The sequence below is a fragment of the Plectropomus leopardus genome, chromosome 18 (assembly GCF_008729295.1).
Source record: "Plectropomus leopardus isolate mb chromosome 18, YSFRI_Pleo_2.0, whole genome shotgun sequence".
Classification (NCBI taxonomy): domain Eukaryota; kingdom Metazoa; phylum Chordata; class Actinopteri; order Perciformes; family Serranidae; genus Plectropomus; species Plectropomus leopardus.
In genome coordinates, this window is record NC_056480.1 from 12,450,958 (window position 1) to 12,511,905 (window position 60,948).

General features: G+C 39.3%; 1 protein-coding gene across 1 annotated transcript; it reads right to left on the reverse strand.

Annotated features, from left to right (window-relative positions):
* Positions 1–8,396: 8,396 nt before the first annotated feature.
* On the reverse strand, positions 8,397–60,684 carry nxph1 (neurexophilin 1). Its single transcript, XM_042506840.1, has 2 exons — positions 60,380–60,684; positions 8,397–9,363 (listed from the first exon to the last, which is right to left on the reverse strand). Exons 1-2 carry the CDS (start codon positions 60,431–60,433, stop codon positions 8,608–8,610), a joined length of 810 nt encoding a protein of 269 aa, XP_042362774.1. The 5' UTR covers positions 60,434–60,684; the 3' UTR covers positions 8,397–8,607.
* Between the last annotated feature and the right edge of the window lie 264 nt (positions 60,685–60,948).

The window sequence follows — 60,948 nt, forward strand, 5'->3', positions numbered from 1 at the left end:
GTGGGACCTTCAGGGACCTCTATCAAAAAACTTCCAAGAACCTTTCCACCTACCAATTCACAAGGCCAGTCAGGGATGGAAAATAGAAATTGGAAATTTGAGTTATTATTGCATTAATATTTCTGTAATTGTATTGGTTATGGTACTGAGTTTAGTTTAGCATTGGTGAATTTTAATGCCCTGCTTAGAGAGTGCTGGATTCAATGTTACCTTTCAGGTATTTCTGTTCCTGAAATTCTCTTCCGCAGTTTTTCTTAAAAACAACAAAGGATGCCTGGAGAAAGTGAGAGAAAAAAAAAAACATTTTAATGAAGTAAACATCTTGTCCAACCCGAGATGAACCGTTCATTGCAACAGAGTTCAGTTGTTCGAAACCTTGTAGGAAGTGACGAGCAACAGTTTGAAGAAAAGTTGTAATGGCCAGTGTCTAATTTGAAGATTCAGAAGTGATTAATAAGAAAATTATTTTATGCCAATTAAAATGATTAAAGCTGGAGGGCTTTTAGCTGTTAGTCTGAAATGCTGAAGGAATGAGGTGGCAACAAAGCTGAGAAGCAAATTGCATTAGTAAGTTGAGGAGAACTGTATTAAAATGCAAATGTACAGCTGTTAATAGTTCTTCAAAAACCAATAATCCCCCACAGTCAGTCATGTGTCAAAATGGTTAATGGAAAAATATCCCAGAGGCATGCGGGGTCCTTTTTCCATTCCGCCTTTGATTAAAGAAGAAATTCTGTTTGGGCAAAAGCGTGGTTTAGGTCAGGATGGGATTGGCAAAGATGGCTTAATGTGGGCAGGATCCCAAACTCATTGTTCTGATGCCCTGATTTCACAGATATGTCTTCTCATGGGAAGAACCCTTATCATGAACACGAGGACGCCAGGCTGAATATCAGATCTGCGGTTATTACAGGCATTTATCATACCGCTGAGTGGGACACACACCTGTGCAGGGAAATATGGACATGAAATAATATAACGTGCTCCTGAATGGGGAGGAAGAGGGTTAGTTTCCTGAGGCGGGACCAATACTAGATACAAGATGTGTCTCTTAATTATAGTCGCTGTTGCTGAAGTCCTAAAATGTCCTGAGCCAGCAAAGGAAATCATGTTTTTCTGTCAGATTTAGAGATTAGGCAAATTAAAAAAGGTCAATTACATAACTAGCCAACTAGAGAGTAGGTCATACTTTATTTCACTGCAGATATATCAAAAGTCTACTTACTTGCATAATTAGGATTTTATAATGGATAAAGAGGACTGTATTTCTTAAATTTTAGCATTTATATTACAAATATGCCAAGGAGGTTGTCTGACCACATAGCAGCAACTGAAACAGTTTTATTTTGGAGCAAATTACATTATTCAGTTGTGTAATATTTACATTGTATTATGTAGTTATGGTCATATTGTTTCTTGTACCGAATAGTAACTAGCTATGTATGTTAGGTGTACAAGCTACACAATTAGAAAATTAAGATAAGCACATTGTATATCTTAGAAAAAATGCACATACAATAGTTGGTATGATATCTAATGAAATAATGCCCCATGAATGACATCATGTACTTAACCACAAGTGACATAGGTTAAGTTTAGGAAAAGGCAAATGGCAACAATACACCTTTAAAATGTTAACTTGTCACACGATCCCATTGGAAACACACTCTCATCTCAACTCCTCTTATGGTGCCGCTTTGTCATCGGCGTCTATCCAGCTGCATTCTCAAGTGGCAACGCCCATGTGTGTGTGATGTGGATGCGCCGCTGTCCACCGGCCTATAATAACAACGTGACCAGTTCTAACCATCCATGTTCTCAACTGATGCCGTCCAGAGGTGTTCCATGTGGACGTGCAAGGTGCCTTTTGGTGTCATGCACTCACACCTGAGACAAAGCGGAGGTATTTGACAAGTTTGTAAAGCAAATGGGCTAGCATTGGTCATGTGATTGTAGCCTTTTCGGTCATGTGGGTTATGCACAAATAACTGGCTCATGATTACAGAGGATGTATATTACAGTGCTTTATTAAACTTACGAATAGTACATGAGAACAGCCTGTCTCTGCTAGCATGACTGCAGACTTTAGATTTGGACTTTCTGCATAATGTCCAATGGAGTTTGCATCAGGTGACTGGCGCATAAGCAGTCAGCGCTGTTGCAGAAACAGGGCTGCACATGTACATTTGCAAAGGCATCCATACGAACCATTGCCAGCATAAGTGGATGATGCCATTTACTTCAAGCAGTCCAAAGTGAACCCTCATGGACACGTGGACAAGGAAATTATGAATTGGTCCATAGAACCTTCCTAGCCTGTTGGAGAATTTAAAAGGGTGAGAGGCTGGCATCAAAGAAAGGGTCAATGGGTAGGTTGCTCTGAAGCAATTCAGAGTTGTCTTTTGTCGGAGGCTTTTGTCAGCTTCGATTCACAGGTGTTAACTAATCTTTTTTATGTGTTTACTGTATTTGACAGGGACAATGCACAGCTTCTCAACTGCACTAGTGTTAGCTAAAAGCTAATTTATTTCTGTTGCGCATGGCAAAAAGTACTTGAATACCCACAGAAAATCTGTCCTGCTACAATTTTCCAATACGTATCTGTACAACCACAACACCACTAGCCTCACATTATTGAAAAGATTTAGTGAACAATAGTGCAAACACAATGCAACAAACCTACCATGTCAATAGTATGCAGAATCCTCCAACAAAGCAGATTTGTGTGAGAAAGAATTCACTGCTGAGGAAATGCAACAAAGCTCAGACTGCTGCACAGCTAGTGTCCAGGCTCTCTGGCAGCCAGCCTTGCAGGACCAACACCATTATCAAGTACAATAAAGACAGAGACCTCAACAGGAGCCGACAGGTAGATTCAACTGGTAGCATTGTGTTCCACTTGCTGCCCAATGCCAATTGAAACCAAGTCATTATGCAGCAGTGCACTATACTGTGGACTGCTTTTGTTGGATTTTGTTGCTGATGTGTGCTTTTGGCAAGGATAAACTGAAACTGAGCAAGAGAACATATTTCACTGTCATTATGAATGCATTACTTAATGACATATTTAAAATCAATACAGAAGAAAGCCCCGTGATACCACTGTAATGTATGAATGGCATGAGTTAGTAACATAATTATGGAATTCAGTGTATTCAAGACTCATGTAGAGAAATGCTGTTCCGTATATTTACTTGATGTAATGTCGCTGTTTCAATACAAGTCGAACATGAGGTGACTGGTTCACAATTAAGCTCATGCAATTTGAGATTGTGAGACAGCTGTTTAATGTGCTGTGAGTTGATAATGCACCACATGCTTCAATCAAAGGTTCATTTCGGGTACCAGATTGCTTATTTTCTCAAATTTAAGAAAAACACAGCAGACACACCATACTGTGCTATGATAAGGGCGACTTTGATTGGGAACAGAATCCAAAGAGACCATCCTAGTGTTTCTGACTATAGAGAGAGTACATGCTGCCACAAACACATTTATTGTGTGTGTGTGTGTGTGTGTGTGTGTGTGTGTGTAATCAGCCACATACTTACCACCTTAAAAGAAACCTCATGGGTGCTTGTGTTTGTATCAGACAATTAATGGGGTTCAAATTTGACTTGAGTTTAAAGATAAAATGACACAATACACAGGGATGTGGCTACACTATATATTATGATTTAAAACTATCCTTAGCCAGTGTGTACATTGGCAAAATTAGGCAGGTGTCACCTGTGAACGCGCCTAGACGGAACCTATCACCTCCACATGAATTCGCTGCAGGTTGAAACAGTAATGTCATAATATAAGGAGCACAAGAGCGCCTACAGGTAGAAAAGGTGAATCCTGGACTTCTATGGGGGCATCCTACTTCACATCTGAATGTGATGGAGTGCAGCATCATCCCTGAACATGAACAGCAGTCGCAGAAGGCTACCTAATACATTATATGTAGACGCCGAAGTCTACTGCAAAGCGGCAACATGTAATGACTTGGGATGAAAACATGTTGGAAATGCATTTAAATCCGTCCAAACTATCAGACCTGCATATCAGACAGGTGTAGGAATAAATCTTCAAAGTCTTTAATTGATAAACGTTACAGGAATGGCTCATATAGTTTACAAATGGAAGTTGACATTTGACTTAAACCAAGCTCCCCTTACCTCAACCACTCCTTAACCACTTCTTGACTTCTACCCTGACCCTAAACCACTCCGTTGCTCAACCCCCTGTCAATCGCAGCAATAATACAAAATGTAGTTTCAACATATCCACTGGCTTCAAGTTCATCCCTTAAGAATTAACAAAAATTGTTTTGTTATGTGTTTACTTCAACACTGATAGTATTTAGCCATATACTATGAAATCCCTACTGGCTTGTTAAAAGTGAGCATTGAGGGCAAACTTTTGGAGGCAGCTCCTTAATGAGGACAGCTATAAAAGCACCCTGCGGACCGCCAATGAACACACAAACCTGGCATCCACTTTAATTACTGATAAGTTGTGAGCCAGCTAAAGGCAGCGGATTTCCCTCCCCCCAGAGCCCCTAATCTGTTTAAAGCCGACTGCTGATCCTAACTGCCGAGTCGGAGGATTCGATGGCAGGTGCCACTGTGAAGTCCCAGAACAGACGCTATCAGTCTTGCATCCCAATCTCCACATCTCCAAGGGACTGAAATACAAGTTCACCTCTATGTGTCCAACTTTCTGGCACTTGCGATTATTAGGAAATCTGCTCGATCACACATTGTGCGAAATCAGAAGAAGCTCCAAGAAGTAATTATAGACAGGCACAGAGCTTATGTGTTCTGGGTCTCTTTCACTGTGCAGGCAATGTGATGCTTTACACAGACTGTTTACATGCACTCTGTTTGTACACTATACACATGAGAAATATGGAGGCTGCTTAATTTGTCATAACACATACCAAGTAAATAACTAGTAATTTCTTCAGCCTGAAGAAAAACACAATTCCATGTAGGGGTGAAATAAATTGAATTGTCATACAATGCATCACAAAGAATGCAAAAATGACTTAAATGCTGTTCTAAAATGTAGTGCAGACTATTTAACTGAATATTTAACTATAAATAACTAGCCCTACATATGAATGTCTAAATAATCCTTAAGTCTGGAAAATTGTCAAACACTGATAGTGTCAGATCACTGATTATTTTGCATGTTGCCAGACTGTTGATACAGAATAGTTGCCGTGATTTTGTTGTCCTTTTCCATAATTTTTCAGAAAATCTACACAGACGTGTGTTTGCAGCATTTGTTTGCCAGTGTTAGTTTGTTCAGTGATTTTAAATAGACAGATTCCAAAACCGTCTTAACAATTGGAACCTCAATGAGAACAAAATTTGGAATGAAGTGTGTAGCGCTTGAAAGGAAAACTGCCTTTTAATAAAAACTTACATTTTATTTTTGCAGCTCTGGCTGTCAGTAATATCCATTGTGATAACATTGTATCATAACCAATACAAAATATGGCTCAAGCTACGAAAATAAAACCCAAGAGACAGTGAACCACAGTTTCCCTTATTTTGAAGTGTCTGGTGGTGAGAAATGTACCAACCTAGTTGTTGCTGTAAGAGTCACCAGTGTCCATAATGAGTTTTAGAGGTGATTGTTGTAACAGCATAACTGGCATTGAGTCGAAAGTCCAAGTCGCTCAGAGCTGTGAAATGGGAAAAGAAGCAAAAACAGCTCCAAAAGACAGTCAGTGAATTGCAGGTGAATGTTAAGATTGCATCATACTGTGTCTTTGGAGTTTTACCTCCAGCATCAGTAGTAGCTCAGATACTTTACTTATTACATTATCACTTTTTGCCTGAATCAGAGACACTGTTACAGGCACACAGTAGTTTTCTGACATTACTCGTGTCTGAACAGCTCATCATTTCAAAGGAGCTTTGTCTGTTAATAGTTAAATTCTGGTGTGGTGCAGAAGACTTAAATCATATATGGAGGTATTAAAGAGGAACAATGCCCATTTTCAAAATGAATATGTTATTCCATAGTTTAAAACAGTCCAAACTATTAGTCAGCTTGAAAAACTCTCTCCCAAGTCCAAAAACTGAAGTGCTAAAACTCAAATTTGTGATGTCACAGGGTATAAAGTCTGGAGCTGCAGCATAGACAAAGAACAATAAAATAATTTAGAAAATAACACTGCGAGCAGCCTGGGGTATGTTCAGAGTACATGAATGCATTCTCTTGCTGAACTGAGAACACTACAGTGGAGTAAAGCTTATTTGGGTATAAAAAAAAGGAAACAAATTATGTGACCACAAAATCAGTCTCCAAATCATTGTCTATGGAGCAGTTCCAGACTTTATATTTGATGACATCACAAGTTTGAGACTTACTTCTCTTGTTTATGTCTTTAAGGAAGAGTAACTGATGTCCACAAATATTGGTTGAACTCTTCTAGGCCATCGAAATAACATATTGATTTTTTTTCATTTAAGTCGTGTTGTGAGTTGTGCGTACTATTATGCACTGTCTGCACTATTGGCGTACAAGCTTGATACCAAAAGCCACTTTCTCATTCACCTGGAACGCAGCTGGACAGCATCAGATGAGAATGCCACGGGACAGAACCGGTGGCGTTGTTATGATATTCTGTGGATGGCCGGATGGCACCACACGATACGCATACGGGCAGTGTCACTTGAGAGTGCAGTGTCATCGCACCATGTGCATTTGTTGACATCATGGCAACAGCATCCCGCAACATAAACAGCTGATGCAGATGGATACCTAAAACGTCATAAGTGGACATGGAAGGTCACTGACAAAGCGGCACCATTTGACAAGTTGAGATGATAACGTGTTGGCACTGCAAATGTGGAGCGTGTTTTTCCTTGATCATTATGCCAATGTTTGATTTATATATATATATATATATTCACCATTTTTTATTCAAGTTACTTCCTATGTATTTAGTGTCTTAAAACTAGCATAGAACACCTTTAAGATGTGGTTGATTTTATTTTAAAAGTACTGCTAATGGCATGAGACCCCCAGATTGTCCTAGAACATTTTGCTCATTGGATGATAGGGATATAAAATCACTGCATTGATTTGTGTGGTCGGAGATTTGCAGCCAACTGGTGACTTATTAGAACAAAATGGACTTGTAGTCCTTACACATAAAATAACATATAACCATCCAAAACAAAGTACACAGTGCAGTAAATTTTTCATGCTGCTTGATTCTTCTATCAAGCCTCTCGGTAAGTGGCTAGCGTGTTGTCGTACACTGTCCTTCAAACAGCTGATAGGTGTAGTGACACGTCATCAGATGTCAGTGAGTCATTATTGACCCATTATTACAATGAGACTCAGAAAGAACTCACACATACTAACATTCAATTGATAAAATTTACTGTATTCTTTAATTCATATGTACATCTCCAACCCTCAACTTCCCCCAAAAAAAGAAAATTTCAATGAATACTGTTAATATATTTCGTCAGTTTTACAGCTTCTGTACAGGATTGCTGTTTTCAAGAAATTCACATCTAGGGCAGCAACATCATTTTCTTTGTTAGAGGAACCAAGAACGAGCATAAATGGAGTGAACAAGAGGACTTAGCGGGGAGGGGGTAAACACACAGCTCATGGGGGGCATGTACAGAAGCAGCGCAATTGGGATAAACTATGTACAATACAAACCATTCATACAAATTAGGCTCTAAGATATAGAATCCAATACATTACATTTGATATATTAAGTGACAATGAGCAAGCCCCATCCCCCACGAACAAGCTACTGATCAATCAATCAGGTAATTAGACATTCAGTCAGCTGAGAATGAACCAATTGCCCAACAAAGTCAACAGCTGTACGAGCTGGAAGGCTGACCGCAGCTGAAGACTGACAGTGTTACAGTATCTGAGCGCATTATTTTCTCTCCTGACTGAAAGGGAGGCACCTGCTCAGATCCATCTCACCCCTACATGGGTAAGACCACCTTACATTTCTAAACGTGTCAGACTCACATTTAAATCTTCACTGTCCTCTTCAGCTGCCTTGCAGGTTTTGTAAAAACGTCTGAGGATTTATTTTTTTATTCTTTTGAAATGAGGAGTTAATTTTGTTTTCCAGTTATGCAGGATAAACTGCAGAGCATTAACAGCACAGCAGGGGCAAACAGTCCATAAGTTGTTGTCCAGAGAGTTAATGTGTTTTATATAAAATATGTTAAAAGAAGAAGTAATTGACATCTCATTTGAAAATAAGTGTAAACTAAACATAGAGCAAATGAAAAAAGGAAGGAACTTAATAATGATATCCCAAAATGACAAATAAGCCCTCCTATCTACACATGGTTCAGCAGAGACAAACATAATTCAGGAACAAAATTCTAATAATTAATGATCGTGGTCATTTTAAGCATATTACAGTCCTACATATCACCAGTTAAAATTAACTGCTCTCTCTGCAAAATTCAAAACATTGAATCGGGAAATCAGTTGGGATGATTGACACTCTGGTATTCAGGGACAGTACAGCTAACATACACATTTCTCTGGGATGGTAGAAGCCCCAGTCTGTGCTCCACTAGTCCACTTTCTGGATCTGAGTGTATGGGAACATCAGCCAGAAGGGAAGTAGGGAGTGTCACTGTGGTAGTTATAGTCTGGGCACACTTTCTGCACCAGTTTGTAGTCGGTGCTGTAGAAGGAAATGAAGATGCAGATGACTTTGAAAGGTTTGGAACAGAGCCAGGAGACGTGGCTCTGGGTTTGCTCCTGGTAGCAGGTCTTGGACGGGTCGAAGTTGCAGAGTGTGTTCTTGGCGCCCTTCTCCACCTTCTCGTACTCTATGCGGCAGTTGAAGGACTTTGAGTCCTTGGCGTCAATTACAGATTGCTGCGCCGCCACGTCGAACTCCACTATCTTGGTTGGAGGGACCAAGCTGACGGACACGTTGCCCTGGCCTGTGGAGTTGTGGCGGAAGTAGACACTGAAAGTGCCATTGCCATGATCCACAATCTTCCCGGTGATTAGCAGGTTGAGTTTGACCGTTTTGATGTTAGAGTGGAAGTCCCCCCAGCCGAACATCTTCTTGAACTTCCCCGTCTTAACCATTGGCCGCCGTTTAGCCCGCGGCCGCGAGTCCTGCAAGTCCGTGGTGTTCCTCAGCCAGTCCCACAGGTCCTGCTCAGAGTAGGGCTCTGGAGTGTCATAGCGAAGGTCCAAGGCTGTGCTGTTCTCTTTGCCATGTAGAGTCTGTGACAGCAGCCTACTGATGGACATATCCTTACTGCTTTCTGTCCATATATGCTTTAGTGTGGATTTGGGGCTTCCCGACTTGACAATGTCCGACTTTGAGGCGTGGGCACTTGTAACCTGGGAAAGAGAGAAAAAAACAAATGGTTGGCTACATGTTCCTTTAACTCTCCTTTTTGCTTTGTTTTACTTGTTAGGCTGCCACGACTTACAACTTTAACATTTCTATTAGGTTCCTTTGTAAACAGTTCAGTGTTGTATTCAATATTTCTCATTGTGTGTGTCCTTGAGGCCTAACAAATGTGTTGAATGAATGTCTTCTGACAAAACTGTTGCAAAACCGTGATTGATAGCTCACAGATTCAACACAATCTCACTCCCAACTCCTAAAATACTGACACTTGGCCAGGGCCTGACACATCAATCCACGACACCCCAGTACCCCTCAAGTGTCATTTTTGAAAGCTAAGGGATGGCGTGACAACAAACTTCAGGCAACAAAACTATTTATCTATATTTAGGCAACAAATGGTTAGGTTTCGGTGTCATGTTTGTAATGAACATGTTCATTACAAACATGACATCATGTGACATACATCACATGACATATGTCACATGCATTACGGGACATGCTTCACTATTGTAGAATGCAACACTCATAATTTAAAAAAAAAAAAAAAAAACTCAATTGACTTTTGGTTTCACACAGGACAGGAAAAGCAGTCTCCCTGGTGAAAGTCCAGAATCTGTTTGATTCATCCATGTCCCCTCCAGTCTGCCCTATGGAGACTTCCTTGCTCTTTATACTATTGCAGTTCCTCAGAGCTTCAAAGAAATGCCCTGGTGCATCTCATACAATCACTTAAGGGGGGCCTCGGTGTCTGACGCTGAGGGCCACTTACCAAAAGTCTCTGTTTGACAGGTGGGAGTGAAATCGGGTTCAGGGTTTTGTCAACAGGACAGCAAAAATGTTAAATTCATGGATTCATAGGAAAATTCCAAGGAAATTAAAATGGGAATATTTTGTTTTTGGAAAGTTTGTCACCAAATGTGCATCAGTTGAGTAGAGTATAAATTGTTGAAATGTTTATTCTGTCACAAGCATTATTCTGTAGGTGTTAGATGAATACAATAGACAGACATGAAGATTGACTCTTTTACACATTTCTGGTGGTCAAACACTCTACAGAGCAGCTTTAATTCTCAGAACAGCTCTTCCACCCTTCAACCTGTGCAAAAGTCTAATATAAAAACCACGTGTGAAAACACCTATATAGGGTTTTCTTAAAAGACACTCCTTGAATTAGTTATACAGAACAATAACCAGTAGGCGATCTGTGGGGGCACAAGGAGGATCCGCTGTGTTTGCAAAAAGACAAAAATGTATTCTCCTTGTTAACCTGCCAACCCTCTCAATCCTACGGGTCCAGATCTAGACACCATCCAATCCAGACCCAGACCGATACAAGCAAATTATTGAGAATTATGGAACAAATCACCAACTGCTAATCTAATCCCTAAGTTTTCTAAATGCTCATTGCTTACATCAAGTCAAGTCAACAATGTTCATAGGTAAAAATATTATTTTAAAAAAAAGGCTTACATGCTGGTTTTCTATTGAGTAAATCACATTTCCAGTGCAACTACTTTCCTCTTCCAGTACCTCTTGTATATAATATTGAAGGATTCTGTGGAATTGCTGGGTGGCGGGTGGGAGGGAGTTCCTAGTTTAAGTCCTGAGCTCCTGCCAATACAAGAACGTGCTTCTATATTGGATAAAATGATGCGTCATGAGATATTACTTATCTATATCATCTATATCATTCAGGAAATATTGACTTTCACATTCAAGCATGCCGTTTTCCACAAAATTGACCAATCAAATGTATTCAGTCGGGAGTTAGAGAGATCAATCGTTGCTGCAAGCTTCAATTTCAAATCATGATAGCAGACAGCTCCAAATTGGGAATTATAGTGAAGCAAGCTGAGCGAGAAAAAAGAATACCGCAATCAGAGTAAAACATATTGCTCCCATCTCCTCCCTCTGCCAAATAGAGGGAGTATCCACTGGTTCACACAGATAAATGCAGTGGCCGTTTGGAGGGTAAAGAGCGGACTATTAACTAAAGAGTGCTCCTTGAATTGATGATTGATGAACCCAAGGGCTTTCACTATTTAGCGCCGATGAGTGGAATTAGGCTCATACAGGCCCCAGTGGAGGTATGTGACATTGATTGCCTGATTTCTACTGTATGACGTGACAGCAGATCTGTCTTGCAGAGGTTTTTGCATTTTGCGGGCTGCCCCAAGGATCGATGCTTGGAAAATAAGGTTTCGCTACCAATCAGTTTGAAGTGAATTGCCTCACAGAGCATCTCTCAACACCACAGGGACATACAGAAAGCTTTACACATACTGTTACAAGGAGAATATACCTGTACTGTAAAGGATGTCACAAACTGGGCCACATAACATAAATCATAATACAGTTCTGATAAGATATAGAATACATTTGATAACAGAGATTATGTTGAAATACTTCTTATCTTGGTCAAAACTGTAATTGCAATTGCTGGACTTAAAAGAATGGAGGAACTTTCTTTTAAAATAATTGTATAAATACACACACACATTGTATATATATATATATATATATATATATATATATATTATATATATATATATATATAAATACATATATATATGTCTCTTTTCTCTCTGTTTGAGCTTTTGCTTTATTAAGTGAAAGTGGCCTCAAGCTGTTGTTACAACATGACTGACCAAAACACAAAATAAATAATACTGAAAAATTGAGGCACATGTGCTACTAAAAGCCATGATATAGTGGCATTGATCTAGGCATGGCCATATCGGTGTGTCTGTTTGCTTGGTTTGTCAGCTGGTCCACCACTTTGGTCCAAACTAAAGTATCTCTGAAACTATTGGATGGATTGTGATCCATTGACTTTTCTTCTTACACTTTGAAGTTGGTTCAGAGCAAAATATCTTAACAACTCGTAGATGGATTGCATGAAAATAGTGCAGATGTTCATGTTCACCTGGACATCATCCTCACATGATGAATCATAGGATTTCTGTTTGTCCAGTGTTTGGTTTTATTAACAAATGCCTGCAAAACTAATGACACCAGCTGTTGTTGCTGTAAATTATGTCAGCTGTTGTTTGTATTTAGTGTTTATTAGCAAATGTTGGCATGTTGACACACTAAACTAAGAGGGCAAACATTAACATTAACATTGTCATGTTAATGGTAACACTGACATTCCTCTTAATTAATGTAGCTTCAACTAAGATCTAGAATCGATTTTTCCCCGCCCCTAATCATCATCAGTGAAGAGCACTGCTGCAATAATGACAAGTAAGCAAGAGCCACAGAGAGTGAGCAGCTCTGTTTGAACAGCCAGAGTGTGGGAATGACCACTGGATCTACAGAGTAGAGTCAGTGTGGTAAATAGTGTCTTTCCAGCTTACGAAATGACAGCAGAGAAAAGCACTTCTAACCATGGTTACTGTACACATCAAAGATGGCGACAGCTGTAGCCTCAGTGAATAAAGAGTTACTTTGCAAAACTGTGACATTCAAAGGGAATGCTTTACATTCAAAGTGTGCACTAAGCACAGACTGTTAAATATAAACCAGTCTCCCCCAGGAGAGTGTATTCTACATTAGACATGACTAAAATCAAAAGGGAGGAAACAAACAGAAGCCAACTGAAGTTAACGGCCCACTCAGCGGAGCTGAAGAGGGTCTCAGGGGATCTATCTTTAGCCTGAAGGGTTAAACTCAGAGAGCACTTGGCTGTGTGTGGCAGATACACTCAGCAATCATTTCCTATTCAAACAGGTGAGGTGGCCTTCGCATACTGAAGAATATCCCAGCACGATGGAGGGTGAGGATTACATTGGAATGGATTTATGATAATGTGCCTTCTTATGAAGAGGATCTGGTAAAGTCCCTTTTCTCACAATACATTCAATAGAATTTATTAAAAAATGAACATAAAAACAGAAGACAAAGCGCTTCAGATTCAGTTGCTTTGAGGGGAATCTTCTTTTTTCCACATCCTTTAATCCTCATAGAAATGCAGTCCTTGCGCATGCAGCCGAGTCAGCTCTAGTAAACAACTTAAAAACTATGATACAGGCCTGTAGTACAGCAGAACCGGACCTTATTTAATTTCAGTTTAACAAGGAGTGGAAGCTCAAATACTTTCACAATTAATCTTCTGAGAAATAAGTAGGGTAGATATTTAACATGAAATTAAATGCTCTTATATGAATGACTGAATATTTTGTTTTGGTTATATGCATCATGTGAAATAAAGATTATTTCGCATAATTTTTCTCTGTCAATAACCGAAAAAGGAATAGCCTGAAGACCAAGGCTTATTTTTGCGTAATTTATATCAACCTCAGCCAAGAATAACATCAATACTAAAGAAATAAAATGAATTAATCAATTCAGTTATAATTAATTATATTCTAAATTATTATTCTCATTTATTCAACAGAGAGCAACACAATTTCAACTCAGCACTGACTCCATCCAATAATATGACTCCCAAAAGTGAAATACATCTATATTTTACATTTGTTCTCACTTTAAATGTTTCCAAAATAAATTAAATTTCCCTTCTCTCAAAAAACAAACAAACAGGAAAGGAATACAGAAAGGGACAACTCAAAAAAGTATTACCAATGTTTTTTAAATTCACATATTCCACAAATTTAAGGTGTAGGATCCTATAAAAATATTATTAGTAGATTCATGATCAGTTTTATTTATTATCCTGAAGTTTATTTATAGGCTCTAGATTTGTTTTTATACAAGAAGGTATAATGAACTGTGGGCCATTACTGGGTAACAAATGCCAGCCTAGATCCCCTTTGGTGCTTAGCATATTGTATTGTGTAAGATGCATAAGCCACTTTAGAGCCTTTGCACTTTCAGTTTTTAGTTTGGCTCTATTGATGTAAGCTACCAAACAAATTTTGCCTCGATTAGCCAATCAGCATCACAGGTGGGACTAGCACTGTCATCAGACTTTGTTGAGAAGTGAACCAATGAGGAGCAACAACAACAAAAGCAGAACTACAGACAAGCTAGATGCTGAGTTCTTCATCGACATGTCTTCTCAGTATCGTCCAGTCTCATAGTTTGTTTTGCTGTACTCCACTCTTCCAAATCCTTGCAAAACAGTTGCCAGTTACATGCTTCCACCTCCCTGGTGGTTATGTTGTGCATTGCATATGATTTTGACCGTTTTTCCTCTCAGGTGGAGCTGCTTACCCTAATTAAAGGAAACCTTTAAAAAGGGGAGCAGGGAATTTCTGCTCTCTTTCATCCTCCAGCCTGCCAGCAGCAGCAGCAGCAGCAGTGTGGTGACTAGTATGATTTAGATATCAGTCTTTGTTGACTTCTGTTTTTTGGTGTGACTGGTGGTCATGTTTACAAGACTTTCTTTCTGTTAGGTTTAGTTGTTTTTGTGTTGTGGGTTAATGGGAAGAGCCCAGATCCTATGAGCCTTTGTGAGTTAGTCTGGGTTTCTTCCCTTCTTTTTACTCTTTGGCCAGCCCACCAATCTTTTGTTTGTCGCCTTTTTGGATTCATTTGCTTTGTTTACTCTGCTTGTTTATTAATTAAATTGAATGTTGATTTTATTGATCCTGACTCTTTGATTACTTTAGACCTCTTTGTCATGATCCAGACTTTTGATCATAACATTGCTATTGCAATGCATCATTTAAAATTATGTTAGATTCAGGCAGATATACGGGTCTATACTCATGATTAGGGAAAATGATATTCCCTTCCCCTACGCAAATCAGTTTAGTTAACAATGTGTTTGTCTTTTTTAGCTGAACGCTATTACTTAAGCAAACATTACTGAAAAAGAAGTAAATGATGCATTTATTTGGGACTATTTTCAATCCGGCATTAGTAACATTTGGTGCTATTTACAGTCGCAGGACAATGTTTTTTAGCCTGATCATTTTTTTGCTAGTCTGACATTTTATTCATACTTCCTGACTTTCTCCATTCTCACTCCCGCCCACAAAGCTCTGATTGGTTGATTCTTTTGCCCGTCACTAGGAATAGCCTGGACAAACACAAAGACAGACATGTCTGTAATCATGCTGGGTGTACGAAGGATGGACAAAAGCTAAACTATAGTGTGTGTAGTAATAAAGGACATGTCACTTAGTGCAACAGCGTCCCTAATTGATGTGTTTGTTTGTACGACAATGAAGCTCGATGGCACATAGAGAGAAGATATATCAGGCTTTGATATGCACACAATTCTTGTTTTATACATTGATTGCTGGATCACATGGGACAACATGAAAACCCAGATTCATCTAGCTATTAACATGTTGCTCAACCACAATACAGTTGTTCAGATTTCAATCAGTTTTAAAGAGGAAATTGAAGCTTTTCAAAGTCCATACAGCAGATAAAACATTCTCTCAATTACTTTTCTGGAATAGCCATTCTGGTTTTGCACATATAGTGAATCAGACCAATGATTTACCACTTAGTATCTACAGATATTGATATTTTAAAAATATTGCACTATTGAAGAACTAAAGTGTCTTTAACCCAACTAATTGCAGTAATGCCATAAGACTGTCGCTGTGCAGTCTGTGGCTGTTTATCTGTACTCATTGTTTGTCTTGTCCAGTGGGTGGGCTCTATGTGGTGCATACAGACATGTTTATCTGTGCAGTTCTCAGGCTCAGGCATCATCCAGCATGTTTTGGGCTGAGGGCCAGTGGGTTTGCTGGATCCCGGAGCTGCCAGCTGTAGTGTGCTGACCTGAGGGAACGGTACATCTGGTAAACATGGCCGGCACCGTGGCCAGCACAGGCCTTGCAGATACCTGACTAACGGCCAGACAGCCAGTTGGTTGCCCTCAGGCAAGGAGGACTGCTGGGCAAGGCAAGCAGCACCTTCTCTGTCTGCACCATTCAGTCCAGACGTGAATTCTTTACTGAAGTCTCTGTGCATGGCGTGGAGCACTTTTTAAAGTTTTATATAGTGTTTGGGGTGATTTGTGCCTCTCATGCAATTTTCATTGTTACATCCAAGAGCAAAGTCAAAGAAATAAGCCAATATTTTCATCAGCTTTGTAGTAAAAAACTTGGATTTATACACCTGAAAACTTGGAAACCAAAAAATAACTGATTACTCGCTTGATTGGAGTCTTTGTTTGGTTAAATGAGTACAGACATACCCTGTGAAATAAATTAAAGGACCACAACGCATTCTCACACCCAGCTTGTCAAATACTGACACCTGGTCTGTGGCCTTATACATCAGACTATGATGCTCTAATTACCCCTCTAGTGTTCGGGATCCTCGGGGATGGCATGTCAATTTGCTAGCTAGGTTTACCTCCTTAGGTTTGGGTGACAAATGTACATTGTTGAGTTGGGCATACACATTTGGCTTAAAATAAGTATGTTTGTTATTATTGACGTAACCTGATGTAAGGTAATATATGTCACTAGCATAGTATGCTAGACACACTAGCATACTTTACTAATTTGTCCTTAAAATGACTTGTCTGACTTTTGGTTTTATGCAAGACACATACAGCAGTCTCTTGGGTGAAAGTTCTAAGTTTGTTGGCCCATCCACATGCCCCACTTTCAGTTTCTCGCTCTTTATGCTACAGCAGCTGCTCAGAAAGTCAAAACATGGTGCTACTCAGGACATCTGGAGGCTACAGATGCTTTGGTGTGTTGCCTAGGGCTACTGCTCAAGTGTTAGTGTTTGACTCATTGGGAATGAGACAGGTTGTGAACCACTAAACTGTTTTTTTTTTTTTTTCACATCAGTTTACTGATATGGAATAAAACGCAACTGTTGTAAAATGTCTTCTGTGGCCCTATGGTGGATCTTTGTCAAGTCTGAGGAAAAAAAAATGATGACAACATCTTGGCTTGAGTTTGGAGACAGTTTGCATGGAAAACCTGTGTTACAAACAGTTTGGAAAGTTTAGATGACATGGGTGTTTAGCAGGCAGGAGGGTTTATTGAAAAGGTTCTGCTGACAATTGGATCCAACCCATACTATGGAAAAGTCATATAAAAAGAAGAGTATATATTCTGGAAGTGGCAGGACAAACAACTGTTTAAGGATTATGATCATGTCTTCAAAAACCTGGGTTGTTCTTTGAATTGTAATTGAATTAAACTGTATCAGAATTTTGCCTCAATTTATATGTTTTTATTTCTGCAAGTCAATGATATCATTAGTACAAATGTAGAAAATTATTAAGTGTTTATAGCACAACCTGAGGCTGGTTAGTGAGTAAGTGTTTGTGTGACTAAAATGCATTTAGTGAGAAAAGGAATTTACTTAAGCACTTAAGCACAGCTGATATATATGCATATTGTGTGGGTACAAATGAATCTATCCACCACAAAAGCCCAGAGAGCATGGACATCCTGAACTATCCTGAAGCAGAGGCAGCAAGCAGGGTCAGTCGAAGACTTTAAGATTCAGTTTACAAACCCAAATTTGAATGACCAAACAGAAAAGAGGGCAACCACGGACACCCTTCTTGTAGAAGGAAGCAGTTCAGGCTCAAGAGATATTGGTTTTTTTTTCTTTTTAATTTACTCGAATTTCAACATCTATGACAAATAGATCACTATAACTGGACAATGTCATAAAAGACACAAATAGCTTATGGAAACGTGCAAAGTAGATCAATGTGACAAGATCCGATTTTTTTCACTGGGATTTCTACAGGAGACAATGACGACACAGAGCAAACCATACAGGATTTTATGTACCAGCAAAATATTCTTGATGAAGGTCCAGAGGGACCAAAATGTTCCTATAACTAATAAAATGTCATGCTGAGCAAGAGCAGTGTGCTGGATCTTCTTTTCTCAACACTCATGTGCCAGCAATTTCAATAAACCCAGGAATCAGTACAAGACATTTAGTAGTAGGGGAAGAACAAGACTGAATAAGACGTTGCCAGCTTTGAACATTTTAAACAACAGAAGCTAGTGAAGACTCAGGGCAAGGCTCTAAGGGTATAAATGTTTGGATAAATGGTCATTTCCCAGTGGAGATTGATGAGAGGTGGCAAAATTCCCATCCTTAGAGAGTATGGGATCAAAAACCATATTTTTTTCTTAGTTGTGGACAAGTTATACATTGATGAGAAGTTGTGCAACGATTCAGAGATCACTCCGTGACAGATTTTAAGTTGAAATGCCTAGCCTGTTTGTTTTATCTCTTAAAAAGAAACTATACACTCTCAGCCATTTAATTTAACATGACCTCACACTGACTCTATTAATTTACACTTGTCAAAGAAAGGTTTACATATCCCTCATGTGAACGTGAACAGCTTGGTAAATAAGGAGGATGAGATGTTTTATGCTGTCCAGAAGAATAATCTGCATTTGTGGGCTTGTACTGACAGTCAATTGACCAAGCCATAAAATATGGATGAATAGATCTTTTAAGGAGGAGGAGGGCAGAAGAGAAAGTGTAACTTTAATTAAATTTAGGAGCATCTGCTGTTCGATGTGTGGGTTGATTCATGTGTAAATGGTCTAGAGACCCTGTGGACTCAAATTCACCTTCTTTTCCGAATCCTAGTATTAATTGGATGCATTTATAGGCCCTCCAAATCAAAACCATTAGCTATACCTTGAGAAAATAGCTGAGAGCATTGATCCTGCTTTTGATAAAAGGACAAAATTAGTTTTGCTTGGGTTTTATACTATTGACGGAAATAGGGATGGTGAACAAAGAGGTTCCATGTTCACAACACTTCATCCCAGTTATTGGTTGTATTTTACTATGAACCAAGATAGCTTCAACTTTAGCATTAGCTGCCTTCTCCAGTTAGTTAGTATAACCATTAGCACAATCCTTAGCACATCTGTTAAGGATAAATATTCCAGAGAACAGGAATAATTTTTTATCATCTCTTATCGTGCCTACTTTAAGTGGATCATACCATATTGGGTACGGCTTTATTCTGCAGATGCTCAGTTTAAAACAAATTGAAACTTTTCTTTGAAAAACAATGTGATTTGTTGATCAATTGTGGCCCCTGCCAGTTTGCTTAGAAGAATGTAGAGTCAGCAGTCAAGGACGGTATAAAACAGTCAATAAATCAGTTTCTTTTTTTTTTTAAATTTGAATCCCTGCAACCGCAACAGATGCTTGAGCATACATTGATAAATGTGCACAAAAAATATTAGGCTGATTGATCCAGTAATACTGCAAGATTAGCTGTGGGAACACATACACACACACACACACACACACACACACACACACACACACACACACACACACACACAGTAGGGTCCCTTTCAGGCTTACTTCTGGCAGAGACTGAGAGTTGTTTTCCATTGTAACTTCACCACACACTCATCTGTCCCTTTTTCTCTCCTATTCTTTTCAGATCACTTGAGCTTTTGACTTCAGCTCTATACCAGCTGGTATAAAATACTTTCAAGTTGTCCTATAAATGTCTCAGCTGTTTCCAGTCACGGGTGTCGACCCGTAAATGTGCCACAGGATGTGTGACAGTGTGTGTGCATGTGTGTGATGTAAGCTGTCTGATATCAAACGTACTCTCTGAGCAACTAGATGCCTCCACTGACAAAAGCATCTTTAATACAAACCCAGGTAGATGCTGTGGGTACACACTGTAAGGTGCAAAGAGAAACAGGGATTCAAAAGTGAGAACTAGATGCTGGAAATAACATGACTGTGTATAATTATATACATTTGTAATTCAGTCCCTACTTCTCAGCAGGCATTGTTCATCAAACACATTATACATAGGAATTTCTTTGGCATCACAGGATGTCAATGTGTACCATTTATTTCAAAGACAAACTATGAAGCTGCATGTATTTTATGTGTGTGTTGGAGAGTTTTTCCCTAGATAGATCAGCTAAACAGCAGGTGTTCAGTACAGCATTGTGTAAATGCTTTCATGGACTGGCTACAGGCTCCTAATCAATCACTTACAGCGATCAACAAAAAAAGTGATTTTAACAAGCATGTTTATGAATGCTGGAAATTATTATGCCAAAAAAAGGATATTTGTCTCTTAAATCTGGGTTCACAGCATGATGTCAAGTAAACAAAGTGAAGGCATATCACTGATGTATAAGTTGAATATTCATCTTTTTTTCACACTTTTTTTCACAATTGTGCTGTGGCAGAAAGCAGCCAGGTCAAGATACTGCATGCGCAAACAACAGCCTGGCTTCTTGAGTCTGCAGCAGCAATTAGGAGGGGGCATCAAAAGGTTTTTTTTTTAAATTGTCAAACTTATAGTTTTCAGCTCCTACTGTCGCCCTTAAGAAATTTTTCCAGATTTCACACAGCTCCCTCTGGAACCAGGAAAGTATTTATAGCTACAACTTTGTTCACATATGTGGTAGGACCTAAAAACACACTTAATGTGTAAAATTGGAGTCCCCCTTTAATTTGGCTGGACATAAAAGTTCCCCTCCAGGAACATTTAAAAGTATCTAAAAATATTCTGCTGTGATTAATTTGGTTTTCTGATATTAAAATAAGAACTCTGTGAGGAGACTGGAAGCACATCTAGCTTTCTGAATTCTGAATTTGGCTTCTTCCTCGCTCACTACCATTGCTTGCGCTAGGTTGACCTGTGAAAGAGCACTGCACATCAATATGACTTGCATTATAGGAAACATAGCAGAGATTCAGCCATATGTGTTTGAGCCTCAGTCAGACCCAGACTCAAATGAGTAGTCCGTTGTGCACCAAAACTGGCAACAATCAGTCGAGTCAGAGGTAGTCCACTCCACGCTACTTGCACAACTAGACATGATTGGGAATGTGGGCTGTTACAGTATTTTAGTGCTTTGTTTTGATCAATTCCTTTGTATGTGACTTTAAAATTAAGCTAGGTGATAAAATGGAGAGAAAGTAAGCCTACTAATGAGGTACATTAAAATGCGAGGAGCATGCATAAACATGCATCTACTCACGGATGAGGAGCTAATACTCATGACAGCATGAGATGTAAACTTTAATGTCACTCTTCTCAGCTGAGCTGTAACATTAACTAGCCCAGTGGTGCTAAGTGAGCTAGTAGATGCACACTTCCTTCTGTACAGTTGGTAGATGAAGTTCAGTGGAAAGAAAATAGTTCCTACATGAAACTGCTCAAAACCAGACCTGTGCATTAATGTGACTAAAAAAGTCCCTTGTAAATAATGGCCCCAAAAAACATTTCTCTATAGACCACCATTATAAAAAAAGACATTAGTAAAACTGATGACAGGATAGATCAAACTGCAAAAGTTTAATATGTGTCAAACTTGTGTTATCTTAATTTAAATGTTATAGGACAAGGGGACAGGCTCAAGAAAACAGATTTTTTTAAGCATTCGTAAAACAGCTGAAAATAGGCTATGGACCCCTTTTTTGTTTGATGTGTACACAGCTTCGCAGCAGACAAGTATGCCTTACGCTGTGTGTGTAGTTTGTTTTTGGTGTGTAATGTTCGAATCCTGGCTGGAAAATAGATTAATAAACAAAAGAAAGTAGCGTGGAGGCCAGTGAAAACTATGAGGTGGTTATTTGTCTTATTATATTTCTTACTCATTCAGTCTCTCTTTTAAAATCGGTGCAGACTGATTTGGATTGATTCAAAGCGGGTGGCGATAGATGGTATTTTTTAGTGGCGCATCATTCCATTTCCCCAGTTAAAGGGCTAAAATTAGTTTGTTCACACTGGTGTTGTATTTCCAGCAATGCTTATCAGAGAAGGAGCCAATAAATAGCTGTGACTACTATAGAATCATTTGACAGTGGTGTGAATACCAATCGAAACCTTTCCCATTACATTAAAAACCAATATGTTAATGGGTTTTTTTTGCAGTAGAAAAGGGGTTAAAGGAAGACATGATCCCCCTTTGGCTTCCAAGCTGCCAAGTAAAACAGTTTTCTGTGACCCAGCACAACACTGGAACCAGTAACATACTGTTAAATCAAGCTCAAGACCATTCTTCAAGAACTCGTTATGCCTCATTTGGATCCAAGAAATATCATCCTCATAGATTTACCCCACGGTGCCCTAAACTGTGCTCTTTTTAGATGCAATCCTGGAAGTTCTTTCATTTGTTCTTGTAATTAACTTGTCGCTTTCTGCTGAACACACAGGTATTATTGATGTGGCTGTGTTATTGCCAACAGCTGAAGACTGGGACAGTAAATCAAATCACAGCACTTGCATTGCAATCCATGTTGTATTGTGAGCGTTGCAATTTGCCTCAGTGAGGGAAATGGCCTGAGAGGGCAGATTGTATTATTTCATATTGGACACTCTGTAGTGGTTAGAAACAACAGATAACACAGGAACATACAACCACTAACCATATATTGTAAATTCTATGACAACCAAGAAGTCAACCAGTCCCAGTCAACCAGAATCACATCCCAGACAGTGGTTTCTAGAGAATGAGCAGGGCCGGCACCATCTCATTTACTTTTTTACTGCCCAGTAAGACAGAAGACAAAAGATCTGAGATGAGATGAGCTCCAGATTCACTGTCTCTTTTGAAAATTTCCAATCATCTTACTCATGCCGAGGGAGCTGCAAAGCAGAGCTGGAATAAAATGCAGGGCAAAGAATGAAGGCCTGAGCACAATGTGGTGAGTAAAAGAAGCCTTATGAAAGCTCCAGAGAATGAAAAGCGAAAGGGAGAAAGAGAAAGAGAGGAAAATTTGAGGACGTTAGCTTTACAATGGAGGAAGAGTAGGACTGAGGAGGATTGACCCTGAACATACGGACAATTAACCTTCAGTTCAGCGGAGTGTAAAGGAAAACTGAGCCCTCACTGGCTGTACACTGATAAGTGAACATACTATAAAGGCCTGTAAGGATGTTCATTTTACAGGGTAAGCCGTGAACATGTTTTCTAAGGTATCACCGTTTCCTGCTTTGGGAGTTACACAATAATTATTCACTTTGCAACTGTTTCTGTCGTTTGGCAATTCAGCTGGTGGCAATAAAATGTCAAAGTCAACAACACCCTTTAATTTAATAATCAAAATCCACTAATTCATTTCAAGAGCTAATTAAGGACTTTTCAACATAAATGGCTTTTTCAACAACATGTTTTAGCCCACAGTCAGAGTCTTTGTCTATTTGTCAAGTATGGCCTCACAAAGAGAACAAGGAATTTGGCTCAGTGTGATTCACATAGCTTGTTTAGTACACATAGGACAACTGTTTTTTCTTCGTGTTTATACTGAATGCATTTCTCATTATTCATAATATGAGGGTTTTTTACAGTCTGAACTAATAATACTCATAACCAATAATTTCAGATTTTTTTCTCTCGTGACAGCAGAGGGGATAAATAACCACACTGGGTTCAGTAGAGTGCTGGATGACCTGCTGTCTGTCACAAGAACTGTCCATTCTGGGTCCATGTAGTTTTAATGATGCTGGATGATATCACCAAAACTGATCAATCAGTGAGTCGGACAATTTGACTTCATGCTTACAGAGCTTGGCTTGTCTGTGATAAGTTAATGTAAACATAAAGCTGACAATAACAAAATGAACATGAGGGCTACCATATAAGATGCCCCCTGCTCATCACATAACATTCACTCGAACACACAGCAATTTGGGGGTTCAGTATCTTGCCCCAGGACACTTTGGCATGTAGACTTCAGAGATCAAACCACAGACAATCCGATCAATAGACACCCGCTGTACCTCCTGAGCCACAGCCACCCTCAAGCAACCAAAGTCCCATTTATACTAGTCATTACAAGTGTTTTGTATCTTAAATTTAAAAAAAAAAGATTAAATATAAGACATTTTCATCCAAGAACAACCAATAACTGTCAATTTGGATTGCAGGCCCCTGAAGTGAATCAAATTGAAGAAGTATCATGGCAGTCTTTGTGATATCAATAAATATCACACTGTTCTCCAAAGAATCAAAATAATACTGTATCAAAAGCCAAAAAAGCAGTGACACTTTCCGATTGTAAAGCTTAGCGAAGTTTCAGATGATGCAACACAGGCAAATTTCCCTTCTCTTTTCGTCCGAAGGAAAGCACTAATAAAGTGACTAGATATACAGTAGTGTATTCACTTAACAAAAGATTTAGTGTTATAACACATGCAGCCAATAGGCACAGGCACACAGAGAAAAGCAGAGTGAGAGCTGCTTGAAACGATTTTCTTTTTCACAGTCGTATCAATTTCTGTCAAATTTTACACCAGATTTGGTTCGGATCTGTGGTGGTGTATCAATGCACTCATCTAATTCTTGGTTTTCCAGTGTTTAAGTTAATGTTTACACCCCTAGTTTATTGTGTATGCCGCTGCACAGCAAACGGTGTATTCTAGTACTGTTCCTACTATTGCACTATATTAAGTAAATTGAATATAAGTGCCACTCGAGTCATTTCCAGGTGTCCAGAGTACGATTGTGGAGTGTGTTTGCATTAGAAAGATGTGTGGCTGCAAACAGCACTGAGCACTAAGGGAAGCTGCAAAACAAGTCTCTGAACAACAACACAAAAATCTTTAAAGATAGGCTGCCCAAATAAATTCTACACGTGGGAAAGACTTTTGTGGTTAACACAGATTACAAAGTATCCTCTGATGTGTTTTCTGCTCAGCTACATTGAGCAGCACATTCAGACATGACCAAAGCATTCAGAGGCTGCTCCCGGTCCCTGTGTCCACATCTCATAAAGTGTTCCTCGGAGAGAATAAACCATGAAACACAGCCGCTAACAGCTATCAACACCCACACCACACAATATGAGATAAACCAGTGGTGCTTGGCGCCACACTGCTGCTAAGTGCTGCTGAAATATCACGGTTTGCCCATGTACTAGAGCTGCCTAATGGTCATGTAAGCACTGTTAGACACATCATTAGAGCTGACTTTCTTGCTCTGTGTGAGTGCAAATGTGCAGACTGTATGTGTGTGTGTGTGTGTGTGTGTGTGTGTGAGTGTGAGTGAGAGAGAGAGAGAGAGAGAGAGAGAGAGAGAGAGAGAGAGAGAGACTGTGTGTGTGTTTCAATCTTAGCTGTCCTTGCTCTCTTTTTTTTCTCCAGCAGGTGCAGATATTCAGCTCATATGCATATTGACTCAGCAGTAAAACCATACAGTGATTTCCACTAAAATGAGGCTGATATTTTTAGAATTTTATTAATGAGACCAAATGTCTAAAGCACTACTTGCACCCCTAAATTACACAGTGTTGACTTTATTACACTTTTATAGTGCTGAACTGAACAAATTTAGTGATTATTCTAAGAGCCTTCCAAATGACTGGACTAAAAATGATTTTTTTTTTTTCCTGTGGGGAAAAAGGAAAGACCATGGAGTCATTTAGATGAAAATAAAGTCATCCTCTGGAGAGCATGAATGCAAATTTTATGAACATATGCCCATAAAGTTTTGGGATATGCTGTGTGCAAAAGGTGAACGCTAGAGGAAAACGTTATGGAGAGTTATAAATAAAAAGGGTACATCCTCTGAGTAGCATGGATTTGTTCAGTGAAATGCATCACTGTCGATCCATTAAATTGAAATTATTGTTCAGGTCTTAATGTCAGTACACCCTCTGCCCTTACCACTTAGCCCTTACCCCTCCGTTTTGCACATTCATGTCTAGGGGGTGTCTCAATTGTTGTTGGAACAGAGGTGCAAAGTGTGAGGGCTACATACAATTGTAAGAAAGAATAATAACCATTGTATCATCTTAGTTTAATTTCATTTGAATGTATTACGGTCCTTATTTAATGACAGGCTATCTAGCCAACAATACATCATCATCGCTGATTTGTGCTTGACAGTCCCACATTTTGACACATTTCTATTTTACATTCCCTCACTTTGATGGCATATGACACCACAAAGTTGCACTTGTTACTCTCATCTAATATATCACTGCAGATTGCCAGAGTAGGAGGACAGGTTGCTAACATTAGCCTACAGAGCACTGCTAGTGGCCTGGTAATAAATTAGTGTTTGTATGTTTTCCTACAAAACATAAATGCACCAAAATTCATGCATATCACATATATTTTGAAAAGCTGCAATCATGTGATCAGTTCTTGCTGCTGCAGCGTGCATACATTTCCATCTCCACTGGAAAAAAATGTCATTGTGATATTACCATTATTGCCATAGTTGTATCTGCACATAAACCCCACTGACAACTACTTATGACAGTCTTGAAGAATTCATAGGGAAATATTTCAAATACCACTCACAGGAAAGATGAAATTCAAGGAGGTCATTAAGATTATTAGGATTCAGCTGCAGAGGTAAACCACAATTCCTTTTAAATGCCATTACAGCATACTACATGCCTTCATATTTTCTTGTTAAAAAGGTTGAGTGGATACCCCAAGATTTTCAGTTGCCTCATCTGGCCACCCCTATGAAAAATTTTCTACGGGCACCATGGGAACTCAGGACTCTAGCCACAGTCCTGCACTTTACATTGTCACCACAGCATAGTTTTGAAAACAGTTTATTAATATAAACAAAAGCTGTTTTAAATGAGTAAACTCCATCTGCTGAAAATGCTAGGAAGTGCATTTCAAGCTAAAACAGCCAAGAATAGTTTTTTACACTAAACTCCTGCAGTAATGTCTTCCTCTGGATCAGAGTGTTGGATTCTCTCAGCTGTAAGACAACAGCTGTCATGTACAGCTTGATTTTAACATGACAATAAAACACCTGCATGTGCGTAATATATACAAGGGAGACAACCATGTAATGAAAATAATTAACATTTGTAAAACAAACACTGTCTTATTCATTCTTGGTCCAGATCTTACCTATAAATTCTAGCAAAACATAAAAATCGTTCTTCCTATTGTCTTGGAGTTTACAAGAACAGTTCAGATTGCTGGTGAAATTCAGAAGCTAATATGTCCCGAGGAACCATAAATCAAAGCCGGCTTTATTTTGTCAGCACGCAGATGGCCCAAATACACAACTCACCTCAATTAAGACCTGAGGAGGGGAGCTAAAAGGGAAAAGTGTTTGGAGAGGAAAAAGGGCACCTGTTCGCCTGTCATATCCGCAGCTCTTCTGATCAGCAGCTAGGAGCTTCCCCCTGAGCTGTTTCAATGCTGAATTAATGATGGCAAACAAAGCCAAAGCCTCCTCACAGCCCCTTTGTGAGTTCATTCTCTTTCCACTTTGGTCCCTCTCAACTAATCTTCAGTGTCACACTTAATGAGATTTTCAGTTTGTAAAGTAAGTGGAGCAATAACTCCCCCAGCACACGCCGCCATCTCCATTCCCACCGCCTCGAATGCTTTTAAGCAACCACTTCTGCACCTTCTGTCTATTCCTCCTCTCAGTAAAGGATGCATTATGAAGGATTATTACTTATACAAATCGCATTGAATTATTCACACTGCAAACACGCAGCTGAAAGTACAGTATGCGTGTAATGTGTGGCGTTATTTACTTCATTATTCATAATGAACGGTTTCTGCGGCATCTTCAGTCCTGGAGAATTACAAACAATGAGTCATTAAACATCATGAAAATGGGATAAATATGCATATCGACATTAGCTGAATTAAACAGAAATTAACGGTTAATTCTGTTGCAGTCTGCAGAGGCTGTTTTATTTCATGTAATTAATGTTTTGATGAGTGTGATGTTAAATATAATCTTTCAGGCTACTGTGAGGATCTAACAGAGAGCAACACATTAGCATTTTGACTTCCATGCACAGAGATGTTAACTTCTACTAGATCGACTAGATCTTTTTTACCCTGTGGCTGACGTTAAATTGTATTTTCTGTCTGAATGTTAACCTCAGACACTTCACTGCAGGACTGAAGTGCTCAGGCTCAGTTTTTGCCACTGGTCCCAGGCATTACTTCTGGGTTCAGTTAGGGTTACCAGGAGAAAGCAAGACACCAACACAAGAACAGATCACCAAAACTTACATTTGCACATGCACATAGTGACTTTTGTGACGTGTCTTTGGCAGAGAACCTTTCTTGGCCAAGCATCCTCCTTTTCGAAATTTCCACTCAGTATTTATGTTCATTATCATTATTAGTTCTAATATTTGCTATTTTTCTTGTGACATTAACCAGATAAATACAATGGTCACAAAGAAACTCCAACATAACAAATATAGACTAAACAAGTAACAAAGTGAAGTAGGCAATTGTGTCCTACACACAAACACACACAAATCAAGCTATTTCATATTTTGTTTCTTAACATTCCCCTCCAGACATGGACGGGAGGCACGATTACACTTAAAGGGAATTTACTGAAAACTCTGTAACTTTGGAAAATATCCACTTATTTTGTCTTACTCATACTATTTAAGCCACATATTAGCTTCAGATAAACCTTTGAATACATTTTTGCACAAAATGAGGACTGTGTGTGGATTTTTAAATAGCTAACATGAACAAGAGGAATGACTCTTTTTAAGAAAGGATCGAAAAATTATAAACATACCATTGTAAAAATACTCCTCTATGATTTACATTTTGTTTAACATGGTCTCACATAAAAAGCATATCTACTCTTTCTCTCTAATATGGTAAAGAGTCCTAAACAGCCCATATTAAATTCTTGCCAAATTTTATATTATGCAAATCAATAACCATATCTATCATATTATGTTAAACTAGTAAAAGCTGCCCCTTGTGGTATATCGGATTTTCTGTATTCCTTAGTCCACAGACAAAATGTGAAAGGATTTAACTCTTTAAAGTCTCGAAAGGGAAAGTACAGTTACTTAAAGCATTCCTGTAAGAGAAAAGTATTTGTGTTTAAAAAGCCTCTCAAATAAAATAAAATAAAATAAATCAACAGAGACCACAAATACATTACATTTATAAATCTACCAAGATGCAAAGCACTGCAAGCCACTGTTAGAGACCAACAAACACCAAAACAGTTGTGATTCTGTGAGTTATTGCTGAGTTTCCAGTGGCTTTTTAGACACAGTGATAGTACCACAAAAAGCTGTGCTACCAAAACCTGGTATGTTAAGCCAAAATGATTTTTGTCTAACCACCAACCAAGTGTTTTTTGTGCCCAATTCTAACGTTAACCACAGAATTGTTGAAACATACAAAGTTTCAACATACCCACTACATAATTAAGTGTAAATGTAACTATGTATCCTCAGTTTGCAGAAACATAAAATGCCAACATTTTTTTTCTGGTAACTCGATTAACTAACACAATTGTTCATTCACACAACTATTTCAGTGTTTAAACACATTCTACTATGTGAGGTAAATAGACCTGAGCACAGTTTAAACTAATATGTATTCCTTCTGAACTTTTCAGGGAGCTATTATTAGTGTTTTTATAGTATTCCCCTGACGTCTGAGATGAACTCAGAGGTGAAGGATTTCTGTTCCCTATTTAGTCTGCTGCTCACACATACACACACAAACACACAGAGTGTGTTGTTTAAACACTTTGCTTTGGGATTAGCGTAATTATTTTGATTACTAATTTAGCATTAGTCTAATTCACAAGGGAGTTCAGTACATCAGGGATGTTGTGTTTCCTCCTCACTCAACACATGCTTTTCACTAAATAAGACATTGTTGCCACACCCACTATTTAAGCTTCATATAGAGATACACACGCTCTAACTGTAGAGACACATAGGTATAAAAATCTATGTGACTCAGTTTTACATGTAAAAGAAATGCACAAATTCCCAAAAGTCATGTCATCATACAATTTCAATACATCTGCAGCAGGATGCTAATGGTGCATTTCCAGCACATTCTCACTCAGACAAACATCAAATACTGCTGCTTTGTCAGTGATTTCTGCATAAGATGCAGACAACAAAAGCCCTGTTTTGCAGCAGTATGATAAGCAGCTGAGTGGCATCATTTTGTAACAAAGCTGAACAGAACATTTAGCGGTGTTATGGTCTGCCACCAGTTGACTGGACGACTCCTGTTGCCACAATATGATACCTGGCCGGATGGAATTTTTTGCGACTGTAGGACATGCTACTGGACATCATCAGGTTGAAACATTTAAACCAACCGGTAACAGTGTAATGTAAGTATCTGGAAGGTCACTATAGGATGGGCAGAAGCGTTGGTGGATCATTTTAACAAACCACAGACTTTCATCTGGACCCTGTGTTTGCTTCCCAATGAATGCAGAGCCAAACCCTGATGTTTTTTCCTAAACTGAACTACGTGCCTCTCTTGCCTAAACCTAACCAACCGTACCTTTGTAGCTTAATCCTAATCACATGCTTTTGTTGACATCCTGGAAGTGGTTGCAGCATCCTGGATCGTCAACAGCAGATGCAGGAGGATACCTAGAGTATAATATGCAGACATGGAAGTCCACTGACAAAGCTGATAAAACAGCTGAAAACTTGAAGACATGACCATCATGATAGCTTTATACAAAAAACAGATACTGGTGAAGAACGACTGCTGACTGTGCAAAGAACTACAAAACATTTAGATAAGTCAAATTGGCAGAATGACTTCATTGCAGTGCATGGTTAAATGGAGAACGTATTGCCTGCTTTAGCTATGGGTTTGTCTGCTGAGAGACTTTTTTTGGTTGCAATTCTTCATTGTTGCAGAATGTGAACTATTACACTGTCAAAAGCATAATGTTCAAAACTAGAGTAAACATCTTGCTTTGAGAGAGCACTTGTGCTGCTGAGCAGCAGTCCTTCATGAAGAGGATGCAAGCATCCCAGAACAAGTGGATAGAACAACGGCAGGAAATAAATCTACAACAGGAAGAGGATTTTCTCAAGGTTTCTTGAGGACAATGCCCGCTGCAATGAACGTATCACTGGGCAGTTGTTTGAAGGTCTCAGGGCTATTCTTCTACATTCACTATTGAGTTTTACAAGAAAGATTGTTCAGAAATGTCATGGTTTCCCTAAATGAAAAAAAATATATATACTTGTCTGTTTTGAAGGATTCTACAAGATTGTTCAGAAATGGCTTTACCAAGGTTACTGGACAGAAAATAAAGAAATTATTTTATGTTGAACATAATTTTCACTATTGAATGATACCTGTTGATTATTGCCCTGATTAAACGATCTCAGTCGAGGACCTTTATCCACTGATTACTGGTCTTAGGAGGAGGCAGGGCCAGTAAGGTTACGCATCACAAAGTACCATCAACAAAAAGGCCCTCTTGTACATGATTCCCCTCTTTATTGCTTCCACTAGGAGAACACATGAGTATTTATGAATTTGTCGCTTGACTAAGAAAAACACATAACCAGCAAATACTGCGCTGAACAGTCCATTTCAGGGAGCTGCTACCATATTAGATCACATAATACACAGACTTCAGTCAGTGTGGTTTCAATCAGAGTTACATAAAGTGCACATGTCACCAAAGTTAGTGAATTCGTACTAGGGAAACCATGAGATCAACAGTCTGTACCAAAGTTATTCAGACACCGAGACCAGAATTGGAAATGCTTCATTTATTCTCTAAAATTCTGGATTGGATACCAGTGAGTACACAAGTTTATGAACTGAACTGATCTGACACCACATCATTTCTTTATAAACTTTTAAATGGTTTTATACCCAGATAAAACCGCAGCTTCCCTGTAAATCAGTTTTTCACAGCATTAGTCAAAACAGTTAATGGCTGAAAAAAACATTTTTGAAATGACATCAGCAAGATATTTAGGTATTTAGAATGTCACAGTGTGACATCAGCTACTGGCAAAATGTCAAACTCGATAATAACAAAAAGTTATATGCACTCATTCTCTGTATGTATTTGTTTATTTTTTTTAAAGGCACAACAGTGCCTTTAACTTTTGTTAAAGTTTAACCTAAGACATTGCCATGACCTGTCAAGTTCCCTGAGTGCATGTTAAGTTGTCATCCCTGTGTTTCCTGTTTTATTTTAGTAACCATTCTTTCATCTCATTTCAGATCCCATGTCAAGTTTCCCTCCTTTGTGATTACTTGCCCCGTTGTAATGTGTTTCACCTGTGTCTGAATGCATTTCACCTGTGTTCAGAGACATTTAAGTCCTTGTCTTCCCTTCCTGTGGTGCCAGATTGTCTTTACCTTCAAGTGAAAGTGCTAGATTTTTCTAGTGTTTTCTGAGTGTTTGTCAGACTGTTTTTGCCTTTTGACCACCCTTTTTGTCTATCAGTTCAGATATTTTTGCCCAGGTGACTTATCACCTGTGTGCTGACCTGAGTCTGATTAAAAACCCTGAATTTATACGAGTCTGTAAGTCTATCTCTAATTTTTGCGTGACCACTACGCCAAACAACAACAATGGAAATCATTTTACATCCATTCAAGGTTCACAGTTGTTATATACATATATTTTTTTGTCCACAATAGCATCAGAGAGGTAGTTGTAATTGGCCAAGGCAGGTTCAGGAATCAGAATTGGTATAGGAAAGGAAATAAATGGTATCTGCACATCTCTAGTCTGTGCTGAATGACAGCAGAGCAAAACACACCGAGGACAGAGAGAAGGAAAGAGAACAATAATGAAACCACAACAAGTACTGAATGGATGCTAAGAAAAAAATGCAAACAGTATTAATCAAAACTGTTGTTTGGATTAATGTTTGGATACATTTAGTCACCTATGCATTTAAGTTTTTAAAATGACCATGATGTCTGATTTTACCATGAGCTAGTTTAGACTGTTCCCCTAAAAATGAAGCAGAAATGAATAGTTTTGAAGTGCCATCATCAAGACATTTAAGTATTTAGGATGTCACAGTCTAATCATGAAAATCAAAGTATTGACCGTAGAAGGATTTATACCAACACTAAAGGATTGATAAAATGACTTAACTTGGAATTACCATCTTCCACACTCCCCGTGTCAAACTCCACGATTCCTCCCAAACCCCAAGACATGTAAAGTATATTCAGAAATGTGCTAGAGACCAGTCTGCTCCTTTATTTGATTTCCCCTCACACACATAATTAAGTTTGTTCTCTCAAGAGCAGAGATGTTGAGAGCTGATTTGAGAGTGCGCTGGTGCTGACCTGGGGATTGGGAGTCACAGCAATCTGGTAAAGAAAGCGCACAGCCACAGCTCCACATCTCATTGCTATGCTATGCAGAGTTGTTGCCTGAAATCAAATTAAACTCATAATCCAATAAACCACCATTTTTTGCTTCCACTGACACCAGAGGACCCCGTCTCAAACCTATGAGAAGCTGTAATCAATATAATATAAGAGGTGCAGGCATAAATAACTCAGCTGAGACAAAAAGATGTTGTTACTGGGTCAGTCCAGATCTTTGTATTGGCTGCCTGTAATTGCATTTTAGAAATGCTTTTTAGTTTGCTACTGTCTATCATTGATTTTTAGGTCATGAGGTGATGTTAAAGAGGGGGGGGGGGGGTGTCAGGTGGGATTCAGTACCCATGAATTAATGCACATTCACTGAATCAGCTATTCTACATTAGGCTCCAAATGTGTTTCATGTGTTTCAGTGGTTACAGTAGTGCTCTAAAGATAAAAACAGGAAACTGAAAGTGTACATTTGGGTTGAAACTTTCGATTGGTTTTATAATCAAGTGTTATTCCAGCCCGTTCTCATTCCGGATTCGTAAAGTAGTGCCGCTTTGACAGTGCCTTTGGCATACATCCTTGACGCCAAAAGGCACCCTCATCTTCACATGAAACACCACAGCAGGATGGCGTCAGGTTGAAACACTGCTAGTAACTACTTGATATAAGCGGTGCGAGGGCGCCTAAAGGGCAGGTGGTGGATGGGACCAACAAGCTCCAGACTTTCATGCTGGAGTCCAGTATTCCCATCTGAATGTGATTTTTTTTTCTAGACCTTATAATAATTCTCTTTTTCCCCTAATCCTAAGTATCCATGCTAGCATGTGCGCATGTGCGTTTGTCGGCGGTCCAGCGTTGGTTGCCATGTGCTTGTGTTGTCTACACAATACCACATACCGCGTTGATATCACGGTAGAGCAATCCCAGAATGTAAACGACAGATGCAGAAGGATATGTTAAACATAATAAATAGACAAGGCAGTCCACTGCAACGCAGCAACGTGTCTCAAAGTGCAAAGCGGCAATTTGTGACGAGTCGGGATGAGAATGTATTGGTTATTTATATTCATATTATTATTATGATAATTTAAGCATGCTCTGATTAACCTGCTATGCAGTCCCAGGGCAAAAAAATAAATGAACAATTTGTCACCCACTCTGGTTAGGATGATTTTCCCAACCCTGGATTATAGCAATGATGAGCAGTCACTCATCCAGTTTTCCGCCAGAATGAGTTGCAAAAGATGCTGAAACTCTGCACCTTCTTTCTTTCTTCTCTTTTAATAACCTACTACTAGCTATAGATTGTAATCACTTGACGTGTATTTGAACACACTGCATAAGAACATAAATGCACTGTATTGACTTGCCTCCTGTTGCTTCCTCTTGGTCCAGGCTGTTCTAATAAACCATTTGTACATTTTACATTTAAAAAATAAAATAAAATAAAAATACACCCAAATTTGTATAAATCCAATGAAATGATGAGCAAAACAAAGGACTTTCCCGCAGAGACTTGTGTTTAGAACCATGTCAACTTTTAGTGAATTTTGAGTCGCCCAACAGTGTTTCTTCTCCTAAACCTAAACCTAGTAATTTTTATCACCAAAACCTTAACTCTTAACTTTATGTTAATTATGTAACTGTATGTTAAAGATGCAGTGTCATTCATGGGGCTCTCATTTGTAGGATATCATATAAACTTTTCTGCATGCATTTTCGTGGGATATCATATGAACCGGAGCTTTTGAGTCTGTTTTTGTTTTTTGTGTGGGTTTTTATTTTTTGGTAATCTACCAAGTCCAAATAAGTTCAGAGATCAGTAACAATCACATGCAACCTTTCAGCGTGACCCTTGCCTAATCTGAATGAATAATAATTTTGTGCTCATGGTTCTGTACATTTCCGTAAATTGTAGATAAGAATAAACAATCATCCATATTGACAAAAGTTTAAACAGTTAATGTCGTATTTTAATGCGCAATTCTAAGCCACTTAAACAAGCTGAAGCAGGCAGTCAGTGGTTGATAAGTGTATAGCTTCAAAATATCAGTACCTTAGAATGGCCACTGTTGTGCCTCAGTAAAGCTATTAAGACTGCAGTCTCTTTGTCTTGGGTCTCACAATAAATATAAATATTAAGTATTAAATCATGAGGAGGGCATTGTTCTGTCAGTACAAAATACTGTGATAATATTCCCCTATTTAGATAATTTAAATTTGGTCCCAAAAATCTAAATAAGCTGATTAATTCTAGTGCTGTAGTGATTTTTGTCTGCTCATGACTCACCCTCATAAATATTTAGGGGAACATAAATATTCTAATAAAGATGAAACAGCATGCTGTTCGTTGCTGTCATCGTGTGCAAAGTCAAAATTATTACAAGAAGACTGGTATAAATACAAGAAATGAGGCAAAATTATTTAATAATAATGGAAACTGGAGATAAACACTCTCAAATCACTTCTCAGAAGTCATAAATTGAAAGTATTCCCACAGCCTTTTTTTATTAATAGAATCAAAGTGACGGCCAATAGATTGCTTTTAGCCAGCCTTATCATTCTGTTCCAATTAAATTCACACCAGCTGCTTCCTATTCAAAGCATGTTGCCTAGCTGCACTTCTTAATCACACTACTGTGGGGGAGTTCATTTTCATTCCAATGACTCCAACCAAGTGCTCACCTGCATCTCAGCGCTGCAGCCGCCTCTGAGAGGCCAGGATGAGTGGATATGAGGCCTGCCACACAACATTAATGTGGACTCCCAGTAAGCTCAGCTGTAAATGAACAGCAGCTAGCCTGAGATTAGCCCTTATCAGGCTGACTGAAGCCCCTGTGTGAGGGGAGGGGAGGAGGGGATGCAGGGTTAGGCTAACGCTATCTCCACTGCTCATTTTTGAACATCATAAGCCAGGTAGGTTTAGGCAGTGGTTCCTCTATTCCGGCTGCTAATGGGAAAATCAAAGGCCTGTGTCGCCTCTGAAGCCAGAGGGTGGAGGCTGCTAAGTGAACGCTACGCTCTGGATTTCATGCCATGTCTTTCTTTCTCTCTCTGCATCATCAAAGCGGAGCAGCAGAGGAACATGAGCTGTTATCCATTACCTGAGGACTAATTGGCCCTTTAATTCCATATCAGATCTGTGCTCACTTCAGCGGCTCTGAACTGAGTGAGTGGCCACGCAATGTCGTTGTATCAAAGCACTCTGTCAAGGAATGGCATGTAGCAGGCCTGTTAAAAAGTCACCCATCCTTTTCAGATGGGCTTTGGGCAGCTGGCAGGTATGTGTGGGGGCAGTGGGGTATGCACTGGTCACATCTTTGTAGAAAGGCTGTCAACGTGACAAGATGTCACAGAAAAAGCACCAAATGACCTACAAATGAGACAAACCACATATGTAAGGGAGGAAAGAAACTCAAACCAAATGTACACTCAGCTGTCGAGGTGTTAAATAAATGGAATGGCAAGTGCATTTTTAGAAGATTTCCAAATCACCAATTTGACCGATAATAAAAAGCAGTCATTTATGCTGAATTCTCTGTTACAACGCCTTTTTGAAGTAAGAGTGAATCTCACATCTAAGTATGCTTCAAATACAGTGCTTGTTAAATCACCTAGCAGGGCCTCAAACCCTTTGGAGACCTCAAAAGCTGTGGGAGCTTCAGCCAACATTTTTGTAACTGACAAAAACTGACAATCTGACAGTCAGGCCCACTTTACCTGTGTTTGCAAAGATCTGTGCAGGTGTGATACTAGGCAGGATCTCAACTTTTCTCTTTAGTAACAGTGCAACACCATAAATGCTTTTGTGAATTTATATGAATGTTATCCCCGTTGATTAATTGACTGTATTGAGATCTACAGAGGAGAGGAGGTTAATGACAAAAGGCTCTCATCCGGCATCTGAGTGTGGCCATTTGGAACAGTCTGTCTCAAGAGGTGCTCTGACACAATGTTTTTGTCCCCATTAACCTACTATTTCCATCCTATCTGAAGTTTTCTTGAAGTATTGATGCAATCACAAAATATAGTTAAATAACTTTGTAAATTTAGAGAAAATCAACCACTGCCTCAATGCCATTTGAGTTTAAGAAGTCAGCATATTTTAGGATCAAAGATCACAGCCTGCATCGCAAATTGCAGAGGGAAAATCCATGGGGAAGTGCATGAGGCTAACTGCTCAGGAGAGAACTACTGAAATTCTCATTGAATCTTCCGATTACATTACAAAATATCCTGTGTGCAAGGTTGATTGATTTCGAGATACTTTGTTGTGGACTAGACTACAAATCAAAGACCAATCTTGTCCTGATACTGATGCTAAAGGAATGGTCAGAGCATCCCAAAAAATTAAGATCCATTCTGTGGTAACCAAACATTTTCCATAATGGACAAACAATCTCACCAGTAGTTTACCGAGATATCTTCAGGTTGTTGTCATGCACTGCGCATATAAATACAGATGAAAAGTGATGCACCACAATTCATAACCCATGTCAGCATGAGCCAGTAATTTATGTATAACCCACGTAATTGTGAAGGCTGCAATCATGTGATCATGGACTGATGGGTTAAACGGAGGTAGCAGTAAAAAAAAATGAAAGTCTGCATAATTTGGCAAGTTGGGGTGGTGGAAGGATCAAACAACATAGGACTTTCCCTCAGGAGACCAGTGTTTATGCCCCATATGAAACCAAGTGAAATAATTATTTCCTAAATTCAACCTGCATAATTTTACTTGCCTAAACCCATAAATTTAGGTTACATATGTACCTTTATGTAAAGTATATTACGTCATTCTTTGGGCATTAATTTGTTAGATATCATGCAAACCATTCTATATGCATTTTTCTAAGACATCATATGTGCCATTGTATGAGGATACGTTGCTTGCTTTGAACCAAAATTGGACAGATGGATGGACAACTTCAATGACTGTAGAACGCCGCTTTATGAGCTTTATGGTCTATCGCCAGCAGAGTAACAAATTAAAAAGTCTGTGAGGATGTTTTTAATTTGTGCTACATCCCTGCTGCTGACTCTACCTGATTGCAGGAGTGTTTTATTTCCTCTGTAACCTTATATATCTGAAAATAATCCAAGTCCCCTTCATGTTGTAGGTCGCCATTGCTCACCCTTGCATACATAACCAGGATCAGAATAAAGCCCATTTGCAACATTGACCATGTCTCTGAACTCCCCATTTGTAGAGCCCTCACTCCAAAAACAAGCGCTGATATTTGAACAAAAGAAGCACAGGTTGACTTTGACTGTGTCAAGACCTTGCCTATTGTCCTGCAGCACGACGGTGCTTTTGTAGGAATAATGTCCATTTAAAATGTTCATTGTCCTCGCAGTGTGCCTTTCAGCCTGATGCTGTGTACCATTAATCACAGTGGACGGCAGTTGGCTGACATCCTCAGACTGATGGAAAAGGCAGGATTTAATCGCACAGGCCAGAGAGGAAGAGGCTTGGACTGTGTATATTTATAGTGGTGTGTGTGTGTGACAGGGTGAAAGGGTGTGTGTCACTGCATGTGTATGGCAAACAGAGAACACTAAGGCCTGATATATCTTATTCCTCTGTGCCATAGAGCTCTATTGTAGTCCAAAAACTATTAAAGTCATATCAATGAGACACACACTTTGATTAATTCACACATACACTGTTCTGCTCCTGAAAGTACTCATAAGACCTCCAAATGTGGATTAATCCACTGCTAAAAATAGTCCCCAATACACTCACTATTTCTTCCTGTTTGAGTAACACTTGCTAAAAACTACAGTGACCAGTGTTTTAGGAAATTACTGAGCCTTCCTTAAAAAAAAAATAAAATGGGCCTGTGAGTAAATCCGAAAGTAGTCAGAGATGGTCTAACACTGGTTTTTACATGAAATTTGTTGACAAATATATTTCGAATCAAGCCTTGTCTTTTCAACTTTTGTCGGCTTCCACTTTAGTGGCAATATCCTAGCTTGAAAGAAAAGTATTAGTAAGTAGGTATGATGGACAAAACAGCAAAAAAAAAAAAGAGAAAAAGTAAAGAAAAGAGTCCAAATTTTCTTTTAGCATAGATTCTGCCATTGAAGGTGCTGCAGTTTCTGACCTGTGATTAGTGATTACATCTACATTGAAGCCATATTTACATATGAGAAAATAATCTCTTGGAAAACTGTGATTTGTATGTGGCAGAGCTTAAGAAACACAACATTCAATGACTATGGACACACATCACACAAAAACTATCAAAAATCATATACTGCTAATTGCTTCACACAGGAGCAGGCAGGGGAGGTGGAGCGGGATTTAAATTTCTGAGAGCAGGCCATCGTGTTGCGGCGAGGATGCAGAGAATTGGTGTATGTAGACCGAATGTTTTGTATGGACTGCCTATTAAGAGAGATAGGTCATGGACATACATATTAGGATAGTGAATGAAACAACATGTGATTATAAAATGACCTCCAGTCCTGTCTGTGCTTCAGGCTCAATAAATATGGACTTTAATCACAATCATGCATTTTTTTTGGGATTGAATTATTATCTTATTTAATTTTTTGCATCCTGAAATTTGGTGGTTATGAGAAAATTATATAAAATTAGTTAATTTAGAAACTTTAACATTCAATTCATGACCCAGCTGGGACCAAAGCTGTTAGAATTTGGTATTCAGTAGAATTTGGGTTGTGATGTTGAGAGACCAAAAATCTGACTGATGACTCACCCTTAATTATGCATTGCTTTAAGCATAAATACAAGTTACACAGGAGAGTTAAACAAAAATTCAACCCTGCACGGTTGTCATGAACAGGTAAACTATAGAGGCCGGGCTATAAATGTGTTTATTTCTGCTGTTAAATTGGGCATTTTCAACATGGGGGTCTATGGGGATTGACTCACTTTTTGCGCCAGTTTCATTTCACAGCCCGTTGTGCCCCGCATGTTAACATCATATAATTTCATGATGTAAAACTGTGTTGTATGTCTCCTCTTCCTTTTACAATATCATGCTTTTAATCTTAAATCTCATCTGATCTTCTTTTCTGAAATTATCATTCATCGACATTCAGTATCTGTAAATGAAAGGTGTAAATTGTTTTAGAATTATTTCATTTTTATCTGATCTTATTTGAATTTTCACACAGGTCTGTCTTGTTTCATGCTAATTTATCACTGAGTCACTTGGGATTCGGGGAATAATACATTTTATCTTATCTTAAGATGGATGATCAGGACAACCCAGTATCACCGATGTTTTGGGTTTCCAACCATTCAGTCTGATCAAAAGTCTAGAAGAGCTGCACCAGTGAATCATTTTATCCCCATTTAAGTTAGCAAAGTGCGAAACAGGAAGTCAGCAGCACAGCCAGCATAAGTCTCTTGGTGCTTGCTCTATTTGCCTAATGATGCAGAAGCCGACACTATATCTAATTCACTATATAAATGGGCTAAATGTGCCTCTGATTAGTGAGAAGGTAACATGGAGTTTGCATTGACAGGAAACGGCATCAACGGAAAATTCAAGACAAGAGCAGATCACAGAGCAGGCAGATGTTTTACTCAAAATATGATGATATAAAAATATCTAAATAATGAAATAATATGAGGCTAAATAAAGGCCTGGTCTCATCTTATTCTATTTGAGAGTTTTACAGTTGTCATGTTTTGGAAGCAGAATTTTCTATGAAATGAACCAGCCCTCCACTTGAAGAATAAACCTCACATATAATGCACATTACATGCTAGTTTAAGCAATACAATGCTGTCAATCAATAAGGCAGCAATTCCAAGTGAGACACAGTTTATAATCCAAACAGACACAGCTGTCTTTATTTGGCAACATCTGTAATTTTACCAGGTTGAACTAATCCGTGTTTCATCACGCCGCCTGATCCACAACTCCTGCTGCTTAACAAACACACACACACACACACACACACACACACACACACACACACACACACACACACACACACACACACATACTGCATATTGTCCGAATGATTCTCCTGTATTTGAATCTGGCACAAAACTGTCTGATGTGATGCTGCAGAGTTAAACTGCTAGATTTTCCACAGTATTTCACACTCATTTGAACAGCTGTAGTATTAGCTGCGCCGGGTATTTCTCCTGGTGACCGAGAGCTGCTCATAACCGTTGAGGATTTAGTCCAACTTTTTAAAAAGGGATGGATTAGAGAGCCAATTCCATCCCTGCATTCCCCACTACAGGCCTGCGCTGGAGCTCGGCTGGAGTGTGTCTGTGTGTGTATGTGTGTGTCTGTGTGCTCGGCCTGCTTCGCTGTTGGTTGTAACAAGCTAAATAAACAGTGAGAGAGGGGAAAGCGTGCATGTCTTACAGTGCAATAACAGAGCAGTAGCAGAATTCCAATGCATGATTCATTAGACACGATCCTCAGGCTAATGATTAAAAAGATTTTCTTGTGTAAAATATTCAGCCAAATACATAAACGTTCCTCCAGGGCGAGGAATACATTAGTAAAAGAAGTCATGCTAATGTCCTACTAATGATAGGACATGATTTATGATTGACAGGTGCTTTTTACGTCTGTGAGTAACAGGCAAGCACAGGGGGCTTGTAAGAAACGATACTCAGGTGTTGAACATGGGGAAGAAGATCAAGCTTTCCTCTGACACGCCGGCAAAGTTGTTAAAGGTGCATTCGGCCCGTCAGTCACGGCAGGATGACACGGCGAGCTCGGTATCTGGATGCTCTGGAGCGGACACACACTACCAGTTCAGTTATTTCCTGCCCCATCTTCTCCTCCCACTCTGCTGCAGCCAAAACTCTGCATTTATGCTGACTGTAAGAAATCTGCAAGAGCAAACACATTCAATTAACTCCACTGCATTTTTTTTTTTTTTTTTTGGAATGGCTTTACTGCTGGAGCCATTAACTTGAGACTTAGAGCCAAATAGTTTTTAAATTTTAGCTGAGTCAAAGATATAAACTGGGGTTTTATTGGGGAATGTGCAACTACAGGAGACATTCTGCAACAGCAATACTGCATCCAGCTCTATTTAATGCCGGGCTCATTACTCAAAAAGTAATTTTACTACTTATTACCGTCTGGGAGCAGTAATTCATGACAGTCCTTTACTGTTGCACCTCTGAAAGTGGTGGGTGCATCTGTTCACATTATTGGGTTAGTTTCCTCTTATGAGAAGAAGAATTTCAGGTTAATTAATTCCATTGTTTACTCAGTCCCCACCTTGCTGCAGCATCTCTGTCGCTCTTATGTCTCAGTTATGTGACCAAGTGCACATTTAGATAAAGAGGAGCAGTCTAAAAAAGTACCTTACATTAATTTTCTGTGCAGTACATTTTGTAACAGCGATGACTACTGACCAGATGTGATGTCTGGCTGGAAAAAAGTTGTCCACCATCAGTGACGGATATAGCTTTTTTAGCATCCTCGGCAAGCTTCCTTTGGTGAAATTTGCACCTCCAAATCTGTTAGAATGACTTGATTTTCCCCCAGTTTCTACGTAAATGATACTGCACACTGAAGAGGGCAAAAGCATATCATCTGTGTATTTTATTGGCCTGTGTTTGACATCATTTTAAGAGCACTGTGATTACTTTGGGTGTGCAAACTTTTGCGAAATTTAACACCAGTTTCACATACCAAGGTCTCTTGGTTGATGTTTGTTTTTTTTTCTATACTCACATATTTGCTCACATCTGTTCAAAAAAAAAAAGTATAGATTTTGCAATAGGAACTTGACTGTCATTGTCTGTCAAAGCAGTGAGTGCGCAGAAAACATTACTTGACAATGAAGGTTAACATATTATATTATAAATGCAATAACACTGATGGAAATTATATAATTGTATTGATATTTCAACCATTGCTTTTATAATTCAATCAGTCTTACACAATTTATACAGCACCTTTGATGCATTTTAGTGCACATCAAAGTTCAGCACATGTAAATGGAAATACAAATGTATATAAAAAGGAATTCAACATAAAACAACAATAAATAAATGAAGGGAAATGCAAGGAGAGGAGAACTACAAATGAAAGAGGAAATGAAGATAACAAGACAGAAGCACTAAATAGGGGGGGGGGGGGTTCTAACAGCTGCAAGATTAAAAACTCAAAAGTTTTCTCTTTGCAATTGGGTTAAATGTCCCTCAGGGTTCCTCCTGGCTCATACACTTCATCACAGCCACAGAAACATCTCCCGCACCGGCTGATCTAAGGATTTCTCTCTCTGACTGTCCGGTCTCTGTCCACCCTCAAACATTCAGATTCACACAGAAATCTCTTGTACATCATCATAGTGGAGCCATGCTCTGCGTCCTGAGCAGCTAATGTTTTAAGTAATGGCTTGTGAGGCCTGATAGATGGGCTGCCCCCCCCCCCCCACCCCCCGAGCTGCAGGCCCGACGCTCAGAGAGCTGAGCCAATCCATCAAAGCGACAGGATGAATTAGTGCCGAGACACCTCACTACCTGTTAGGAGGAACTCCCATCAGCAGTAATTGATTTGATAAATGTTCGAGCATACACAGAATGAGAGACGCGGCGAGAGACAGAGAGCCACTCAGAAAGACAGAGAGATACTTCTTTACTCTGTTACACACCTGTTTCCAGTGGCTAACAGGAACTTTTGATTCACAACTGAAAACTTCACTAGCAGGGTAATACGGCCATACAGGAAGGTCATGAATCAGAGTTTGTTTTTTCTTAGGTCAAGCCATTTTCAGGATTTTGTTTAACACTGGTAACTCGGTTCTGTTTTACTTGGAACCTATTTACCTATGTTTTTGTCTGAGAGACTAATGGGAACAACAACTTTTGGAATTGCTCCAGTATTGGGCAAGAAAGCTACAGCCCACACTGGTGAAACAGGCTGCAATTTCATTTTTGTGGAAATAATGCATGATCAGTGTACTAAAAAGGCTTGTTTTTGCCACTGACAGGCTCAGATTGTTAAATGTATGGCAACACTTTTGGGCCCTACGGAGAAAGAACATTTTACATCTTTACCTTTGGCTTTTTTCAGTCTGTTTGTTATTGTCTTCCTGCAACATCTCAACTCAACTTCTCCTTAAGACTTGGTTACATACAATATATAAAGTACATAAAATAAATGAATTTGTCCTTTCTATGATCATGTCAGATAATTACAAAAATAATCTGAGCCTGTCAGTAGCAAAAACAAACACTTTTAATGGACGCACATTGATAGTGTGCTATTGCTCCAAAGATTACTTCAAACCTTTGTTGTAACTCTATGTCTAACCATTCACTGTAATTTTGGTGAATTTCATTTGCACTTGTGAATAACTTTGTAGAGAGGTAACTGCAACTATGGAGGAATTCACTGTGTCATTGATAAAAAAATAATGTCCCTCTTTTGTTGTAAGTGTTATTATACTCCCTAGGAAGCAGTTGAAAAGCTCTGGAAAGAGCATGTGCATTGAGTTAGGTTCATTTTAATATTTTAACAGTAAGTAATATAATTTCTCATCAAATCGGTAATCAATGACTATATAAAATAACAGACATAGCTACGTGATGCCACCCATTTGTTTGTGGACACCTATTTTGAAGTCTCAAGTTTGGCATTTCGGCCGTTTACGTCTTAGCTTTTTTGGGGTCAGAAGAGACTCATTTGGACAAGAGGGCGGAACTGACGATGACTTTTGTGACGCATTGCAGACAGCTTGTCATTAAAAGCATCTATGCCGTTAATTATGGGTAGCTTTGAGCCTTAGTAAAATGTAAGGTTAAAGTTAAAAAAGTTAAAAGTTAGGTAAGTTATTTAAAATTTCACCCCCCTACAGTTGTATGTGGAATAAAGCTATAGAAACCAAAACCATTATTGTACCAGGTTGTACACGTTTATTTCTGCTGTACAGTTGGGTATTTTAATGTCTATGATGTTTGACTCGCTCCTGGGGCCAGCCCCTAGTGGCCATTCATTAAACTGCAGTTTTTGGCACTTGCATGCTTGGTGGGGTTACAGCTTGGTTCTTACGAAAGAGCAAAATAAACTGCCTTAAAAGTAAATTGATGTGAACAAAAAAACAAAAAAACTCTTGATAATTTAACTGTCTTTGATGGAGTGATGACACACACATGAGCAGTAGACCTGATGGAATTTCATGTGCACATGAGCTGCATTTCTGTCATGGCTTCTAAGCTGCTACACTGTCAAAACACTGATAAATAAACCAAAAAGGCTTTATGTTAGCAAGCAAACAGACACATGACAGCAGTGTGTGCTGTTTTAAAGGTGATGCAGACTTGAACATTAGCTGACTTAAGAAAAGTAACGTCTCCCTGTCTTCTGGGGTGTCTCCATCGCCTGCAATAGTCCCACAGCTTTGATCACTCCTCCACAGCAGAGGTCTAAAGTCAGTCTGTTTTAGTGGAGAGGGCTGACAGTAAACAAGGAAATGCATGTGAGCATGTTTACACTGCATGTTTGAACAAGAGCCTGCATGGAATTCATTTTCTCTGCCCAAGGTAGAAAAACATGAATTGATGGCACTGGAATGATAAGAGGGGGGAAAAAATCTAGAAAATGGCAAACAATAAGGAGTACATCTGATTCCCAGGAAGGAAGGGAGCGTTTGAAGTCGAGGGTCAGCTTGATAAGAAGAGTTATTCATGTGAGTCTGAGGAGAGAGTGTGGAGAATAGAAAGTCAGAGAGAGCGCGATAACCAGACAAGGAGACAGAGAGGAGCGGTAAATGAGAAAGAGAGATAAGGGAGGAATGGAAGGCCTCCTTCTCCTTCTCTTCATCCTCACTCTTGCTTCTGCAACACCTCTCTAAAGGATGACTCTCATCTCGCTGACACATGATTGACAGCTGTCAGCCGCAGACACACACACTCCCCGTGGCTGTTTTCTCTGCCCTCGTGTGACTGGAAACCATCCACAGGCAAAAAAATAGAATTGTAATTCTGAAAATCAATATCGCCACAATCTCAGGGGCTGCTGTAAGTAATGAAGCCTTGTCATTCGCAGCATTGGGGAGCTGATAAGGGCTGTGATTGGTCTATTCCAGCATCACTGCGGCTCTTACTCCAAATAGAAAAAAGGAGACAAAGGTCTGTGCTGTATGGTATTGATTAGTGGACCAAGATAAGCTATATGTAAGTGTGCTTGCAGTAAAATTAGTTGTGTTATCATTAAAAGTGGCAATCCATAATTTTGTTGTAGTGGCCAACATCGCCACCCCAGGTGTGTGTCTTGAAAAAGTAAAGCCTAAGCAATTTCAAACAGCTGAAGCCCATTTACCCCAGCGGGGTGGAGCTGACTGTCACACCGCAACTCGTGTCTAATCAATAATAGCAATTATTCACTCATTTCAGACCAAAATGTCATTTTATGGGGTAAAAAAAAAATCTAAGCCAACCATACACTCTCTGCTGTGCTTTTAAAAGAAACACTTCTTTCATTCTCAGTCATTTTTAACATGAATTCCCCTATTTACTTCACTAGCTGACGTCTATGCAGTAATAAAAATCATGCACTTATCCTGATGAAAACCAATTTAAAATCAGAAGGAGAGTATTGCTGCCTTGTAACCTCATAAATCGGGCTTTTCTTGTGGGTAGAATGAATTATACAAACACCAGGTTCATGAAACCTTTTTAAACCAACAAAGTAAATGTCAAAATGGAAAAAAACACTCACATTAAATGTGATACATTTTCATTAAACATTAAAAGTTGCACTGATCGTTATTTTTATCAGCACTACAATGATTAATCCATTAACAAATTAGTTGTAAACAACTAAATTAATTACCAACTAATTTGATAATCGATTAATTAATTAGAGTAGTTTTTTTTACAACAACTGGTTTGTCTCATAAACCTTCAGCAGCAGGCAGCTGTTTTCTGCATTCAAGGACTGATAAACTGGACACTAACTATACCTGCTCAGCACCAAACAGCACAAGACAGTGTCTGCTGTGGATGTTTAGGGGTCCAGTTTTTGCTGTTTGCAATTTTTACATTAGCCACGCTAACTTTAAAAGATATATGTTTATAGATTAATGTTGTGTTTTCAGCTTAAGTGAACAAAAAGTCATTAAATAGGTTTATCACCATCTTTATCACTGAGTTTACAACTCACAATCACCGAAGTTACAGCCATGAAATAAAATTCATTGGACTTGAAGGGTAAAAATATGCATTCAAGCACGTACCTTGTGAGTTAAACATGCTAACTGGACTGATTGATAATTTTGACCTGAGGCAGCTGAAACCCCCCCTGTGTAGACATGCCGTCAGGGTTATGGCACATGCACACCTCAGTCATCAGATTGCTCTCCTGATCACAATTACATGACTGTTATTCTTACAGTGGGGCATCTTGAAGTGTTTCTGGTTTGCACATTACAAAAGTAATCAACACATTACATAACATTTCACAAGTAGGAAACAAGTCTGTTTGCGCTACAAACTATGTTAAGTTAACAAAACACACACGAGAGGTAATACAGAAGGTTATACATATATATATGATACTTTCATGAGGACAGCTGCTCATGTTCACCGTTCTCTCTACCTTTTCCTACCATCTACGAGTGCAGAGGGGGGAGCAGAATAACACCGAGGGTGTCAGTTTGTTGTTAAACCTAACTGACTTTATCATTTGTTCCTCTTCAAAAAACCATCTGTGTTGACAATTTTCAGTCTGCCTCTCCCCGGCTGCATTATATATCAGCTTGTTTGCTCGGAGTGACAGTGACAGCGCAAACAGCCCAGCCTGACAGACATGTGGGTGTCGACAACAAATTGGAGTACTGTACTTGTAAAGCGGGCCGAGCATAAAAGTCACTCACGCTCACCTCCCTCCTCCTTCCTTTTTTCCCGTTCGGTTCCACATCTCGCACTTTCTCTCACTTCATCGGTCTTTGCACTACAAAGTCAGGAAGTGGACCACAGGTGTCGGAGAGAGTTGTCGCTTTGAAGATTTAATGCCAGGATTTTGCTGTGTTCTGATATGAAGGTTGGAAAAGGTGAACAGATATAGCACATGGATAACTGCAGTATTTCACAAACAGCCCACTTTAGAGTAATCAGCTGTGCCAGCTTGCAGATCTTAGAGTTTTTCTGATAAAAGCAGTCTAAAGTGTATTTCCCAGACTTACTCTGAAAAGCTATGATGAAATGTATTTTTATGTGGTGTGTTGCAAGAAACTGTGGATCAACATAGTGTTTTTAAAGGCTCACAGTCACATTTTAGGGGGGGGGTTAGTGCAAATGGTTGGTTAGCATTACCAGTTGGTAGAGTGCAGATAGTTGGCCAGAATGTTAAATGTTCCCAGAGCGTGAAAGCAGTCTGTCGGGTGATGCTTTCTCCCTAGTTGCAGCACTCCCAACAATCACCACAAATCAAATGGTTAGTTTGAAGTATCATATCATGTGGTTACATTTGGACAAATAATAAGACATAAACATTATTTGCAAACAGTTTGAAACAGTGGAACCAGTCACACTGATGAAGAGTAAGAGCTGGTTAAAGCTCTATTTTAAACCACTGTTTGCTGTGTAAATATATAGTGGAGTGTTATGAGTGAAGAGGTGAGGTCTTTGTGCCTGTCTTTTTTCTTTTTTTTCCCCAGGTGCCCTCCTCCTCACCATTGTAGAGAGTGATTGAGCACACCTGTGCTTAATCTGCTGATTAGGAGCATGCAGCATAAAAGGAGTGAAGAAGCAAATGGTTGGAGCCAGTGGGTGAGAGCGGCAGTTTGGGTGCCGTGTGTCAGATGTAAGACTGAAGAATCTCATTGTAGTGCACCAGGATGAGTGATCTTTACCTGGAGGGTTAACTTTAGGAGTGCAACGATCCACATATTTGTTTTCAAACGTTCGGTACAAAGCTTTTGGTTCGGTATGCCTTATGTACTGAATGCTACAGCTTAAACTGTTTTTAATGTTCTCAGTGTCACTGTGCTCAACAAGGCAGCCTGAGGGCAGCACACATGATGGAAAAGGCAACATGCCATCTGCAAATCAGATTTAGCCCTTAAATACGAAGATGATTCAACGTTTTTTTTTTCCATATAAAAGTTGAATGGGCTCAACGGGCTTATTCAGTGTAAATCATGAAATATAATTAAAAACGCTAAAGGTGCTAACGACAGATAGGCAGTCAGTGTGCAACAACATTTTTTGCTGACACTATGTGTCAAAACAAAAGCCAGAGACCATGTTATATTAAGTTGCTGTGAGCTACAGATTCACCACTTCTAAGCAGAGGAGAGAAGATAATGTTCTCTCTGAGCCTTAAAGTGCAGAGTTTCTCCTCCTCTGTGCAGCTGCATCGCATCCGCTGCAGCCTCTACCAAAGAGTAGCGTGAAAGTCAAGAGCACTAACTCCACAGCAAAATCTGGGGACCAAAATGTCTTCAGAGGCACCCTGCACAGCAACCTGACCAGCAAAAAAAGAACAAAAAAAAACACTGCTTGACATGAAACTATCGAAGTCAACTGAGGGGTCTCAAACTGATGATTCAAAGGGGCAACCTTATATAACAAGTCTATAAAAATGGTTTCTTCCAGTAAAGTCTCACCATTTTCACAGGAGTAAAATGAAAAAAAAAACAAAATCACTGCAAAATGTTATTAACAGTGAATTCTATTTTTGTTGATGAAAGAACTAGCACTACGTTACAGTTAGAGGACGATAGCCTTAACACTTCCACACTAGTTTAGTTTGTAGTAGGTTACCATGGCAACAGAGCTCAGTTTAAAAATTGGGATATCTTTGTCAAACCAATCAAGCCCAGAGTAAGCTGGACAAAAACCCAGTCCTGCTTTGTGAGACACGCCTTGTAACAGCAGCTCTACAGTGACTGGATTCGACAAAATTGCAAAGTCTCACAAATACAGTAATGGTGGTAAATTTGTACCTATTTTAACGACTGCTTGAAAGCAAATTCCTGGATAGACAGAGAGAATTCCTCCAACTGTGGTTCTTACATAAATTCAGTATTTTTCTGCTCAGATTGTTACAATTATGCAGTGGTTTGCTCTGGGATTTTAGCAATTTGGAGTTGGAAAAACATCTGAAACAGCACTTAGAGGATTGAAAACTAAAACTCTCCAGTAAAACCCACTTAAAGAATTCTTTAACAGCTCTTTAGACAGGACGAAACTGGGTTCATTGCAGGTTTTACACTGCTGAGTAAAATCCATCCACACTCCCCTGCAATGATTCCCCTCGCACAGAAATAGTCCAGTATTATCAACCAATATATGGGTCTAAACCTTGGATGGAAGTGTAGACGAGTGTTCATCACTCATTGATTTTTTTTACAAGTCATCCATACATGTCTCTGGAGCGGGACGACAGCACCCGCATGGCAAGTCACTGTAACCTAACAGGATGGAAAGATCTAAAGTAGAAGATAACGGACATGGCTGGTAATTCCCATCAGCGGGTGGCGTGACTGTTGGACTGTGCAGCAAGACGTGAGCTCCGATGGCAGATCCATCACCGCGACGCAGTGGAGGGAGGCATCCCTCGCCCCCCCTCTCACCCCTCCCCCGCCCTCCTCCTCTCCATTTCCACTATTTCAGAGTGCAGCATCTCAGCCTGCTCTGTTTCACTGGTCAGTCAAGCCCATCATCAGGTTAGAAAGCGAGGCAATCCATCACAATACAAGTCCAGCGGCAGCATTGTATCCATTCAGTGGCAGAGCACAGACAGTGATATCCATACAGTATGTTTTCACCACATTTAATGACTAAATTCAGCCTGAGAAACTGGAACTGAAACCCTTATCTCCTCAATACACTGATATTATGGGACTTGATCATGCACTGTGAAAAATTCAAGTCATTTGTCTCAATTTCAACCTTCAAGACATATTTTCCTTAAAATAGAAGATTTCCCTAAAATTAGTGTTTCCCTAATTTCAGGGATTTTCTGCAGTATGTGGAAGGAAAATAAATAATAGAAACTTTGAGCAAATAATAGAAATCCCTGCACTATGAAGTATTTACAGTTTTTTAAATAATTTTTCCAAACGTGAAGTGAAACTTGTTTTGCAATACTGTTGCAAATTGTAAGCACTTGCCTCAGTCGACTGTCGAGTAATTGTTATCCCTATTTTGTACATATCAATTTTTTTAAGTGGAATTTAATGAAAAGATCATACTAAAGGGGATATCTCTCAATGATGACCACATCTTTGAGGAGTGATGAGCAAGAGTTTCACTCATGAAATTGGACAAAGCTTGTTGTTTTATTTTGTTTTAAGTTCTTCCTTATCCAAATCAATGCTACGTTTCCACAACAACGTCATCCTGTGAAGTGAAGAGCCATAGTGACGAGTGGGACATATTCACAGGGACTTACAACGGCTAACATGAATGTGCAGCCAGCATGGCTACCACAAAAACCCACAGAGAACCTCTGATGACGTGGGTACTGAGGGTGCTGCAGCACCCCCTGTTGGCAGGGGGAGGAACATACACAAAGTGTATATAATTCACAATTTTTACATAATTATTACTGCCTTCTTTTCAACAACAACAGCGTACAATACATTGCCTAATTTGAAACTAATTAAATATTTTCTTAATGTTATTATTCATATTATTAATTTCTATAGTGTGACAACTGTCGTCATAACGTCAGGTCAACGTGCAAAAGGCAGAGTTCAGGTCAGCACATATAGGGGAACTTTCGGCGGTTGCTGGAGGCGCTAAACCATGTCGCAAAAGAGAATTTCAGATTTTATTTGTTCTAAAAGCCCAAAATCTACAAAATGTGAGGCTGACAACAGGACGCTGGGTCTAATTGTTGCACAGGTGTGCCTGCAAATGTTACACCTGCATCCTTGATAAACTCCTACTGGATTTTTGCATAATTTAGTTGTGGGTTGGAGCCAAACAACAACGTTCAAATATGCATATGAAGTGTATATTAATTGGATTTTGTGTGTGTGTAAGTGTGTGTAAGCACATGCACATATACAGCCATGCAAACACTTACACCTTGCAGCACCCCTCAGCAAAAACATATTCTCACGTGCATGATTACAACACACACAGAGGTACTGTGACTTCATTCTCTGCTCAGGATGCCAGTACTCTACTGTATCTTCACATAGCGTATAATGCTTTGCTGCTATATGAATTTGTTGAATGTTGCATACAGAACCTTTATGACAATTATCATATTATTGCAGCGTCCCTGGTTTGAGTCTGGCTGACTGCATGCTTGCTTGCATGTCACCCCTGTTCTCTGTTTTGTCATTTCCTGACAGCTCTATATCTTTGCTATCTAATGAAGGCAAAATGCTCCCAAAATAACATCCATGTATATATCAGAGGGAGCACATGTGCAGAACTGGACGTTCCATATTGGGCAGATATGGGGTGAAACGGGACAGGAAACATGGAGAGAAGCTGCCAAAATGTCCCAGACAGAAGAGCGTGAGAGAAGCTGTAGAGCAGATTTTATGGAGCATCACTGGAGAGGAGTCAGTGAGGCGGAGCCAGACTCTGATCAGACCAAATGTGTCAAATGGACCCAGTCGCCAGTGAAGCCATGCCATTACACACACTCATGCTCACATGTTAGATAATAATACAGATCATTTGGACTGTGCAGCTCATCATCACTGCAGCAGGATAATATTAAAATGAACACTTTAAATTAAATTAATAATAAAAATAATATTAATAATAATAAATGTAATTGAAGATAATCAGTTTAAAATTTTAATTGGTATAAAATGATACCTGTGTTGCTAATACTTTTGATAATTTGGAACTTAACACAACTCAAATGTTGTAACAGCACAGTGAGGTAAAATCTGGGGATTTGAGAGCTATAATGGATTCTAAAATCAGTAAACTCCAGTGCGTTTCTTACAAATGATCAGTTTTACTATATGCAAAAAGAAAACAGCATTAATTAATTTGGACACATGGGAGAGGAAAACAAGTTAATACAAATACAATTTGTATTTAAAAAAACACTGACGTATTTACTTAAGAATAAAAACATGCCATACTACCTATAAATAAAAAGTAAAAAATAAATTTTTAAAGCCAATATGGCTAATATGTTAGCAAACAGTTGCATATCTGGATGTCTGGCAAACAGGGCATCATTTATCAGGACACAAGCTGAATGTTAGCCAAATATTCACCCTAATTTTTGCAATTTGGTCTTCATCAGCTCCTGTAAAAAGAAAGCTTTCTAAAAACTATGTTCATTAATGAGTCACTAACTGTCTGCTGTTTAGTCCAATGAGTCTATCAATGCTTTTTTGCTGAAAGTTTTCAGTGTTGTGGCTGCAAATGAGGTTGATGAGAGCAATGAGACTGAATCCTGGCAGTTAAGCCGCAGGCCGTAAAACCAAAGCAATGAGCTGAAAGATGCTAAAAGTCTGCATAAAGCTCCGAGGAAGCATTGGTAAAGATTCCCTGTGTTAGTCACCAAAAGTGATCAAATGATTAATTGTTAGTATAAAAATATTAAGTCCAGCGTTAAACAACTGTGCAAAACAGTGCAACTAATTTATTAAATACCCCTCTACTATGTTTGTTTTTTTATTCATTTTAAATGTTACATGTTCATAAGGCCTGAAAGAGACGGTAAATACAGGGGCCTGAAAATCTGACCGAGTGCCATCAAACAGACTGTTGACTCATCTCATGTGCATGCAGATATCAATGTGAGTGCGGAGAGGCCCGCTGTATTACTTCAGTTATGACGAGCCGAGCAAACTGCGGACTCCTGAGTCAGAGGAGTACCTGGAGATGTAAAGCAGGTTGGACGGGGTTATCTAGCCGCTTCAGAGACACTTCTCTCGACCACTCTCTCTCTGCTTCAAAGTGCTGCTATCAAGGTGCCACACTCTTCGCCATAAACGGATTGCTCTATGCGGAGAGAGAAGCAAGGGGAGGCTGCAGCTTCCCTCAGGATCAAACCCGGGTCGTGAGTCGGGCTGGATTTTCTGAGAACAACGCCCTTCAACGATCAGCTCCAGCTCTGACCTCTGAACTGTGAACGCAATTGAAAATCTGGAGCGGCGCGTGGAGGAGAGAATAGAGGCTGTGGTCATTAATCACAGACACCTACCGCCTCAAACACACATACACACACACACACACATACACACACACACACACACACACACAGATGACATTCAGGTTGCAAAGTCAGACTGGGAAGTTGTTCTGGGAGTATTTGAGGTAGAGTCTTCTCCAATTAAATACAAGGAAATATCCAAATCCAAGCCTCCTCTAGATGTGAATAGTCGTCCCTGTAATGATGCATGCAGAGAAGAAAAATAGCCAGGAGCCCAAAGTGCCGATTCTAGACACCACAGTAGGTGCTATTATCATTGACTTTATGGCCAAACATCAAGGTCAAGTGTTGTTTTGGCTGTTTGTGCGAGCGTGCAGCCGCCAGGGGAGGCTGGGCTCAGATCAGACAGCTCCAGACTCAGAGGCAGGATCACAGAGGTTACAGTTCATGCAGTATTAAGCACTACAACAAGACCAAGTCACCTTGACTCATCAATTCCAGAGTTGCGAACCATCAATCTCCCCGCCCAGACGCACAGCAGCACACTGATTGGAGGTCAAAGGTCAGCATCACAAAAGAAACTTCAGTTTCAATTTAGATTTTTGACATAATTCCATATTTTCTTTTTTTATTTTATTTTTTTGGTGACGTCATTATCAAATTCTTATTTCTGTTCATTCTAGCTGTAAAACAAAGAGGGAACACACCATCAGCATTCTAAACTGCTAAAACTGATTTCTATTAGTAGATCTATGAACTGGTCAGTTAGACAGTTGATTGATATTTTCAGTCATTTTTCAAAGATGACAACCATTCCAACTTCCAGTGATTATTTGCTGATTGTATTGTGTTACATCATTGTAAACTGTGAATCTTTGGATTTTGGATCGTTAATCGGGCAAAACATTTATATATTACATTTTATAATATAAAGACATCACGTTTGACTTGACAATTCAAAAGTTTGATTTATAATCATTTTTAAAGAGGACAATAAGTTGCAGTCCTAACCTAAACATTATGAAAACTTAGAATCCGACCGGATGTTTAGAGCTGATGATGAAATCAGTCAATACATTAAATTAAAACAAAACCAAATAATGATGTTTCAGCTAATAGCTTTCTTTGTTTTTTAATTACACACATGAAATACTGACGCCATTTTGTTATGGATTCCTTAAATTTGGTCATGTGTTTTCAGCGCTCCCGGGCTCTCCCATCTTAAACACAACCAAGCCATTTTTCTATTGACATTTCTATATGCATATATAATAATTTACATATAAGTGTATTAGGAGTGTTTAAGTATAAGTATAAATAATGGGCAATATGGCCCTAAAATAATATTTCAGGGTGATTTTTGCAATAACAATATTCTTAATGGTATGACAAAAAAATAATAAATATAAAAAATCATTTTAGTATTAATGTCAAGAATTTACAATTGAAACAAAATAAGTGGTATAGTTTTACATATGGGCATAAACATAAAAGTTTGCCTTCAAATATTCATTAAAAACTAAACAAAAACTCTCTCATTTCTTCAGTCTGTAAACAACAACAGTAACTAGCAAATTTGCTCTCAGCTGTAACAGTATGACATCGTTATGTCAACAAGTTGGAATATTGCCATTATGATATGAACTTTTCTCATCATACTGAAATGACACCGGTATTACCCTGAACAATATGACATGGCACATGATATGATATGCAAATTGTCTTAAATCTAAAAAAGTCAAGATAATTATTGCACCATAAGTTGATGCAAAAAGGCACAAATTGGTGAAAGAAAATTGTATGAAAATACATGAAATTAAGCGTTGGATGGTCAATATTTTTACATTTTATGCAGAGGACACCCGTTTCATATGTGTCCCCCCTAATGCTGACACGAAACCTACGTCCTTGCATATATACATCAGATGTTTAAAAATGTATAGTTTGATCTTCTGTAAATGATTACATCAATCATGACAGCTGCTATACATCTCTGGAAACACCTCCTTAAGACGAACAGTCGTGTCAAACCCTGTTAAACCCTCCTGGAATCCCTCAAGCCTCTCTGTATCTCCACTTTGAGAGCCCCCCCTGCGCATATGAACGCGTTTCGCCGCAGCTGGTGGACCACTTGTCACCGTCTGCAGAGGCAGCGGAGACTCTGAGCGAGAGCTGGGGACTGTAACAAAGTATCAGAGTTCGGTGGGCTGAGCTGAGGCCACTGAGACGGCGGCGGAGGTTGGAAATTGGGGGGGGGGGGGGGGGGCAGAGGATTGCAGTGTTGTTCTCCGAGCCTGAACCCTCAGCCCTTTTGTACTCAGCTCTCTCCAGCAGCAGGACTTGAATAACTCAAAAGTGACGCCTCCATGCTGCTTTAAAAGCTAAGTAGCACAAAGGTTGAACGAGGAACTGAGAGAAATGTTCACTTAGTCGACATCTGGGCTGGGAAAACACACACACACACACACACACACACACACACACACACACACACACACACACACACACACACACACACGGCTCCCTCTTGATGGCCACACAATGCAATTGTCCGAGCGCGTGCAGCATGTATCAGTGCGTCTGTGTGTGTTCAGTCGCGCAGCATGGGGGATTTGCGCAATGCCTTCGCTATGGTGATTGAATTAACACTGGGCCCGCTTCTGATTTCAGCTTCAAAGAGCTCAGTGCAAACATATGGCATTTTTATTATTATGAGCTAATTTAGAGGCCTGAAAAGGAGGTGTGGTGAGGTGGTGGAGGTGGAGGTGGAGGTGGAGGTGGGACGGGAGGGGGGTTGAGAAGAGGGTTCACACTGTGTGAGCTGTGCTGTAGTGATCTCAGTGGGACTTTTATTCCTCCCCACCGTGCAGACTGCTTGACACTGCAGGCCCCATTTGCACTGTTTGATAATAACACTTTAATGTGACTGCTATGACTGTCGCCAGTGGTCCACTGCATCTGTTACTCCCAGGGGAGAGATGAGGGAGAGAAGGGGGAGCGACTTCAAGTCACAATGCCGCACAGGCCCAGACAGAACCACATCTGTCATTTATTAAATTTTTTAAAATGCTGTCACCAGTGTGTCAGCATAGCTTAAATCCTTCTTGAGTATATCTGAGACTTTAGGAAGAAACTGAGATGAAGTCTATGATCCCCAAATAGAAAAAGAGTCACTTCAAATAATATCATCAGGATATATTGAAGCAAATAAGAAAGGGCAACATTACGAGGTAAATTCACAAATTGTAGCTTACTGTTAAACAGACACCACAGATATTTATAAAAGATATAAACCAGACAGAAATTAAGCATATAAAATACGAAAAAATAATTAAATGACAGCAGTATTTATCTGAAAAACGTAGATTTTCAGAGAAAAAAGGCCAAATTAAACAAACACTATTTCCAGAATTAAATATCTGCTTTCCTAATCCTCTTTCTGTACAAATAGGTGGATTGATGTTAACCTCACCACAAAACAACTACAATCTAATTAACAACTTATTCTAACAGAGAAAAAAATATGGAAAAAAAACATTGAAGTTCTATTGAATTTTAAACGATTTCCTACAGTTCCATTTGAATTAAAGCCTTTTGAAGTTGAATAAAGTATACAAATGTAAGCCGAATTGAACGCACCACCTTACAGCTTCTATCCATGTAAACTGCTGTTAAATAAATCTACAGAATTTCCACTAAAATAAAATATGAACAAAAATCATGATAACCCCAGATGGAACTCTGCCGGTCCAGGAATAATAGTAGTCTAGTTAATTAAATAGTGGACTCCTAGGTGATGGTCCCGCTCTGTGGTGTGTACTGTATTGCTGTCTACCTGGGCTGTGCTGTTATCGGGGTCAAGGCGCGGCGCGCAGACAAGAGGCTTAAGTAGAGACAAGAGCCTTTAACACGAAATAAAACCATCAAAGTTCAGCTCTAATCCCTGCTGCTGTGGATAAGGCTGACTGTTAACGGGCTGCACAATAAACTCGGTTTACTCTAGGCGGGGTGGCTTTGTGTGTGCGCGCTTTTTTCCTTCTCCAAGCTACACAATTCATCTCAGACAACACGGCGAACAGGATTTATTGGAGAGTGGATTTCATCACCAGTGCGCTGTATTTAAAAAAAACACACCTTTCCCTCGATAGCGGGGATTTTAACAATAATTAACGCTCGTGTTTGATGTCTATAAATGACATCAAGCTTGAGAAATATAATTCAGAAGGAGAGCACAGGGCGGATATTTCAAGAGGAAGATGAGTGGACTCAAAATGTGACAAGCAGAGAATGGTGTCAGAAGGAAGTCACACAACACAATTTGACTTTTACACATTAGTTTTAATCACAAAAGTCAATTTTAAATGCGTTTTTAGAGTTAAAAAAAAATATATTATTAATGTCGGGCCTGCTGTTATCCCATTATGGCTCCATAAAGCACATTGGTTAATTGTATATTTTAAGGAAAAGTGTGTTTAAATACTTTCAGCACCTTGGAGAGCTCCACGTCCACCAGTTGTGTGTTTTATTTTGTGCGTTAGATAAATGAAGCCACACACATTTAAAACACTAAACCCACTGCAGATGAAAACTGCAATACTACCATATGGTATATAATATAATATAATATATATACATTTTCAAGTTAATGAAGTGTTAGTTTTTGGAATTTGACACACTTTTTACTGGCACTCATATTCTGCTTTAAGGTAAAAGAATTCAGTGATTACACCTGTTGGCAGTGGGCTGTAACCAGTCAAATGAGATTTTTTTTTTTTATCATTTATAAAAAGAAAATTAAAATTCTCAACCTATGGATACTAGGATTAAAATGAAATTAAACAGAGCACCTTTGAATCTTGAAGGTTTATAACTCATTAGAGATACGCAGGGTTTCTGTTTTGTAATAAGATATGGCAATCTAAAAAGTAGATAAATAATTTAAAAGGTTGAAGGTAATCAATGTCCTTTCTTTTTTTTAACTTTACTTCTGTTTGTGTCGGATAGAGAGATCGGAAAGTAGTATATTCTTTTTGTTGATTCATTATTACGTTATAGTAGCAAAATAATACACAATAAATCCTCACTTTGCGTGTCAATGACGTCATTTATCCCAAAGCACTTAGAATAAACTATATTAGCATATATTTTTATGTTTATAACTAAAAATGTATTAATAAATATATTGTAAAACCTTGGAATTAGTGTTTAATTTAATCACTCTAAACACTGAGGGGAGCTGAACAACTCGAAAGAAAAAAAAAAGAAAGCTACATAAACCATGAGGTTTTTTTTTCTTTTACACTTGCCTGGTAAAATAACCAGTCAAACAAGGCTCGACCTGGAGTGTGTCATTGGGTCCCAGTCTAACCCGCTGTGGGGTGTGTAGTATTCTGCTTTCCAGGCAGCAGCCTGACTGACTCTGAACATGGAGATTTGGTTTGCTATGGCGCCCCCGTGAGACGATTCCACTACCTGCGCCCTTTACTGATCGCGATTTCAGGGCTTTCTTAAATATTCAAACAACAACCTTGAAATAGTCTGAAAAATCCCTTCATCACACATTTTCCCTGCATGAGTGAAAGTATGTAAAGAAAGAATGTAAAGTTATTGTATTTTACGCACAGTGGTTTTACGCACAGGAAAAACATACCTGGTACAAGTTTCACTGCCAGTTGTGTATATATATATATACATATATATATATATATATATATATACATATATATATATATAAAACGTGTTAGGATAAAGTTTGAATCACACTTGGCATTGTATGCACTGTGCCACACAGTAAAATAACCCAGAAGCCACGTTGTACATGCATTTGGAAATGCGCACGTTTGACCCGTGAGGAGTGCTCTTACGCTGAGAAAAAATAACAATTATGGCTTTTAGACGCTCTATCAGAGCAGCGCAAAGTGGAGAAAGTTGATCTTAAAGTGCAAGCTGAGTAGGAAAAATCTAACTCACCAGGCAAAGTGCAGGCGTCAGGAGGAACACGGCGCACCAACACGTCACCTGCATCCTCCCGGAGCTCAAAGTTCCACTAATTTCCCTCGGCTTGTAGTTGCGGCTTTGCGGACCATAAATCCACCTGGTATCCGCCTCACAGCACGGTCAAGCCTGTCAGCAGCCCAAGCAAAAAGGACACAGCGCATCCCATGACCGCAGAACAAAAGGTGAAAGTTGGAGGCTGGGGAGCAGGACGGAGGAGCCGATGAAGAGGCTGCTGCTGCTGCTGCGGGCAGTGATGGTGGCAGATGGGGCTAAAGGGGGGCGACAAACAGCGGTTACTTGAGGGTTAATCCAGGTAGAGGGAGCGGCAGGGTCATAGCTGTCAGCAGGTTCAGGTCCTGATTGTCTGATAGCTGGCGCGCGCAGCGGTCGGAGCGCTCCGATCTGAGGAGAACGGCGGGGCTTTCCGCTTTATAACACGCGCCCACAACACAACCAGGGAGACTCTCGCTCTAGGGGGGGAGGGACGAGATAAGGGGGGAGAGGAGGAAAAAAAGCAGGAAAAGACGAATAAAACGAGAGGA

Bases quoted from the DNA above. Each gene is read 5' to 3' on its own strand.
- nxph1 (XM_042506840.1), bottom strand. From the start codon at position 60,433: ATGCAGGTGACGTGTTGGTGCGCCGTGTTCCTCCTGACGCCTGCACTT. The intron at 9,364-60,379 runs GTGAGTTAGATT...TCTCTTTCCCAG, and splicing joins TGACGCCTGCACTTTGCCTG to GTTACAAGTGCCCACGCCTC.